Source organism: Chlamydotis macqueenii, chromosome Z (genome assembly GCF_036417535.1).
Source record: "Chlamydotis macqueenii isolate bChlMac1 chromosome Z, bChlMac1.mat, whole genome shotgun sequence".
NCBI lineage: Eukaryota > Metazoa > Chordata > Aves > Otidiformes > Otididae > Chlamydotis > Chlamydotis macqueenii.
In genome coordinates, this window is record NC_141593.1 from 74,647,231 (window position 1) to 74,717,755 (window position 70,525).

Consider the following 70,525-nt stretch of genomic DNA (forward strand, 5'->3'; position numbering starts at 1 on the left):
AGCCTCCCAGCCTCCTCACTGCACTGCTCCACAACGATGTTGATGAGGCCGTGGACCAGTTCTTCTGTATGTTCCCGGAGGGTGTCCCGCAGCGTGTGGACCATGACTTGCGCATTCAGGCCATACATGCAGAGTGTGTGCACGATCAGGCACTGTACACTGTTTACCTGCCACCAGCGAGCCCCAAATATCTGCTGCAGCATGAGGTGCAGCCAGGGCAGCACGGGATCAAGGAGAATTTGGTGTCTTCAGAAGAGTCGTGCCCAGACCCCGGGCAGGAGCCCACCCACTGCTTCTGATCCCACAGCCCCCTGCTCAGCCGAGGACGGCATCCCCTGCTGAGAAGATGGAGGTGATGCCGCAGCGTGATGGGGGCTTTTTTCGGCCAGGCTGTCAGGAGCTGTTCCTGCCTGGCTGCTGGCATCTCGGGACTCTTCAGACGTTGTGAAGACATACTGTATGCAGTCATTTTCTCCCCGCACAGAAAACTTGACAGACTCTACTGGTCTTCTGCAAAGGGGGCACACTGCTTTCTCTGTTATCCACCGCAGGATGCAGCCCAAGCAAAACTGGAGCTGACAGGGCATCACATGAGCAACGCCATTTGAGTATCGTGGCAGATGGGGCAGCTCCACTCTGTCTCCGTGGCCATGTTTGTGCTCTGCACTGCGTTGGGGAGAGCTGAGGATGAGGAGCTGCTCCTTCTCCCTGGCAGCGACGCTGCTCTCACACTCTGCATAATAGGGAGAGGCCATGGTCACTGTCTGGGACCTCCCATGTCCCAGGGAGGCTGGGGCACGACAATGTGCCCAGGTCCCTCATGAGGGGCACTTCCCTGGCTCCCGGAACCCCAGCAACTGACCCAGGTCACCCTACGGGGATGTTTCCCCGCACAGCTCACCTCCGCTGCTGCAAGCATTCGACGCAGTGCCCAGCTGCCTGAACCAGGCAGGGCCGGATAGGAACACAGGGAATGGCTCTGGGATGGGCACCGAGAGCTGCCCAAGACAACCCCCGAAGTACCACCCAAAACCAGGAAAAGACTCGCTCTACCCTCCAGACCTCGCACACACGCTCGGCAGGAGTACAGGCTTGAGCCAGACTGGGCCAGGCTCTGCCCGCGCCCGAATTTAAGCAGTGAGGGGCGTGAGGTCACGTTCCATCGCTCAGTGACGTCACCATCCACCGCTCAAAGATTTCACGTTCCACCAGACAGTGACATCACTGTGGGCCATCTGCCCGCACAGGCACACAGCATCAGCCACAACTAGGGAGGTAGGAGCTTTCCTGGAGGTGGCTGGACACCTGCCTGCCGATGGGAAGTGGTGAATGAATTCCCTGGTTTGCTTTGCTTGGTGATGGACTTCTGCTTCACCTATGAAACCATCTCAGACTGTGTACTCTGGTCCCGATCAGGGCTAAACTACAACAGTTATTGTGGCGCCCAACGTGGGGCTCGAAGGGTTGAGATAACAACAGATCTGACTTCAGTTGCTTGAAACAATTTTGTTTATTCGCACTTATTGTATTGGTTGGCAGTTATTGGTCATGATGTTGCAGTGGTTAGTTATGTTCTTGTGTTGTCTACGCTCCTGTCTGTACTGTGTGTTTCCGGTGGTGGTGTTCATCGCCTCAGGGAAAATGATGAGAATTATCCTTTTGTTATACTATGCAATGTCAATCTATGACATGGTGACATCAGTGGCCTTAAATTGGTATTCGTATGCGGACAGCTTCCCAGGTTCTTTCACTGCCAGGGTAGTTACATCACTTTTTGAGAACTTTGAATCTCTGGGGGATATTCCAGCCACTGTGATGTTGTTGTTATGCGTCTTGATTGTGTGCCAAGTCTTGGGTAGGGTTGCAAAACCCACTTCCGAAACAGCCTCAAGGAGATCTGATTTTAGGTGAAAATAGCCAATAATTTGAATTGCTTGATGTCAGTTCCTCTATAGTACTGTATGTCATTATCTAGCTGTTGTGTGTCCCTCTTTGCTTCCTCCTGCTCCACGCCCTGAGAGACTTATGTTGTATCAAATGTATTATGGTAAAACTCACCTAGATCAACCAAGAAGGAACTTTGACCAAAGTGAAAAAAAACGCAGCAGTGATGGAACCAGAACTGCCTCTGGCAACTAACACCTAGCAACGGATCTTCAGTCTGCAGACCATGAACACGCTAAATCACTCGCACCAGATACACCACCTGAGCGACCATTGCGTTGTCTGTCCTGTGCTGAGAGACTGTTATGACAGAGGGAGCCCAAAGTTATGGACTGGATAACCTCGGCAGACATTTTGGAGGGACGGGCCATGGACTAAGGGAGTTACATCTGTGTGTATGTGCACAGGTAGATCAGAGAAAGAAAAAGTTGATGATTAATTGGAAAGTGTAGGATCTGGGCATGATGTAGACGGTATGGAATAAGGGGTGGATAATGTCCTGGTGCTGGCTAGGACAGAGTTAATATTCACCTGAGCTGGGAGGAGAACCGGAGCTGGTGGCCCCTATGGCTGGGGCACCCAGCTGGGATAGGTTCCTAATTAGCTAGCAGCTGGGGTAAGTTTTCCCAAATTAGCCAAAGGGCTGTTCCGTCCCATGGGACATCATGCTCAGGATAGAAGTGAGGAGGGTGGTAAAGGGAGCCTCCTGCTCCGTGGCAAGGAAGTGGGTGTTGATGTTTGTTGGAAGCCACTGTACTCTATTTGTTTTCCATCACTGTTTTGGTTTTTTCTGTTATTGCTCTTAAATTGTTTGTTTGTTTGTTTCATCTCAACCCAAGTGGTTTTGCTGCCTTTTGTTTACAAATTCTCCCTTCTGTCCCACTGGAGGGTGAGGGGAGCGGGAGAGAGACTGTGTAGTCTGGTCCCGATCAGGGCTGACCTGCGACAGTCACACAGGAGCCCACGGCAGGACACTGATTCACAACAGTTTCTGAGATTCATGATCACATCCGCAAGTGAGAACTCCTCTTTCTGCCCCAAGTCCCCTTACTCACTGAATGCAAAGCCTGCAGCCCAGCCTGGGAGAGTGCTTGGGCTCTTTTCACAAAGGCTGCTGAGGAGAAATTTAGCAATAAGCCAGTTCTTTCTTCCATGGCTGTCACTTTCACTGAACGCTTATGGAAAGGCTGTCTAATACACACTGTCTAGCACACCGTCCTGTGGTCAAAAGCCATTTCCCCTCCAGAAATGTGCCGATGGTGGCACTCCTGAGCCCAGGAAGTCAGTGCCGTTGCCAAATGCAGCCTCTGGTGAATACAGCAGCCTGTATTCATCAGCGCGTGTAGGATCTTCATTATATCAGCAGTTATCCTAACACCCTCTATCAGCTGGGAGTTGCTCTGGGCCTGCAAGCAGAAAATCTGCATCCCTCCTCAGCTGTTCCTGATTTTGTGGTGTAGCTTTCTGTGTGCTCATTACCTACTTTGCATTAGATGAAGAAGAATTACCTCAGAAGGGATATTAACTATGGAGTGTGAGAAAAAAAGGTAGACGTTGTTTATTTATGTCAGCAGCAGGAGAGACCTGCACTTCTTCTCGTGCTGCAGGTTTTGAGTCAGTTGTGAAGCAGGGAGCTTCTTTCAACCTCATCTCATTCTATTATATTATTATCTGCCTTTGTAAGGAGATTGAACAGAAAGTCGCTCTTTGTGCTTTGAATCCTGCAGCCCCCGTAAGATCCTGGATGTTTCTTTGTGAGAGACGGTGTCGAATGTTTGTCTCAACATTGTCGAAGCATCACACCACCACCTAAACAATGGTACATCAGTCAAACCATAGGACTGGAGTCTTCCTGTCTTCCTGCAAGATGTTTCCCTTATCTTGCAAGCCAGTCAAGCCACAGGACTGGAAGCTTCCTGTTTTTTCCTCCTATTTTCCCACGAACCTGAATGCAGAGCTGATTCTGCAGAATTTAGCCTTACCCCTACATTTGCACCCAGACCCAGGCCAGAAAAACAGAGGGGCCCAGAGATGGTATTGGGCATGCGTATCACCACCAGGTGAGGGGTGCAGCCAAGCAAACCCGCTCTTGGAATATGTGACGTGGATAAGACGAACGATAAAAGGACAGAAACGACCAACATTGGACGGAACATTTCCCCACCGAGTCAACTGGACTGTCGGGACGCCGCAGCTGCGTGGTGGTAGCTATCGCAACTGAAACTCTTTTGCCTCTTTCCTTTCCTTCTCTCCTTTCGCTTGCCCTTGCAAACTTCTTGTCAGGTTAATAAAGTTACCTGGCACTTGACTGCGTTTTCAGTCTTAATTCTGTTCCCGAGAATACGAGCAAAACCACGCTCTGGTGTGTGAGAGGTTGGTCTAGCCGCCCTTAGCCTCCCAGACTCGTCTGAGGTGGCTAGAACGCAAGGGGGCCTTCCTCTCATCCAAAATCGGAGCGTGACATTCTTACAGGTTGAAATCTTCCTGAAAGGTCAAGGAACTTGCTTGTGGTGTGCTGCAACTTGCATTTCCACATGCGGAAAACACTAGGGAAAGAAAAGAACAAAAAGTGATCTTTAACTTTCTTTCTCAGGGAAAAGCCATTGGACTTAGGAGTGAATAATCCCTCCTTTTGCCAGATCTTTCATAATTTTTTTTCTGACACACAAAGGTGGTACGAATAGACCAGAGATTTCCCTCAGCACTTCACACGTGGTTTCACTCAACAAATCATCCACCCACCAGCCAGGCCACAGCATGAGCTTTCCCCGAGCTCCCAGCGGCCCCTGTCATCTGCCCAAGCAGAGATGCTGCTCTCCTGCTCACACAGACTGTCCGCACTGCCTGGCAGGACCAGTTTCCCAGGCCCGTTTCCCACAAAACCCTCCCAAAAGGGCAGCAGGGGCCTTGGCCAGCACTGGGGCATGGGGTTAGGGACAGTCACCGGGAGAAGGTGAAGAAAGCAGCACCCAGAAAGCCTGATTCAAGGAAAGATGGATTTTTTTTTTTTTTTTTTTTTTTTTAAAGAGTTGATGGAGGCCTGCTAGCGCCGCCTCCAGGGTGGCCTCTTGCGGGGCTGTGGAGAGTCCTGGGGGCTGGCAGCCCTCCTCTTTGGGGGGCGCCGGGCCCGCATGGTTGATCTGTCCCTGCCCCGTCTGGGAGCAGAAGTTCTCCGGTTCCAGCCCTGGGCAGAGGGGCCTGCTGCTGCTGCCTCCCCTGGTTCCACCTGGGGTTGCTCCTGCTCTGCAGAGACGGGCACAGGTGAGGGGCAGCCAGGACCCCCGTGGACTGCAGCCTCCGAAGGACCATCTTCCTCCTCCAGGTTGGACACTGCGGGGCTGGAGATGGGAGTCTCCCCACCGGAGCTGGTGGAGCTGGTGGAGCTGGAGTTGGAGCTGGAGATGCTTGCGCTAGTGGAGCAGATGCTGGCTGCAGGGCTGTTGTCCTCCTCCCCAGCAGTGCTGCAGCGAATCAGCCTCCCAGCCTCTTCACTGCACCGCTCCACAATGACATTGAAGAGGTCACGAACCAGTGGTTCCGTAAATTCCCCGAGGCAGTCCTGCAGTATGTCGAGCATGACTTGCTCATTCGGACCATACATGCACAGGAAATGCAGGATCAGGCCCTCTATACTGTTTACGTGCCACCACCGAGCCCCTAAGATCAGCCTCAGTACAGCACGCAGCCAGAGCAGCACGGGATCAAGAAGACTTTGTTGTCTCTGGAAGAGTCCTGCCCAGACCTCGGGCTGGAGCCCACCCACTGCCTCTGACCCTGCAGCCCCCTGCCCAGCCGAAGAGTGTACCCACTCCGGATAAGGAGGGGATGCTGCAGGGTCCTGGGGGCTGTTTTGGGCCAGGCTGTCAGGGGCTCTTCCTGCCTGGCCGTTGGCGTCTTGTGACTCTTCACGGCTTCTGATGACGCACCGTAGGTAGTCATCTTCTCCCCGCACAGAAAACCTGACGATCTCTATTGGTCTTCCACAAATAGGGCATTCCGAGCTCCCCCTTATCCACCGCAGGATGCAGCCCACACAAATCTGGTGCTGACAGGGCATCACATGAGCAACGCCATCTTGAGCGTCGTGGCAGATGGGGCAGCTCCACCCCCTCCCCATGGCCGTGTTTGTGCTCTGCGTTGGGCTGCGGAGAGCTGACGATGAGGAGCTGCTCCTTCTCCCTGGCACTGATGCTGCCAAAGAGTGTCACACGCTGCAAAATAGGGAGAGGCCATGGTCACTGTCTGGGACCTCCCATGTCCCAGGTAGGATAGGGGAGGACAAAATGCACCTGTCCCTCAACAAGGACACTTCCCTGGCTCCCCAAACCCCAGCACCCATTCCAGACCACCCCAGGCAGATGTTTCCCTGCACAGCTCACCTCTACTGCTGCAAGCGTGTGCCGCAGTGCCCGGCTGCCTGACCCAGGCAGGGCCGGATAAGAACACGGGAATGGCTCTGGGATGGGCACCGAGAGCTGCCCAAGACAACCCCCGAAGTACCACCCAAAACCAGGAAAAGACTCGCTCTACCCTCCAGACCCCGCACACACGCTCGGCAGGAGTACAGGCTTGAGCCAGACTGAGCCAGGCTCTGCCCGCGCCCGAGTCTAAGCAGCAAGGGGCGTGAGGTCACGTTCCATCGCTCAGTGATGTCACCATCCACCGCTCAAAGATTTCACGTTCCACCAGACGGTGACATCACTGTGGGCCATCTGCCCCCACAGGCACACAGCATCAGGCACAACTAGGGAACTGGCGCTTGACATCAAGGGCTGCAGATCACTTTTCCCCCATCAGGACAGCCTGGCAGGGGGGCGGGTGGCCAGAGAGGTTTTGGCCATCTCTGTGCTTGGGGGTTTCAAGCTGCAGCTGGACAAAGCCAGTCGGCACCTGGGCTGATCCCTGGGCTGACCTTGCTTTGGCAGCAGCTTTCTCCAGACTCCTCCCAAGCTCCCCTTCATCCACATCCCTTCTGTCATCTCACCCTGATCCCGTGCAAAGTACCAAGTCTGGCAGAGTCCATGTCTGCAACTTTCCAGGGAAAAAAGAGGAAATCCTCTTCATTGTTTTCATCTTCTGCATTTCCATGGCACTCACCAGTTTAGTGTCTGCATGCTTTGCAAAGGGTAAAGTTCTCCACTCATCCAGCCTCCCCGGGACGCAGCAGTTCAGTGCCACATCCCAGCGGTGCAGAGGAACAGACAGGTTGGGACCCCAACTGACAAAATACTTCTGCCTGGATCCATGGATAAAGCACACTTGTGAGGGATGTGTGCAGAAGACTCATGATCTTGAGCCAAGCCTTTCTACTGGTCTGGACATTGAATTCTGGCTATTTAACCATTTTGGGAAGAACCGTTCAGCTTTGTGTGTCTCTCACCACCCTGCCAGCAAGTACGGTAGCGGTGGACAAGAATTTGTGAGGGGACACAAGTCACTTTTGAACAGCAGGGTCACCCCGCATTACGCAGTCCCATAGTCTAATACCTATGGTGTCCCAGGTGCCCCCCATATATATATTAGAGATGTTAGCGTCTCGTACGTGAGCGGACACCCAAATCAACAAGCTCTTCAGGTCAGTGTTAGTAATAGCACAGTTCTGTTCCTCTAACACTTTTGTTGGAATCATTAAAACTGATTTATGTTCCTTTGAAGCAGTGCTTCTCGTTGTTCCCAGCAGCAGACACAGCTGCATCTCATCATACTTTAACCCACAACTCCCGAGGATTTTGACAAAAATTCTAACAATAAATTTCTCCTCGGCTGACATTGACGACCTCATCTGCCCTGGCTGCTCCCCTGCGTCCGTTGCGCAGATTTAGGTCTCAGGGACCACGGCTCCTGTCGCCGCTGCTTTATTCTTGGTCTCACGGACCACAGCTCTTGTCTCTGCTGCTTTATTCTTGGTCTCGGGGACCGCAGCTCTGATCTCCGCCACTTGCAGCTCTTGTCTCTGCTGCTTTTTCTTCCAGCCAGGGGCTGCCACTGATCGCTCTCTTTCCACGAGTTAAGGTCCCTGTTCGGGCGCCATACGTGGCAGCAAAAAATACGGACTCCTTGGATGGTGTTCCAGACACCCCTATTGTTAGTCAGCAATAGTCTTTTATAGTTTATCTAAGTTACATGCGAAGTGCACACACTTAATCATCTAATTTGATTGGCAGCAATATACTGTTCACACGCCTTATGCTTCATTTGGGTTGGTTCTAGTTTTTTGGTTGTCTTTCTTATTTTTGCCTTTGGTATTTCCTTATCTTGTTCTAGTTGTTGTTTTTTGTTATTCAGCAAGTGCTGTTCAAGGACATACCCCAAATTCGTCAATGTCAAACAGCTGTGCTGCACTCTCTGCCTCCACACCTTGGACCTGCGGTGTTAACTATTATACCTTTTTTCCTATCTTTACTTTTCCTTTTCACTCCCTTTCGCCTATCGAATGCCGCTTTACAGGCACAAGAATAAAGTTTGTGCTGTTTGATTGAAACTAAACCTGCTGGCGTGTTCTCCGTAATTTTGCACTTTGAGGTCGCACTAAAAGAGCCATCACGTGTCCCGAGTGGACAGTGTCATTTTTAAATTGGTGTAGTCGCAGGATCCTGAAAGACAGAGAGGTGCAGGCTGTGTGTGGTCTGTAACAGGGGAAGGACGGTTCGGTCCAGCTGCACCTAGCCCTACATCCCTTTGGATGAGAGGTGCCTAGAAAGCAAGGGGGCCGATCCAAATTTCCCGCACACCTCACACACCCAATGGACGTGAACTCGAGCTGAGGTTTGGACTCTGGCTGACGGGAGTTAATAATAAGATCTCTTAGTGCAAAAGCGGGAGCTGTGCTCATATGAATGAGGTCGACTACTCGGGGAAGTGAAGGGCGACTGCAGAGAGACTGCATTTGTGGAAACCAAGTTGAGACTCCCGTAGTAGATTTTGGTCTCTCCAACCACTCGGGGAAGAGAACGGCGATGCAGGGGAACTGCGTGTGTGGAAACTGAGTTTAACCCCTGCAAAGTGGGTTTGGTCCCTTCGTAATAAGAATGGCAGGAAAAGTTGATGATCAGTACCCTTTGTTAGTGAAAAATCAAGACTCGTTTTAGGAGCTCTTGTCACAGCATGCTGCCCAGACGTCCATACCTGGGCGAGATTGGGCTTGAGATAATCGGGCAAATTAGCAAAGCGTAGTAGATCGAGTGACTTCCTTGCCGAAGGAGGCAAGGGTAAAATCTGGCAGAGGCAAAGCCATAGTTTGGCTTATTCTGGGTGCAAGTCTGGCAGCAGCAGTAGGGGAACACGTTAAGCAGTGTGACCAGGAGCAACAGATTACTGAGTCGCTGCAGATGACTCAGTCTTCCAGCGGAAGTCCTTCAAGAGACAGTATCCACCCTCCAAAAGAAGCTGCAGGAAGAAAAGGAGCAAAATCTTTGCTAGAATCTATCTTGACAGAAGAATATCCAAAGAACTCAGAACTGTGGAGTGAGACAGATCTGGAGCCTGAGGAGAGAGGTATTTGACTGATGATCCCGACATACTCTCAGGAGGAATTACAAGAAGCGAGGGATCACTTTGGCAATCACCATCGGGTGAGAACTTTCATTAAAAAAAGAATATTTTGATTTGAATTACAAGGATAGAGAACCAAAGATTACAACTAAGGACTTGCTGTACATCGCTACTGAGCTTGCCAAACTGGTGCAGGACTATGGGTGCCTTGCCAAAAAATCCGAGATGGAGTACGTGTGGTGTGTGTCTCTAACCAGGGGAGATCACTTTCAGCTAAGGGAAAAGGAGGCTGAGGGACACTGGGGTCTTTCTGACCACAGGAGATAATCGGGGGGGAATAGGGAATGGGGGTTATGGGCAGTTCATCACATGTCGCTTTCCACTGCTCCTTCCTCCGCAGGGGAAGAACTCCTCACATTCCTCCCCTGCTCCAGTCCCTCCCACGGGTACAGTCCTTCACCAACTGCCCCAGCGTGGACCCTTTTTCCACAGGGTGCAGTCCCTCCGCAACAGGCTGCCCCAGCGCGGGCCCTCTGCTCCTGCGGGGGCCTCCGTGGGCTGCAGGGGCACAGCCGGCCTCACCAGGGGCTGCACCACGGGCTGCAGGGGAATCTCTGCCCGCAGCACCATTGCTGCTCCCCCTCCTGCTTCGCTCCCCTCGGCGCCTGCAGCCGCTCCTCTCACAGAAATCCTTCACAATGGGCTCAGGCAGACGCCTCTCCGGTTCCCTTCACAGCTCCTCTCCTCCCGTCTCTCGGCCGGGCCCAGTCGGGCCCAGCGGGAGGCCAGAGGCTGAGGGCCACAAGGCCCAAAAGGCTCTCGCCTCCCCCTCTCTACCTCCCGCTTCTGCTTCTTCGGATCTTCTGACTTTTGCTGTTTGTTTTTTTTTTTTGCCAAGCCTCACAAAAGCCTCACACTTTCCGTCCCAAAACTTCATTCTACATGGAGGGATGTTGTTCTCGTCAGAACAGAATCCCTCGCTGGAGCTGGGAAGCCACCTGTTCTGCCCCTTTCTGGATGTGGCCATAGCAGAGCCACTCCTCCAAATCTTCTTGTGTTGCAGCTTCTCTGTAACATTTCTAACTCCTCGGAGAAGATACAGACACATTTTCTGTCCCACAGGGTGAATCAAGGGCACTGGCTGTGACTACCACAACTGCTCACTGGGGACCTGGCCTTCGCAGGGGCTTTTTACCTCCATCCCATTATTTGCAGAGGACATTTGCTTCTCACTCCCTTGCATTTCACTGACATGATCAGTACCTCACTGCTTTAACTTTGCACTCTTTGTTTGCTCAGTCACGAGCTGCAAATAGGGGTGTCTCTCATGCATGTGCCCCACAGTGGGTCAGTCCTACACAAGAATGTTTTCACTGAAAGCCTTGCCGTGAACTCTGTCCAGCCGTGAGATACTGTTAGAACAGCACAAGAGATTCCGTCTGTCACTCCTAAACAGCACCTCTCTCTACTGCTTCTAGGTATTCTAGGCCAACACTCTAGTATTACAGTGTCCTGGAGACAGGAGAACTGAAACACTGGTACCTGAACCCCAGCAGGCCCAGTACCTGTCTGCAGGTAACCTGGAGCTCCTCACGACACGAGCCTGAACTTTGCCCTTCGTGCGGATGTTTTCCGTGTGGTGTCTGGGTGATGGGAGGGCTGGCTCAGAGCAGCGGTGCCGTTTAAGCAGCATGTTTTGGCAAAGCAGGCAGGTTTCCTTAGCTTCCCAGTGGAGAGGAACCCTGTACTCCCACAGCCAGTGTGGAGGTACCCACCCACATGCATAGGACGGGGCGCCTGCGTCCAGCCCGGGCACTGGAGCTGCCTCCCAGCCCGCAAGGGCCATCAGGGAAAGAGTTTCTGTTTCCGGGAACTGGGAGGTGTCCACTGGGAAGGGGCAAATACTCCAGCGCAGAAGAGTGTTTTCCCTCACATTCCAGTACATGGTTATCCCTACAAAGCGCTGTTTGGATGCAGAGAAGCTGTGCTCAGGAGCCTGCGTGCCCTAGAAGGGACACTGCTCTTCAAGTCGTGTGCCCGGACTGGATGGCAGGAGCAGGGTCCCAGGGCCGTTGGTCCACAAACCCCTCCGAGCTGGGCTCTGGGGGCCTAGGCCAGTGATGGGGCACAGGGATCACAGAAAGATATTGGGAGAAGGGGGTAAAGCAGCACCCAGAAAGTCTGTTTCAAGGAAAGAGGGATTTATTTCTTGTTTTGAAAGAGAGTTGATGGAGGCCTGCTAGCGCCGCCTCCGGGGTGGCCTCTTGCGGGGCTGTGGAGAGTCCTGGGGGCTGGCAGCCCTCCTCTTTGCGGGGCGCTAGGCCCGCATGGTTGATCTGTCCCTGCCCCGTCTGGGAGCAGAAGTTCTCCGGTTGCAGCCCTGGGCAGAGGGGCCTGGTGCTGCTGTCTCCCCTGGTTCCTCCTGGGGTTGCTCCTGCTCTGCAGAGACGGGTGCAGATGAGGGTCAGCCAGAACCCCCGTGGACTGCAGCCTCCAAAGGAACATCTTCCTCCTCCACGTTGGACACTGCGGGGCTGCAGGAAGAGCAGCTGGAGATGGGAGTCTCCCCACCGGAGCTGGTGGAGCTGGTGGAGCTGGAGTTGGAACTGGAGATGCTTGCGCTAGTGGAGCAGATGCTGGCTGCAGGGCTGTTGTCCTCCTCCCCAGCAGTGCTGCAGTGAATCAGCCTCCCAGCCTCTTCACTGCACCGCTCCACAATGACATTGAAGAGGTCACGGACCAGTGGTTCCGTAAATTCCCCGAGGCAGTCCTGCAGTATGTCGAGCATGACTTGCTCATTCGGACCATACATGCGCAGGAAATGCAGGATCAGGCTCTCTATACTGTTTACGTGCCAACACCGAGCCCCTAAGATCAGCCTCAGTACAGCACGCAGCGAGGGCAGCACGGGATCAAGAAGACTTTGTTGTCTCTGGAAGAGTCCTGCCCAGACCTCGGGCTGGAGCCCACCCACTGCCTCTGACCCTGCAGCCCCCTGCCCAGCCAAAGAGTATCCACTCTGGATAAGGAGGGGATGCTGCAGGGTCCTGGGGGCTGTTTTGGGCCAGGCTGTCAGGGGCTCTTCCTGCCTGGCCGCTGGCGTCTTGTGATTCTTCACGGCTTCTGATGACGCACCGTAGATAGTCATCTTCTCCCCGCACAGAAAACCTGACGATCTCTATTGGTCTTCCACAATTAGGGCATTCCGAGCTCCCCCTTATCCACCGCAGGATGCAGCCCACACAAATCTGGTGCTGACAGGGCACCACATGAGCAGTGCCATCTCGAGCGTCGTGGCAGATGGGGCAGCTCCACTCCCTCCCCATGGCCGTGTTTGTGCTCTGCCCTGGGTTGGGGAGAGTTCAGCTGAGCAGCTGCTCCTTCTCACAGGCACTGACTCCCCAAAGGCTTTAACACGCTGCAAAATAGGGAGAAGCCATGGTCACTGTCTGGGACATCCCATGTCCCAGGTAGGATAGGGGAGGACAAAATGCACCTCTCCCTCAAGAAGGACACTTTCCTGGCTCCCCAAACCCCAGCACCCTTTCCAGACCACCCTAGGCAGATGTTTCCCTGCACAGCTCACCTCTACTGCTGCAAGCGTGCGCCGCAGTGCCCGGCTGCCTGAACCAGGCAGGGCCAGATAAGAACACGGGAATGGCTCTGGGATGGGCACCGAGAGCTGCTGAAGACAACCCCCGAAGTACCACCCAAAACCAGGAAAAGACTCACTCTACCCTCCAGACCTCACACACACGCTCGGCAGGAGTACAGGCTTGAGCCAGACTGGGACAGGCTCTGCCCGCGCCCGAATTTAAGCAGCGAGGGGCGTGAGGTCACGTTCCATCGCTCAGTGACGTCACCATCCACCGCTCAAAGATTTCACGTTCCACCAGACGGTGACATCACTGTGGGCCATCTGCCCCCACAGGCACACAGCACCAGCCGCAGCTAGGGAACTGGCGCTGGACATCAAGGGCTGCAGATCACTTTTCCCCCATCAGGACAGACTGGCAGGGGGGCGGGTGGCCAGAGAGGTCTTTGCCATCTCTGTGCTTGGGGGTTTCAAGCTGCAGCTGGACAAAGCCAGTCGGCACCTGGGCTGATCCCTGGGCTGACCTTGCTTTGGCAGCAGCTTTCTCCAGACTCCTCCCAAGCTCCCCTTCATCCACATCCCTTCTGTCATCTTACCCTGATCCCGTGCAAAGTACCAAGTCTGGCAGAGTCCATGTCTGCAACTTTCCCGGAAAAAAAAGGAAATCCTCTGCATTGTCTTCATCTTCTGCATTTCCATGGCACTCACCAGTTTAGTGTCTGCCTGCTTTGCAAAGGGTAAAGTTCTCCACTCATCCCGCCTCCCGGGACGCAGCAGTTCAGTGCCACATCCCAGCGGTGCAGAGGAACAGACAGGTTGGAACCCCAACTGACAAAATACTTCTGCCTGGATCCATGGATAAAGCACACTTGTGAGGGATGTGTGCAGAAGACTCATGATCTTGAGCCAAGCCTTTCTACTGGTCTGGACATTGAATTCTGGCTATTTAACCATTTTGGGAAGAACCGTTCAGCTTTGTGTGTCTCTCACCACCCTGCCAGCAAGTACGGTAGCGGTGGACAAGAATTTGTGAGGGGACACAAGTCACTTTTGAACAGCAGGGTCACCCCGCATTACGCAGTCCCATAGTCTAATACCTATGGTGTCCCAGGTGCCCCCCATATATATATTAGAGATGTTAGCGTCTCGTACGTGAGCGGACACCCAAATCAACAAGCTCTGCAGGTCAGTGTTAGTAATAGCACAGTTCTGTTCCTCTAACACTTTTGTTGGAATCATTAAAACTGATTTATGTTCCTTTGAAGCAGTGCTTCTCGTTGTTCCCAGCAGCAGACACAGCTGCATCTCATCATACTTTAACCCACAACTCCCGAGGATTTTGACAAAAATTCTAACAATAAATTTCTCCTCGGCTGACATTGACGACCCCGTCTGCCCTGGCTGCTCCCCTGCATCTGTTGCGCAGATTTAGGTCTCAGGGAACGCGGCTCTTGTCGCCGCTGCTTTATTCTTGGTCTCGGGGACCACAGCTCTGATCTCCGCCACTTGCAGCTCTTGTCTCTGCTGCTTTTTCTTCCAGCCAGGGGCTGCCACTGATCGCTCTCTTTCCACGAGTTAAGGTCCCTGTTTGGGCGCCATAAGTGGCAGTAAAAAACACGGACTCCGTGGATGGTGTTCCAGACACCCCTATTGTTAGTCAGCAATAGTCTTTTATAGTTTATCTAAGTTACATGCGAAGTGCACACACTTAATCATCTAATTTGATTGGCAGCAATATACTGTTCACACGCCTTATGCTTCATTTGGGTTGGTTCTAGTTTTTTGGTTGTCTTTCTTATTTTTGCCTTTGGTATTTCCTTATCTTGTTCTAGTTGTTGTTTTTTGTTATTCAGCAAGTGCTGTTCAAGGACATACCCCAAATTCGTCAATGTCAAACAGCTGTGCTGCACTCTCTGCCTCCACACCTTGGACCTGCGGTGTTAACTATTATACCTTTTTTCCTATCTTTACTTTTCCTTTTCACTCCCTTTCGCCTATCGAATGCCGCTTTACAGGCACAAGAATAAAGTTTGTGCTGTTTGATTGAAACTAAACCTGTTGGCGTGTTCGCCGTAATTTTGCACTTTGAGGTCGCACTAAAAGAGCCATCACGAGTCCCGAGTGGACAGTGTCATTTTTAAATTGGTGTAGTCGCAGGATCCTGAAAGACAGAGAGGTGCAGGCTGTGTGTGGTCTGTAACAGGGGAAGGACGGTTCGGTCCAGCTGCACCTAGCCCTACATCCCTCCGGATGAGAGGTGCCTAGAAAGCAAGGGGGCCGATCCAAATTTCCCGCACTCCTCACACACCCAGTGGACGTGAACTCGAGCTGAGGTTTGGACTCTGGCTGACGGGAGTTAATAATAAGATCTCTTAGTGCAAAAGCGGGAGCTGTGCTCATATGAATGAGGTCGACTACTCGGGGAAGTGAAGGGCGACTGCAGAGAGACTGCATTTGTGGAAACCAAGTTGAGACTCCCGTAGTAGATTTTGGTCTCTTCAACCACTCGGGGAAGAGAAGGGCGATGCAGGGGAACTGCGTGTGTGGAAACTGAGTTTAACCCCTGCAAAGTGGGTTTGGTCCCTTCGTAATAAGAATGGCAGGAAAAGTTGATGATCAGTACCCTTTGTTAGTGAAAAATCAAGACTCGTTTTAGGAGCTCTTGTCACAGCATGCTGCCCGGCCGTCCATACCTGGGCGAGATTGGGCTTGAGATAATCGGGCAAATTAGCAAAGCGTAGTAGATCGAGTGACTTCCTTGCCGAAGGAGGCAAGGGTAAAATCTGGCAGAGGCAAAGCCATAGTTTGGCTTATTCTGGGTGCAAGTCTGGCAGCAGCAGTAGGGGAACACGTTAAGCAGTGTGACCAGGAGCAACAGATTACTGAGTCGCTGCAGATGACTCAGTCTTCCAGCGGAAGTCCTTCAAGAGACAGTATCCACCCTCCAAAAGAAGCTGCAGGAAGAAAAGGAGCAAAATCTTTGCTAGAATCTATCTTGACAGAAGAATATCCAAAGAACTCAGAACTGTGGAGTGAGACAGATCTGGAGCCTGAGGAGAGAGGTATTTGACTGATGATCCCGACATACTCTCAAGAGGAATTACAAGAAGCGAGGGATCACTTTGGCAATCACCGTCGGGTGAGAACTTTCATTAAAAAAAGAATATTTTGATTTGAATTACAAGGATAGAGAACCAAAGATTACAACTAAGGACTTGCTGTACATCGCTACTGAGCTTGCCAAACTGGTGCAGGACTATGGGTGCCTTGCCAAAAAATCCGAGATGGAGTACGTGTGGTGTGTGTCTCTAACCAGGGGAGATCACTTTCAGCTAAGGGAAAAGGAGGCTGAGGGACACTGGGGTCTTTCTGACCACAGGAGATAATCGGGGGGGAATAGGGAATGGGGGTTATGGGCAGTTCATCACATGTCGCTTTCCACTGCTCCTTCCTCCGCAGGGGAAGAACTCCTCACATTCCTCCCCTGCTCCAGTCCCTCCCACGGGTACAGTCCTTCACCAACTGCCCCAGCGTGGACCCTTTTTCCACAGGGTGCAGTCCCTCCGCAACAGGCTGCCCCAGCGCGGGCCCTCTGCTCCTGCGGGGGCCTCCGTGGGCTGCAGGGGCACAGCCGGCCTCACCAGGGGCTGCACCACGGGCTGCAGGGGAATCTCTGCCCGCAGCACCATTGCTGCTCCCCCTCCTGCTTCGCTCCCCTCGGCGCCTGCAGCCGCTCCTCTCACAGAAATCCTTCACAATGGGCTCAGGCAGACGCCTCTCCGGTTCCCTTCACAGCTCCTCTCCTCCCGTCTCTCGGCGGGCCCAGTCGGGCCCAGCGGGAGGCCAGAGGCTGAGGGCCACAAGGCGCAAAAGGCTCTCGCCTCCCCCTCTCTACCTCCCGCTTCTGCTTCTTCGGATCTTCTGACTTTTGCTGTTTGTTTTTTTTTTTTGCCAAGCCTCACAAAAGCCTCACACTTTCCGTCCCAAAACTTCATTCTACATGGAGGGATGTTGTTCTCGTCAGAACAGAATCCCTCGCTGGAGCTGGGAAGCCACCTGTTCTGCCCCTTTCTGGATGTGGCCATAGCAGAGCCACTCCTCCAAATCTTCTTGTGTTGCAGCTTCTCTGTAACATTTCTAACTCCTCGGTGAAGATACAGACACATTTTCTGTCCCACAGGGTGAATCAAGGGCACTGGCTGTGACTACCACAACTGCTCACTGGGGACCTGGCCTTCGCAGGGGCTTTTTACCTCCATCCCATTATTTGCAGAGGACATTTGCTTCTCACTCCCTTGCATTTCACTGACATGATCAGTACCTCACTGCTTTAACTTTGCACTCTTTGTTTGCTCAGTCACGAGCTGCAAATAGGGGTGTCTCTCATGCATGTGCCCCACAGTGGGTCAGTCCTACACAAGAATGTTTTCACTGAAAGCCTTGCCGTGAACTCTGTCCAGCCGTGAGATACTGTTAGAACAGCACAAGAGATTCCGTCTGTCACTCCTAAACAGCACCTCTCTCTACTGCTTCTAGGTATTCTAGGCCAACACTCTAGTATTACAGTGTCCTGGAGACAGGAGAACTGAAACACTGGTACCTGAACCCCAGCAGGCCCAGTACCTGTCTGCAGGTAACCTGGAGCTCCTCACGACACGAGCCTGAACTTTGCCCTTCGTGCGGATGTTTTCCGTGTGGTGTCTGGGTGATGGGAGGGCTGGCTCAGAGCAGCGGTGCCGTTTAAGCAGCATGTTTTGGCAAAGCAGGCAGGTTTCCTTAGCTTCCCAGTGGAGAGGAACCCTGTACTCCCACAGCCAGTGTGGAGGTACCCACCCACATGCATAGGACGGGGCGCCTGCGTCCAGCCCGGGCACTGGAGCTGCCTCCCAGCCCGCAAGGGTCATCAGGGAAAGAGTTTCTGTTTCCGGGAACTGGGAGGTGTCCACTGGGAAGGGGCAAATACTCCAGCGCAGAAGAGTGTTTTCCCTCACATTCCAGTACATGGTTATCCCTACAAAGCGCTGTTTGGATGCAGAGAAGCTGTGCTCAGGAGCCTGCGTGCCCTAGAAGGGACACTGCTCTTCAAGTCGTGTGCCCGGACTGGATGGCAGGAGCAGGGTCCCAGGGCCGTTGGTCCACAAACCCCTCCGAGCTGGGCTCTGGGGGCCTAGGCCAGAGGTGGGGCATGGGGGTCACAGAAAGGCACTGGGAGAAGGGGGTAAAGCAGCACCCAGAAAGTCTGTTTCAAGGAAAGAGGGATTTATTTCTTTTTTTTTGAAAAAGATTTGATGGAGCTAGCGCCGCCTCCGGGGTGGCCTCTTGCGGGGCTCTGGAGAGTCCTGGGGACTGGCAGCACTCCTCTTTGGGGGGCGCCGGGCCCGCATGGTTGATCTGTCCCTGCCCCGTCTGGGAGCAGAAGGGCTGTGGCTGCAGCCCTGGGCAGAGGGGCCTGCTGCTGCTGTCTCCCCTGGTTCCTCCTGGGATTGCTCCTGCTCTGCAGAGACGGGCGCAGATGAGGGGCAGCCAGGACCCCTGTGGTCTACAGCCTCCGAAGGACCATCTTCCTCCTCCACATTGGACACTATGGGGCTGCCAGAAGAGCTGCTGGAGCTGGACGTGGGAGTCTCCTCATCGGAGCTGGTGAAACTGCATCTGTTAGAGCTGTAGCTGGTAGAGCTGGACCTCCTGGAGATGGAGCTGGAGGAGCTGGAGCTCGCCGCAGAGCTGTTGTCCTCCTCCCCAGCAGTGTTGCAGCGAATCAGCCTCCCAGCCTCTTCACTGCACCGCTCCACAATGACATTGAAGAGGTCACGAACCAGTGGTTCCGTAAATCCCCCGAGGTAGTCCTGCAGTATGTCGAGCATGACTTGCTCATTCGGACCATACATGCGCAGGAAATGCAGGATCAGGCCCTCTATACTGTTTACGTGCCACCACCGAGCCCCTAAGATCAGCCTCAGTACAGCACGCAGCGAGGGCAGCACGGGATCAAGAAGACTTTGTTGTCTCTGGAAGAGTCCTGCCCAGACCTCGGGCTGGAGCCCACCCACTGCCTCTGACCCTGCAGCCCCCTGCCCAGCCGAAGACTGTATCCACTCTGGATAAGGAGGGGATGCTGCAGGGTCCTGGGGGCTGTTTTGGGCCAGGATGTCAGGGGCTCTTCCTGCCTGGCCGCTGGCGTCTTGTGACTCTTCACGGCTTCTGATGATACACCGTAGGTAGTCATCTTCTCCCCGCACAGAAAACCTGACGATCTGTATTGGTCTTCCACAAATAGGGCATTCCGAGCTCCCCCTTATCCACCGCAGGATGCAGCCCACACAAATCTGGTGCTGACAGGGCATCAAATGAGCAGCGCCATCTCGAGCGTCGTGGCAGATGGGGCAGCTCCACTCCCTCCCCATGGCCATGTTTGTGCTCTGCCCTGGGTTGGGGAGAGTTCAGCTGAGCAGCTGCTCCTTCTCCCAGGCACTGACTCTCCCAAAGGCTTTAACACGCTGCAAAATAGGGAGAGGCCATGGTCACTGTCTGAGACATCCCATGTCCCAGGTAGGATAGGGGAGGACAAAATGCACCTGTCCCTCAACAAGGACACTTCCCTGGCTCCCCAAACCCCAGCACCCTTTCCAGACCACCCTAGGCAGATGTTTCCCTGCACAGCTCACCTCTACTGCTGCAAGCGTGTGCCGCAGTGCCCGGCTGCCTGAACCAGGCAGGGCCGGATAAGAACACGGGAATGGCTCTGGGATGGGCACCGAGAGCTGCCAAAGACAACCCCCGAAGTACCACCCAAAACCAGGAAAAGACTCGCTCTACCCTCCAGACCTCGCACAACACGCTCGGCGGGAGTACAGCCTTGAGCCAGACTGAGCCAGGCTCTGCCCGCGCCCGAATTTAAGCAGTGAGGGGCGTGAGGTCACGTTCCATCGCTCAGTGATGTCACCATCCTCCGCTCAAAGATTTCACGTTCCACCAGACGGTGACATCACTGTGGGCCATCTGCCCCCACAGGCACACAGCATCAGGCACAACTAGGGAACTGGCACTGGACATCAAGGGCTGCAGATCACTTTTCCCCCATCAGGACAGTCTGGCAGGGGGGCGGGTGGCCAGAGAGGTTTTGGCCATCTCTGTGCTTGGGGGTTTCAAGCTGCAGCTGGACAAAGCCAGTCGGCACCTGGGCTGATCCCTGGGCTGACCTTGCTTTGGCAGCAGCTTTCTCCAGACTCCTCCCAAGCTCCCCTTCATCCACATCCCTTCTGTCATCTTACCCTGATCCCGTGCAAAGTACCAAGTCTGGCAGAGTCCATGTCTGCAACTTTCCAGGGAAAAAAGAAAATCCTCTGCATTGTCTTCATCTTCTGCATTTCCATGGCACTCACCAGTTTAGTCTCTGCCTGCTTTGCAAAGGGTAAAGTTCTCCACTCATCCCGCCTCCCTGGGACGCAGTAGTTCAGTGCCACATCCCCGCGGTGCAGAGGAACAGCTGGGCTGGAACTCCACAACTCTCTGCAACTGGTTATGCACATCAGTTGACCTGCACCTTTGCCCTGTGTTGGGTTCTTCCCCCAGCACCAGCTCTGCTGACAAAAGGGGGCTTGAGAGGGCTCCTGTGGCACAGTTTCTACAAGACACTGCTGCAGTATTTCTTATTTCATCAGCAATGGAAACTTCTCTTCCTTTCATGGAGTTACAGTTGCCGTGGGAGGGGATCGCACGGGTCTGGCTGTTAAAACCTCATGAGATGACACTCCATGTTTTTTATTCCCAATGCTTCTTGCATAGATCAATGCCAGAGATAATGCATTCAGCCATTTCACGCCAGTCTCTGACTAAATCTTTGCTAAGCTGGTTTTCAAATTGGAGTTCTTATTTTCTGCAGTCCCACTGATACTTTCGTTCTATTTGTAGGGCTGCACAAATTTTGTTCATCACTCATCTTGTAAAAGGGGTTCTCCTATTGTTATTTAGCGTTAGGGGAACCCCAAATTAAGGAATTAGTTCTGCTCAGCAACATTTTTTGCAACAGATGTTTTGTCTGCATATTTACAAGGATAGCCCTCTACCCATCCTGATAATGTATCTAAAAGGATAAGGACATACTTACAATTACAGCACTGAGACATTTGAATGAAGTAAATTTCCAGATTTACAAACGATCTGCACCGTTTAGGGTGTGGAGCTATACCTGTCTCCTCCTGCTGTCCTGTGTTATGTGCTAAACAAACTGGGCAGCTGCTGACGCCGAAGTCACGGACACTGCTGACGACCAATATGATCAAGCAAATGCCAATTTATTGTTGATACATCCCGGTTAATATAGCCCTTCTAGTTCCCTATCATGCGCAAGCTCTCTACTAATTGGCTAACTATATCATGCACGCGCTCCTAGCTAAAATACGATTCGTTAAGTCTCTTTGTTCACGCGCACGGCTCTCTCCACCTGCACCCTGCTTCACGTTCAGCCCCCAGTCACGTATGCCAGCTGTTTTCCTTCTTCTCAAGGCTGCTTCGTTTACTTTCTCACAGGAAGCTTCATTACTTTCTCACAGGCGGCCTCATTATTTTCTCACAGGTGGCTTCAGTACTTTCTTACAGGCAGCTTCAGTACTTTCTCACAAGCGGCTTCAGTGATGTCCTTGAGGCCTGCTGCTCACAAACATAACAATTCCATTCGGTCTGGATTGTTCACTAAGTGCCCCTGGTACTCCAGGTATCCAACAGGCAGCTGCTACGTACTGTTGAGCTGTACTTGAACTATGTGGAGAAAAGTCAGAGAAGTCATTGTTTTGGGGTTAACTGAAAGGGCCTTCATTAGTGATTAAATAATGAGCCGATGAGAATTAATTGATTAATGATAATCAAATGGTAATTGAATGGTGACAAAGCAATAATTGAATGCTTATTAAACAGTGGTTTGACAGTCATTGGAGTTTTAAATGCTGAGTTAAACAGGAATTTAAACAATTATTAGACGGCAGTCAAATATTACTAGCTAGTACACTTCTAAGACTTAAGCTATAGCTGGATCTAAATAAATGTATGTCACTAGCATAAAATATACTTCAAGGCCTAATGCAGAATGTCTCTGTACCTCATTATAGATAGAAGGTACTGGGTAAAGGGTCTCTCTGCCTCAAGGGGTGACCTTGAGGGCCATCCCTGCTCAAGGGGAGATCACCGCTGTGCGGGCCGCTGCCGTACAGGAGATCTCCGTGTGCTTGGAGTGGGCTACAGATACCTGTAACATAAAGGGATTGACTTGATGGGTCAAACCCTGCTTTGATGAATGTGCAGGAGTGCAGCCGTAGCAGTCACAGTTGTGCCTAGTCCCAGCTCAGGCTGGTACTCCTAGCCCCTCATAAGATGTGGCCTAGACTCCTTGGTTCCTGAAAAGGTGTGGCCTGGCACAGTTCTTGAGGATTGCACAGCAGGGCTGGTTTCACTCAGGCCTGCTTGTCGGGATGTTTGGACCAAAGTGCTGTTCCCCCAGTGGGTGCGTGAGTCCCAGCTCCCCAGGAGGTTGGCAGAGGCACTGCACGTGGAGCTGATGCAACAAGGATGTGCCCTTCTCAGTTAGGAAGAGCTTAAAGGGAGGAAATCTGCTTTTCACCTAGGCTCATCCGCAAAGCATCTCATTGCTCTTCTTTTGCCCATGGAAAAGGGATGTCCCTCTGTCAGTGACTCTTTCTGTTGGCCTCAGCACTGCTGGTGGAGCCACGGACTTTGCTGGAAGAAGCTGTGATGTCAATACAGGAACATTAGAAAGGCAGAAAGGTGTCCAATTTCTTCTCTGGCTGTATCAAGCTTCATAAACCCCGGGCGGAAGCAGTCAGAGGTGCCTGTTGTTTGCTCAGAGCCTGTCAAAAGCAGGCCATAGATATTTCATCGAGTGCTGAGCTGCACAAATGCTCTGTGCTCTGAAGGGCTGCTAGTATTCAACCTATGCGTCATTCAGAGCTCAAACCCTCCTCACAAGTGGCTACCCAAAAAGAAGTGCAATATAAGGGTAAATGCTTGGAAGCTGGGACAAGTGCTGTGAAGCAGCAGCAGCCTGGAATACAAAGAGCATATGGTAGAAAGGGAAAAGGGAAAAGCTGGGTCGAATCTTCATACCGAAAGATAGAACAAAAAGCAAGTGGGAGAAAGCGGCAGAAAATCAATGCCTTGCATGTAGTGCAAAAGTACTGCTACGAAGGGGAAGGTACAAGTTGAGAGCTGCGGTGTTTCACATGCTATATTTATCTACTCTGTCTGCTGTGGATAAGCATGTAACACTGTAAATTCTTCTCACCAGGGAATGATGTATCATCCTTTTGTAAACTCAGCTAATGTTGCAAAAAGTGATGACTACACAATAAGAAAGTGACTTGTTTGGGCCTGATATGGGTGCCACAATTCTGCTTCCACCTCCCAGCGCTTGGATGCCATCTGCAGCCACAGCCGTTTCTCTTCCCTCTCCGTGCGCAGGCAACTCCTTCCCCGGAGGCCAGGCACACCCCACGCACCCCGCGTGGTTCTGCTGGGGCTTGGGCAGGGCAGGAGGGCTGGGACGCCAGGCACCTCCTGCTGCCTCTTCTGCCCCGGCCCAGAGCCCACAACGGGACACCGGCCTGCCAAATCCCTAGGGCGTAGCGTTCCTGAGGGCTGTCGAACACATGCAGGGAGCTCCAGCCGCGGCCCAGCTGGAGGTCTGGGCTGCTTTGGCTCCTCCTGGCACTTCCCCTGGATGACTGGCAGGAATCGGAAGAGGCACGGTAGGCTGAGCTTGTGGGAGCTCACTCTGCGCTGCTTGCTCTGTGCCGGGCTTGCAGGCTACACCCCGCTTCCGGCAGCACTACCACGTCTCCAGCAGGACAACATCTCCACAGACTTTTGCCATCAACGTGGGCACCCTGGCCACAGGAAACTTCTCCCTTGCACTACAGCGAGCACACGGTGAGCCCCCGTGCCCCCAGCCACACCGCTCCTCCAGGAGGCTCACCTGGCTCTGCCAGCTTCCTTGCCTTTAGCCCGCTTGCACTCCTTTGCCAGCTGCCTGGCTAGAGAAACCCTCCGCTGAGCCAAGAACACTGGATCCAGCACACCCGCTGCAAGCAGGAGGCCAGAGAACAGCTCAACAGCTGCTTTGGGGCCGTGTGGGCCACCATGAGCGGCAGAGCTGCTCGGTCGGGCCATGCAAGGCTTGCCGACAGTCCTTGCCACCCCTGGGAGCCACGGTCCCAGGCGCTCCTCGTCCCTGCCCCACACGGGATCTGCTCCAGCGCTGAACTCCTGCTGAGCCACCCGCCTCCCCAGGCCCTGTTTTTTCTCCTGGTCTCCCTTGCCCCTCTGCCGGCAGCAGGAACCCGCCACTGCCCGCAACTGGGAGGTGCCTGCTGGGCAGGGGCAGCTACCGCAGCGCAGAAGAGTCTTCTTCCTCCCATTCCAGTACATGGTTGTCCCCACAAAGCAGGGGATAATGCAGCAAACAGAAAGTCTGTTTCAAAGAAAAAGGAATTTATCTATTTTTATATAAAGAGTTGATGGAGCCCTGCTAGCGCCGCCTCCGGGGTGGCCTCTTGCGGGGCTGTGGAGAGTCCTGGGGGCTGGCAGCCCTCCTCTTTGCGGGGCACCGCGTCCGGACGGTTGAGCGGTCCCTGCTCTGTCTGGGAGCAGAAGTTCTCCGGTTGCAGCCCTGGGCAGAGGGGCCTGCTGCCGCTGTCTCCTCTGGTTCCTGCTGGGGCTGCTCCTGCTCTGCAGAGACGGGCTCAGGTGAGGGGCAGCCGGGACCCCTGTGGATTGCAGCCTCCAAAGGACTGTCTTCCTCCTGCACATCGGACACTGCGGAGCTGCGGGAAGGGTTGGTGCGGCTATAGATGGGAGTACGCCTGTGGCTGCTGGAGGAGCTGGAGCTTGAGGAGCTGGAGCTGCTACTGCTCAGCCTGGACCTGGAGGAGCTGGAACTGGAGCTGAAGGAGATGGAGCTCATGGAGCTGGAGCTGGCCACAGGGCTGTTATCCTCCTCCTCAGCAGCACTGGAGCGCAGCAGCCTCCCAGCCTCCTCACTGCACTGCTCCACAACGATGTTGATGAGGCCGTGGGCCAGTTCTTCTGTATGTTCCCGGAGGCTGCCTCGCAGCGTATGGACCATGACTTGCGCATTCAGGCCATACATGCAGAGTGTGTGCACGATCAGGCACTGTACACTGTTTACCTGCCACCAGCGAGCCCCAAATATCTGCTGCAGCATGAGGTGCAGCCAGGGCAGCACGGGATCAAGGAGAATTTGGTGTCTTCGGAAGAGTCGTGCCCAGACCCCGGGCAGGAGCCCACCCACTGCTTCTGATCCCACAGCCCCCTGCTCAGCCGAGGACGGCATCCCCTGCTGAGAAGATGGAGGTGACGCCGCAGTGTAATGGGGGTTGTTATCGGCCAGGCTGTCGGGAGCTGTTCCTGCCTGGCTGCTGGCATCTCGGGACTCTTCAGACATTCTGAAGACATACTGTATGCAGTCATTTTCTCCCCGCACAGAGAACTTGACAGTCTCTACTGGTCTTCTGCAAAGGGGGCACTCTACTTTCTCCGTTATCCACCGCAGGATGCAGCCCACACAGAATTGGTGCTGACAGGGCATCACATGAGCAACGCCATCTTGAGAATTGTAGCAGATGGGGCAGCTCCATGCCCTCCCCATGGCCGTGTTTGTACTCTGGACTGGGTTGGGGAGAGCTGACGATGAGGAACTGGTCCTTTGCACAGGTACTGATGCTGCCAAAGGCTTTCACACTCTGCAAAATAGGGAGAGGCCATGGTAACTGTCTGGGACCCATGTCCCAGGGAAAATAGAGGAGGACAAAATGTACCTCTCCGTCTACAAGGACACTTTCCTGGCTCCCCAAGCCCCAGCACCCATTCCAGAACACCCCAGGCAGATATTTCCTCGCACAGCTCACCTCTGCTCCTGCAAGCGTGCGCGACAGTGCCTGGCTGCCTGACCAAGGCAGGGCCGGATACGAACCCAGGGAATGGCTCTGGGATGGGCACCAAGAGCTGCCCAAGACAACCCCCGAAGTACCACCCAAAACCAGGAAAAGACTCGCTCTACCCTCCAGACCTCGCACACACGCTCGGCAGGAGTACAGGCCTGAGCCAGACTGGGCCAAGCCCTGCTGGCGCCCGAATTTAAGCAGTGAGGGGCATGAGGTCACGTTCCATCGCTCAGTGACGTCACCATGCACCGCTCAAAGAGTTCACGTTCCACCAGACGGTGACATCACTGTGGGCCATCTGCCCCCACAGGCACACAGCTAAGGCTCATCAGAAAATCAGTGTTGTCTCAACCAGGACTTCCAGCTGCACGATGGATTTGGTGTGGCCTAAAAGTTAGGCTCACAACTTGACGTGAGTTGCTGCGAGCGCTCTGCCTGAGACGCAGTTGTTTTTCTGGGGACGGAATGTGATTGCTATGGACAAGGCCCACTCTGGCCTGACAAGAAAATGTACAACATGCTGGAGATGGCGGCCAGAGTGGCGCCGACGTGCCACAGCTCATCCCTGTTGTCAAGTCGGCAAAGATAACCGTGCACCTGCTATCGAGGAGGATGAATCACAACTGCTGGCTCAAAAACCACGGTGAGAAAGTGCCCGTTAACTGAACTTTGTTCATTACAATGTACAAAAAACACACTTCTATCCTAAGGGCCCAGAACAGGTGGAGATACCCAAAGTAAAGGAGGAGCAGGGTTTGCTACTTGGAAAAAAAGGTGGACCCCCAACAACGAGGCCCCTGAGAGCTTTCCCCACCAAGGATCAACATCAACATCGATCGTGACGACCGGCAGTACTCTGCCTGGATCTGGGGCCATGGGGATGCCTTGGACCTGCGGTGGTAGCTATTATAACTTTTTTCCTATCTTTACTTTTCCTTTTCACTCCCTTTCGCCTATCGCATATGGCTTTACAGGCACAAGAATAAAGTTTGTGCTGTTTGATTGAAACTAACCCTGTTGGCGTGTTGGCCGTAATTTTGCACTTTGAGGTCGCACTAAAAGAGCCATCATGAGTCCCGAGTGGACCGTCTCATTTTTAAATTGGCGTAGTCGGCAGGGTCCTGAAAGACAGAGAGGTGCAGGCTGTGTGTGGTCTGTAACAGGGGAAGGACGGTTCGGTCCAGCCGCACCTAGCCCTACATCCCTTTGGATGAGAGGTGCCTAGAAAGCAAGGGGGCCGATCCAAATTTCCCGCACTCCTCACACACCCAATGGACGTGAACTCGAGCTGAGGTTTGGACTCTGGCTGACGGGAGTTAATAATAAGATCTCTTAGTGCAAAAGCGGGAGCTGTGCTCATATGAATGAGGTCGACTACTCGGGGAAGTGAAGGGCGACTGCAGAGAGACTGCATTTGTGGAAACCAAGTTGAGACTCCCGTACTAGATTTTGGTCTCTCCAACCACTCGGGGAAGAGAACGGCGATGCAGGGGCACTGCGTGTGTGGAAACTGAGTTTAACCCCTGCAAAGTGGGTTTGGTCCCTTCGTAATAAGAATGGCAGGAAAAGTTGGTGATCAGTACCCTTTGTTAGTGAAAAATCAAGACTCGTTTTAGGAGCTCTTGTCACAGCATGCTGCCCGGCCGTCCATACCTGGGCGAGATTGGGCTTGAGATAATCGGGCAAATTACCAAAGCGTAGTAGATTGAGTGACTTCCTTGCCGAAGGAGGCGAGGGTAAAATCTGGCAGAGTCAAAGCCACAGTTTGGCTTATTCTGGGTGCAAGTCTGGTACCGGCAGCAGGGGACCATGTTAAGTGGTGTGACCAGGAGCAACAGATTATTGAGTTTCTCCAGCATTTGGTGGAGGTCCTTCGAGAGCGAGTATCCACCCTCCAAAAGCAGCTGCAGGAAGAAAAGGAGCAAAATCTCTTACTAAAATCTATCTAGAGGAAAAAATATCCAAAGAATTCAGCACTTTGAAGTGAGACAGATCTGAAGCCTGAGGAAAGAGGTTTTTGACAGATAAGCCAGACATATTCTCAGAAGGAGTTACAAGAAGCGAGGGATCACACTAGCAATCACCGTCGGGTGAGACCTTTCGTTAAAAAAGAATATTTTTATTTGAATGACAAGGATAGAGAACCAAAAATTACAACTAAGGACTTGCTGTACATCGCTAACTGAGCTTGCCAAACTGGTGCAGGAATATGGGTGCCTTGCCAAAAAATCCGAGAGGGTGTACACGAGAGGGTGTGGCATGTGTCACTAACCAGGGGAGATCATATTCAGCTAAGGGAAAAGGAGGCTGAGGGACACTGGGGTCTTTGCTTCTCACTCCCTTGCATTTCACTGACATGATCAGTACCTCACTGCTTTAACTTTGCACTCTTTGTTTGCTCAGTCACGAGCTGCAAATAGGGGTGTCTCTCATGCATGTGCCCCACACTGGGTCAGTCCTACACAAGAATGTTTTCACTGAAAGCCTTGCCGTGAACTCTGTCCAGCCGTGAGATACTGTTAGAACAGCACAAGAGATTCCGTCTGTCACTCCTAAACAGCACCTCTCTCTACTGCTTCTAGGTATTCTAGGCCAACACTCTAGTATTACAGTGTCCTGGAGACAGGAGAACTGAAACACTGGTACCTGAACCCCAGCAGGCCCAGTACCTGTCTGCAGGTAACCTGGAGCTCCTCACGACACGAGCCTGAACTTTGCCCTTCGTGCGGATGTTTTCCGTGTGGTGTCTGGGTGATGGGAGGGCTGGCTCAGAGCAGCGGTGCTGTTTGAGCAGCACGTTTTGGCAAAGCAGGCAGGTTTCCTTAGCTTCCCAGTGGAGAGGGACCCTGTACTCCCACAGCCAGTGTGGAGGTACCCACCCACGTGCATGGGACAGGGCGCCTGCGTCCAGCCCGGTAACTGGAGGCGCCTCCCAGCCCACAAGGGCCATCAGGGAAAGAGTTTCTGCTTCCGGGACCTGGGAGGTGTCCGCTGGGAAGGGGCAAATACTCCAGTGCGGAAGAGTGTTTTCCCTCACATTCCAGTACATGGTTATCCCTACAAAGCGCTGTTTGGATGCAGAGAAGCTGTGCTCTGAAGCCTGCGTGCCCTAGAAGGGACACTGCTCTTCCAGTCATGTGGGCTGCCCGGACTGGATGGCAGGAGCAGGGCCCCAGGCCCGTTTGTCCACAAACCCCTCCGAGCCGGGCTCTGGTCACCTAGGCCAGCGTTGGGGCATGGGGGTCACAGAAAGGCACTGGGAGAAGGGGGTACAGCAGCAAACAGAAAGTGTTTCAAGGAAAGAGGGATTGATTTGTTTTTAGAAAGAGTTGATGGAGGCCTGCTAGCGCCGCCTCCGGGGTGGCCTCTTGCGGGGCTGTGGAGAGTCCTGGGGGCTGGCAGCCCTCCTCTTTGGGGGGCGCCGAGCCCGCGTGGTTGAGCTGTCCCTGCTCCGTCTGGGAGCAGAAGTGCTCCGGTTGCAGCCCTGGGTAGAGGGTCCTGCGGCTGCTGCCTCCCCTGGTTCCTCCCGGGGCTGCTCCTGCTCTGCAGAGACGGGCCCAGATGAGGGGCAGCTGGGACCCCCGTGGACTGCAGCCTCCAAAGGACCATTTTCCTCCTCCACAGTGGACACTATGGGGCTGCCAGAAGAGCTGCTGGAGCTGCAGGTGGGAGCCTCCTCATCGGAGGAGCTGAAACTGCATCTGCTAGAGCTGGAGCTGGTAGAGCTGGTCCTGCTGGAGTTGGAGCTGGAGGAGCTTGTGCTCCTGGAGCTTGAGGTGCTGCTCCTGGAGCTGGAGGAGCTGGAGCTGGCCGCAGAGCTGCTGTCCTCCTCTCCAGTAGTGTTCAAGCGTATCAGCCTCCCAGCCTCCTCACTGCACTGCTCCACAATGATGTTGATGAGGCCGTTGACCAGTTCTTCTGTATGTTCCCGGAGGCTGTCCCGCAGCGTGTGGACCATGACTTGCGCATTCAGGCCATAGGTGCAGAGTGTGTGCACGATCAGGCACTGTACACTGTTTACCTGCCACCAGCGAGCCCCAAATATCTGCTGCAGCATGAGGTTCAGCCAGGGCAGCACAGGATCAAGGAGAATTTCGTGTCTTCGGAAGAGTCGTGCCCAGACCTCGGGCAGGAGCCCACCCACTGCTTCTGATCCCGCAGCCCCCTGCTCAGCCGAGGACGGCATCCCCTGCTGAGAAGATGGAGGTGATGCCGCAGCATGATGGGGGCTGTTTTCAGCCAGGCTGTCAGGAGCTGTTCCTGCCTGGCTGCTGGCATCTCGGGACTCTTCAGACGATCTGAAGACATACCGTATGTAGTCATTTTCTCCCCGCACAGAAAACTTGACAGACTCTACTGGTCTTCTGCAAAGGGGGCACACTGCTTTCTCTGTTATCCACCGCAGGATACAGCCCAAGCAAAACTGGTGCTGACAGGGCATCACATGAGCAACGCCATCTTGAGCGTCGTGGCAGATGGGGCAGCTCCACTCTGTCTCCGTGGCCATGTTTGTGCTCTGCACTGCGTTGGGGAGAGCTGAGGATGAGGAGCTGCTCCTTCTCCCTGGCAGCGACGCTGCTCTCACACTCTGCATAATAGGGAGAGGCCATGGTCACTGTCTGGGACCTCCCGTGTCCCAGGGAGGGTGGGGGACTACAATGTGCCCAGGACCCTCATGAGGGGCACTTCCCGGGCTCCCCAAACCCCAGCAACTGACCCAGGTCACCCATAGGGGATGTTTCCCCGCACAGCTCACCTCCGCTGCTGCAAGCGTGCGCCGCAGTGCCCGGCTGCCTGAACCAGGCAGGGCCGGATAGGAACAACGGGAATGGCTCTGGGATGGGCACCGAGAGTTGCCGAAGACAACCCCCGAAGTACCACCCAAAACCAGGAAAAGACTCGCTCTACCCTCCAGACCTCGCACACACGCTCGGCAGGAGTACAGGCTTGAGCCAGACTGGGCCAGGCTCTGCCCGCGCCTGAATTTAAGCAGTGAGGGGGCGTGAAGTCACGTTCCATCGCTCAGTGACATCACCATCCACCGCTCAAAGAGTTCACGTTCCACCGGACGGTGACATCACTGTGGGCCATCTGCCCCCACAGGCACACAGCATCAGCCACAACTAGGGAGGTAGGAGCTTTCCTGGAGGTGGCTGGACACCTGCCTGCCGATGGGAAGTGGTGAATGAATTCCCTGGTTTGCTTTGCTTGGTGATGGACTTCTGCTTCACCTATGAAACCATCTCAGACTGTGTACTCTGGTCCCGATCAGGGCTAAGCTACAACAGTTATTGTGGCACCCAACGTGGGGCTCAAAGGGTTGAGATAACAGATCTGACTTCCGTTGCTTGAAACAATTTTGTTTATTCGCACTTATTGTATTGGTTGGCAGTTATTGGTCATGATGTTGCAGTGGTTAGTTATGTTCTTGTGTTGTCTACGCTCTTGTCTGTACTGTGTGTTTCCGGTGGTGGTGTTCATCGCCTCAGGGAAAATGATGAGAATTATCCTTTTGTTATACTATGCAATGTCAATCTATGACATGGTGACATCAGTGGCCTTAAATTGGTATTCGTATGCGGACAGCTTCCCAGGTTCTTTCACTGCCAGGGTAGTTACATCACTTTTTGAGAACTTTGAATCTCTGGGGGATATTCCAGCCACTGTGATGTTGTTGTTATGCGTCTTGATTGTGTGCCAAGTCTTGGGTAGGGTTGCAAAACCCACTTCCGAAACAGCCTCAAGGAGATCTGATTTTAGGTGAAAATAGCCAATAATTTGAATTGCTTGATGTCAGTTCCTCTATAGTACTGTATGTCATTATCTAGCTGTTGTGTGTCCCTCTTTGCTTCCTCCTGCTCCACGCCCTGAGAGACTTATGTTGTATCAAATGTATTATAGTAAAACTCACCTAGATCAACCAAGAAGGAACTTTGACCAAAGTGAAAAAAAAAGCAGCAGTGATGGAACCAGAACTGCCTCTGGCAACTAACACCTAGCAACGGATCTTCAGTCTGCAGACCATGAACACGCTAAATCACTCGCACCAGATACACCACCTGAGCGACCATTGCGTTGTTTGTCCTGTGCTGAGAGACTGTTATGACAGAGGGAGCCCAAAGTTATGGACTGGATAACCTCGGCAGACATTTTGGAGGGACGGGCCATGGACTAAGGGAGTTACATCTGTGTGTATGTGCACAGGTAGATCAGAGAAAGAAAAAGTTGATGATTAATTGGAAAGTGTAGGATCTGGGCATGATGTAGACGGTATGGAATAAGGGGTGGATAATGTCCTGGTGCTGGCTAGGACAGAGTTAATATTCACCTGAGCTGGGAGGAGAACCGGAGCTGGTGGCCCCTATGGCTGGGGCACCCAGCTGGGATAGGTTCCTAATTAGCTAGCAGCTGGGGTAAGTTTTCCCAAATTAGCCAAAGGGCTGTTCCATCCCATGGGACATCATGCTCAGGATAGAAGTGAGGAGGGTGGTAAAGGGAGCCTCCTGCTCCGTGGCAAGGAAGTGGGTGTTGATGTTTGTTGGAAGCCACTGTACTCTATTTGTTTTCCATCACTGTTTTGGTTTTTTCTGTTATTGCTCTTAAATTGTTTGTTTGTTTGTTTCATCTCAACCCAAGTGGTTTTGCTGCCTTTTGTTTACAAATTCTCCCTTCTGTCCCACTGGAGGGTGAGGGGAGCGGGAGAGAGACTGTGTAGTCTGGTCCCGATCAGGGCTGACCTGCGACAGTCACACAGGAGCCCACGGCAGGACACTGATTCACAACAGTTTCTGAGATTCATGATCACATCCGCAAGCGAGAACTCCTCTTTCTGCCCCAAGTCCCCTTACTCACTGAATGCAAAGCCTGCAGCCCAGCCTGGGAGAGTGCTTGGGCTCTTGTCACAAAGGCTGCTGAGGAGAAATTTAGCGATAAGCCAGTTCTTTCTTCCATGGCTGTCGCTTTCACTGAACGCTTATGGAAAGGCTGTCTAATACACACTGTCTAGCACACCGTCCCGCGGTCAAAAGCCATTTCCCCTCCAGAAATGTGCCGATGGTGGCACTCCTGAGCCCAGGAAGTCAGTGCCGTTGCCAAATGCAGCCTCTGGTGAATACAGCAGCCTGTATTCATCAGCGCGTGTAGGATCTTCATTATATCAGCAGTTATCCTAACACCCTCTATCAGCTGGGAGTTGCTCTGGGCCTGCAAGCAGAAAATCTGCATCCCTCCTCAGCTGTTCCTGATTTTGTGGTGTAGCTTTCTGTGTGCTCATTACCTACTTTGCATTAGATGAAGAAGAAATACCTCAGAAGGGATATTAACTATGGAGTGTGAGAAAAAAAAGGTAGACATTGTTTATTTATGTCAGCAGCAGGAGAGACCTGCACTTCTTCTCGTGCTGCAGGTTTTGAGTCAGTTGTGAAGCAGGGAGCTTCTTTCAACCTCATCTCATTCTATTATATTATTATCTGCCTTTGTAAGGAGATCGAACAGAAAGTCGCTCTTTGTGCTTTGAATCCTGCAGCCCCCGTAAGATCCTGGATGTTTCTTTGTGAGAGACGGTGTCGAATGTTTGTCTCAACATTGTCGAAGCATCACACCACCACCTAAACAATGGTACATCAGTCAAACCATAGGACTGGAGTCTTCCTGTCTTCCTGCAAGATGATTCCCTTATCTTGCAAGCCAGTCAAGCCACAGGACTGGAAGCTTCCTGTTTTTTCCTCCTATTTTCCCACGAACCTGAATGCAGAGCTGATTCTGCAGAATTTAGCCTTACCCCTACATTTGCACCCAGACCCAGGCCAGAAAAACAGAGGGGCCCAGAGACGGTATTGGGCATGCGTATCACCACCAGGTGAGGGGTGCGGCCAAGCAAACCCGCTCTTGGAATATGTGACGTGGATAAGACGAACGATAAAAGGACAGAAACGACCAACATTGGACGGAACATTTCCCCACCGAGTCAACTGGACTGTCGGGACGCCGCAGCTCCGTGGTGGTAGCTATCGCAACTGAAACTCTTTTGCCTCTTTCCTTTCCTTCTCTCCTTTCGCTTGCCCTTGCAAACTTCTTGTCAGGTTAATAAAGTTACCTGGCACTTGACTGCGTTTTCAGTCTTAATTCTGTTCCCGAGAATACGAGCAAAACCACGCTCTGGTGTGTGAGAGGTTGGTCTAGCCGCCCTTAGCCTCCCAGACTCGTCTGAGGTGGCTAGAACGCAAGGGGGCCTTCCTCTCATCCAAAATCGGAGCGTGACATTCTTACAGGTTGAAATCTTCCTGAAAGGTCAAGGAACTTGCTTGTGGTGTGCTGCAACTTGCATTTCCACATGCGGAAAACACTAGGGAAAGAAAAGAACAAAAAGTGATCTTTAACTTTCTTTCTCAGGGAAAAGCCATTGGACTTAGGAGTGAATAATCCCTCCTTTTGCCAGATCTTTCATAATTTTTTTTCTGACACACAAAGGTGGTAGGAATAGACCAGAGATTTCCCTCAGCACTTCACACGTGGTTTCACTCAACAAATCATCCACCCACCAGCCAGGCCACAGCATGAGCTTTCCCCGAGCTCCCAGCGGCCCCTGTCATCTGCCCAAGCAGAGATGCTGCTCTCCTGCTCACACAGACTGTCCGCACTGCCTGGCAGGACCAGTTTCCCAGGCCCGTTTCCCACAAAACCCTCCCAACAGGGCAGCAGGGGCCTTGGCCAGCACTGGGGCATGGGGTTGGGGACAGTCACCGGGAGAAGGTGAAGAAAGCAGCACCCAGAAAGCCTGATTCAAGGACAGAGGGAATTTTTTTTTTTTTTTTTTTTTTTTTAAAGAGTTGATGGAGGCCTGCTACCGCCGCCTCCGGGGTGGCCTCTTGCGGGGCTGTGGTGAGTCCTGGGGGCTGGCAGCCCTCCTCTTTGGGGGGCGCTGGGCCCGCGCGGTTGAGCTGTCCCTGCCCCGTCTGGGAACAGAAGTTCTCCGGTTGCAGCCCTGGGCAGAGGGGCCTGCTGCCGCTACCTCCCCTTGTTCCTCCTGGCGTTGCTCCTGCTCTGCAGAGACGGGCACAGGTGAGGGGCAGCCAGGACACCCCTGGACTGCAGCCTCTGAAGGACCATCTTCCTGCTCCACGTTGGACACTGCGGGGCTGCAGGAAGAGCAGCTGGAGATGGGAGTCTCCCCACTGGAGTTGGTGGAGCTGGAGATGCTGGAGTTGGAGCTGGAGATGCTTGCACTAGTGGAGCAGATGCTGGCTGCAGGGCTGTTGTCCTCCTCCCCAGCAGTGTTGCAGCAAATCAGCCTCCCAGCCTCTTCACTGCAGCGCTCCACAATGACATTGAAGAGGTCACGGACCAGTGGTTCCGTAAATTCCCCGAGGCAGTCCTGCAGTATGTCGAGCATGACTTGCTCATTCGGACCATACATGCGCAGGAAATGCAGGACCAGGCCCTCTATACTGTTTACGTGCCACCACCGAGCCCCTAAGATCAGCCTCAGTACAGCACGCAGCGAGGGCAGCACGGGATCAAGAAGACTTTGTTGTCTCTGGAAGAGTCCTGCCCAGACCTCGGGCTGGAGCCCACCCACTGCCTCTGACCCTGCAGCCCCCTGCCCAGCCGAAGAGTGTACCCACTCCGGATAAGGAGGGGATGCTGCAGGGTCCTGGGGGCTGTTTTGGGCCAGGCTGTCAGGGGCTCTTCCTGCCTGGCCGCTGGCGTCTTGTGACTCTTCACGGCTTCTGATGACGCACCGTAGGTAGTCATCTTCTCCCCGCACAGAAAACCTGACGATCTCTATTGGTCTTCCACAAATAGGACATTCCGAGCTCCCCCTTATCCACCGCAGGATGCAGCCCACACAAATCTGGTGCTGACAGGGCATCAAATGAGCAACGCCATCTCGAGCGTCGTGGCAGATGGGGCAGCTCCACTCCCTCCCCATGGCCATGTTTGTGCTCTGCCCTGGGTTGGGGAGAGTTCAGCTGAGCAGCTGCTCCTTCTCCCAGGCACTGACTCTCCCAAAGGCTTTAACACGCTGCAAAATAGGGAGAGGCCATGGTCACTGTCTGAGACATCCCATGTCCCCGGTAGGATAGGGGAGGACAAAATGCACCTCTCCCTCAACAAGGACACTTCCCTGGCTCCCCAAACCCCAGCACCCTTTCCAGACCATCCTAGGCAGATGTTTCCCTGCACAGCTCACCTCTGCTCCTGCAAGCGTGCGCCACAGAGCCCGGCTGCCTGACCCAGGCAGGGCCGGATAGGAACACAGGGAATGGCTCTGGGATGGGCACCGAGAGCTGCCCAAGACAACCCCCGAAGTACCACCCAAAACCAGGAAAAGACTCGCTCTACCCTCCAGACCTCGCACACACGCTCAGCAGGAGAACAGGCTTGAGTCAGACTGGGCCAGGCTCTGCCCGCGCCCGAATTTAAGCAGCAAGGGGCATGAGGTCACGTTCCATCGCTCAGTGGTGTCACCATCCACCACTCAAAGATTTCACATTCCACCAGACGGTGACATCACTGTGGGACATCTGCCCCCACAGGCACACAGCATCAGCCGCAGCTAGGGAACTGGCGCTTGACATCAAGGGCTGCAGATCACTTTTCCCCCATCAGGACAGCCTGGCAGGGGGGCGGGTGGCCAGAGAGGTCTTTGCCATCTCTGTGCTTGGGGGTTTCAAGCTGCAGCTGGACAAAGCCAGTCGGCACCTGGGCTGATCCCTGGGCTGACCTTGCTTTGGCAGCAGCTTTCTCCAGACTCCTCCCAAGCTCCCCTTCATCCACATCCCTTCTGTCATCTTACCCTGATCCCGTGCAAAGTACCAAGTCTGGCAGAGTCCATGTCTGCAACTTTCCAGGGAAAAAAGAAAATCCCCTTCATTGTCTTCATCTTCTGCATTTCCATGGCACTCACCAGTTTAGTGTCTGCCTGCTTTGCAAAGGGTAAAGTTCTCCACTCATCCCGCCTCCCTGGGACGCAGCAGTTCAGTGCCACATCCCCGCGGTGCAGAGGAACAGCTGGGCTGGAACTCCACAACTCTCTGCAACTGGTTATGCACATCAGTTGACCTGCACCTTTGCCCTGTGTTGGGTTCTTCCCCCAGCACCAGCTCTGCTGACAAAAGGGGGCTTGAGAGGGCTCCTGTGGCACAGTTTCTACAAGACACTGCTGCAGTATTTCTTATTTCATCAGCAATGGAAACTTCTCTCCCTTTCACGGAGTTACAGTTGCCGTGGGAGGGGATCGCATGGGTCTGGCGGTTAAAACCTCATGAGATGACACTCCATGTTTTTTATTCCCAATCCTTCTTGCATAGATCAATGCCAGAGATAATGCATTCAGCCATTTCACGCCAGTCTCTGACTAAATCTTTGCTAAGCTGGTTTTCAAATTGGAGTTCTTATTTTCGCAGGCCCACTGATACTTTCGTTCTATTTGTAGGGCTGCACAAATTTTGTTCATCACTCATCTTGTAAAAGGGGTTCTCCTATTGTTATTTAGCGTTAGGGGAACACCAAATTAAGGTTTAGTTCTCTCAGCAACATTTTTTGCAACAGATGTTTTGTCTGCATATTTACAAGGATAGCCCTCTACCCATCCTGATAATGCATCTAAAAGGATAAGGACATACTTACAATTACAGCACTGAGACATTTGAATGAAGTAAATTTCCAGATTTACAAACGATCTGCACCGTTTAGGGTGTGGAGCTATACCTGTCTCCTCCTGCTGTCCTGTGTTATGTGCTAAACAAACTGGGCAGCTGCTGACGCCGAAGTCACGGACACTGCTGACGACCAATATGATCAAGCAAATGCCAATTTATTGTTGATACATCCCGGTTAATATAGCCCTTCTAGTTCCCTATCATGCGCAAGCTCTCTACTAATTGGCTAACTATATCATGCACGCGCTCCTAGCTAAAATACGATTCGTTAAGTCTCTTTGTTCACGCGCACGGCTCTCTCCACCTGCACCCTGCTTCACGTTCAGCCCCCAGTCACCTATGCCAGCTGTTTTCCTTCTTCTCAAGGCTGCTTCGTTTACTTTCTCACAGGAAGCTTCATTACTTTCTCACAGGCGGCCTCATTATTTTCTCACAGGTGGCTTCAGTACTTTCTTACAGGCAGCTTCAGTACTTTCTCACAAGCGGCTTCAGTGATGTCCTTGAGGCCTGCTGCTCACAAACATAACAATTCCATTCGGTCTGGATTGTTCACTAAGTGCCCCTGGTACTCCAGGTATCCAACAGGCAGCTGCTACGTACTGTTGAGCTGTACTTGAACTATGTGGAGAAAAGTCAGTCTTGTCATTACCTGCAGCATCGTCTGTGCCAGTGCCTGTGCAGAGACATCGACTGTGCCAGACTCTGTTTGTCCTTGAAGAGGAAGGTTCTGGAGTGACCTGCATTTAAAAGCTGGGATCCAGCAGCCTCCAACACCACGGGAGCCTGCAGAGGATTTTCGTCAGGCCAGAGCAGCAGCCGTGGGTACCTGCTGGTGCCAGAGAGGACAAGGAGCAGCAGCTGGACCGACTGTGCCTGAGCAGGCAGTTACAGAGCTTTTGTACCTTTAAGTGACAGCATGTGTCTTTCATGGAACAGCGGTGCATGTCAGATGAGCAGGACACAGTGAGGAGTGTTTCCTATGGGTTTCATAGGAGGGAGCTCTAGACGGCTAGGTAAGGAAGCTCTGGACACATTGTCCTTTTACAAAGAGCACACTCCTTCGGTTACTGGATGGTGCTGTCTCGGAGAAGCCATTGGGTCATGCTGCAGATATTTTCTAGCTTGTGGGGCTTTGCAGGAGCACAAGGCATTAGCTATTTTACTACTGCTCTACTGAAAGGCCAGCTGGGACTTGGGGCATCTTCACTCAGTGCCTGATTCAGGCACTTAAGGCAAAAGTTCTTGCGGTATCTATAGTGCTTTTCAGACGTTTCATGGAAGTCTGGAACATTCTACAAATGTTGGTATTGTCTCATAGGAGTACCAAATTTCAAAATTGCAAGTCACCAGAAGTCAGAGTGAGAAAGGTGAAAACAATTGATCCCAGCTGAGAACTGCGGTTATCTTGGCAGGACCTTGTTCTTGCACAGACTCGCAGGGGTGGATTGACTGCACAGGTATGTGATGCAGCCCTGGTGCTACAGCTGCCTCTCTTCAGGGAGTACTTCTGTACCTATAGCCCACGGTGTTGGAAGTGAGGGGGTGTGTAAGAGAATCCACTTGCATGTGGGAAATAAAAAAGCACCAGAACTTCAGTAGGACATGTAGCTAATGTATGAGTAAATAAATGTACATGTATTCGGAGGGGAGTGCTCAGAAATGTTTTACTGAATAGAGTGCATGACCAAAATAGTTTGGAGGTCACTGCTACAGCCATCCCTCTAGGAGCATCTTTGCTTTTGGTTCTCCATGGAAGCATGCCTTGAGTAGTAAAACTCTGGAAAAACAGGTTAATTCCTGATTCCTAATGGGTCGTTCTAATTCAGCAAGTATGTGGGTGTTTCACAGACGGTTCCTATTTACTCCTTTTATTTTTCATGCCATTTATGCTGTGATCAAAGTAAGCATAAGATGCATATGAAGTATGCCCAGGCTATTTCTGCTTTCAGGAGCATTTCTCCCCCAGCTTGCCTGCATTTCAGGATGTGCTTATTAGGGTTTTCTCTTTCCTTGGTCCATATGGTTTCTTGCACAATTCCAAACTGGCATCTGAACTATGCCCTGCATCTAATTCTAAGCAGTACTAGCAAAAAGGTAATTATCAAAAAGAAGTGATCTTATCTTAGACCTATCTGGGATTTTTGTCTGAGTTAAAGGCATACTCTCCAGCTTTGCCCAGAATACCACTGCAGCCAGTTATCCCTTGGTCAACGTCAAGCTGATTGTAATGGCAAATGTGACTAAGTATGAAAGTGTCACAGCAGCAGAGAGGAAAGGAAAAAGCAGGAGAAATGGATCTGCCAGAGATAATTGCAGTTACTGACCTGGGAAATGAGTTTGAATTTCAGAGTTATAGGGATGGGAAATGTCATCTTTTATGCACAAAGAACAAATGTCCTACTGTTGTGAATTTTGCCTTTGTTGAATCAGAAAAAGATATAACACATCTGAAAACCCGAGGAGTTTTGTCCTTCCACATGTCCTGGTCTGGTTTAGAAGACGATATTATTGCATTTGACAACTATTTCTCTTCTAGCTCTCAGTTTTCACTGAGTTTTCAGGTCTATAATTTTGTGACCAAAACTAGCCCTTCCCTGCCCCAGGAGGAGCCAGCTGTCTGAGCGGGAGCTGGGTTACACAGCTGGGCGCCCAACTCCCAGCCCAGCGCCAGTGCTGGCAGAAGCCACTCTCTGAGGATTAACCTGAAACGCAGGCAAACAGCCGTCTCAAAAACGCAGGCGATTTAAAAGTGCTTAAGACTTCTGCAGGCACCCTGTCCCCAGCCAGAGGACAGGCACAGACTGTGGTCCAGTGACGCAGCCGTGTCCCCAGCGCCCCAGGGCAGCCGCGTGCTCCAGAATCCTGGGTGCTGGAGGAGACCTCAGGGGGTGGAGACAGACGTCCAGAAACCCTGGACTCCCCACCACATCCAGGACCTTGGCAGCTGTGGGGTAAGCGGCAGTAATGCACACGTACTGCGTTCGTTGTCATGTCCCACCTCTCGCTCTGGCATCCACGGCCTCTGTACCCGTACATTTATTTGGAAACCGCTATTCATTTTCTTTACTTTCTTTTTACACAGACAGTGACCTGTTTAGTATACCCTGTTGAATGAATCACAGTTGAGACTTCTCTGGTGGGATACAAATGTACACACACATTTATACTCCATAAAAAGAAAATAATACTATATTTTACTTCTTCGGCCTAACGCATTAACAAATAGTTTTGGAAAGAAAGAAAATTTTTACCTGGAAATGGGAAAGATAGCACATATACTTGGCTGCTTTCCCTTTCATTGTTGGTTTAAAGGGGACAGTGATCTTCTGCTGCCCTTAAATATGATTCATTTTGTTCAGGCCATAAGACTATGTGATTTGTGTGTACTCCATCCTTCTAGTGCAGGATCCATACCAACGAGAGGGGCAAATAACATTGAAGTGATCTGTTGAGTATTTTTTTCAGAAGCACTCCTCATTGGTACAATTTTTTTTTGTTTGCTATCGATGTCAAACTGAGTCAAATTAGACCCACAGTGAGAGCTGGAACCTCCCCCCTAAAACATCACGACTCAGCATTTAGCTGCAACTGTTTATGCGCATTGGTTTATGCACATTTACCACGGTTTTGTTGCCACTTTCCTTCAGGAAACAAAGTCACATCAGGAGCAGAAGAAATACCTGATCCTTCCTGTAAGTTCAAATCTACCTGGAGCTGCACCTCCCTAGGAGTATGTATACGAAAAATACTTATGCTTTATGAACACAGATCAGTGAGTCAGGAAGACGAGAACAAAGTTACGCCTAACCTTGCTGTAAAAAATAGGCGAAACTGCATATTTTATGCAAAATTATTTAAGCTGGCAGTCTTCAGTCTCAGCACAGTGCTGTCATGTTTATCAATGCTTGCTCCAAAGAAGGCTCAGCCATTTATAACAAGCCCAGTTCTCGTCACATTTTCTGTAGCGGAAGAGTTGTTCTTTTCAGGGCCAATGAGAATGGGTCCACTTTAAAGAAATCAATGTCCGGGGGATGAATGAAAGCAACACAGAGCTGCACTGAGTGCTTGCCTTGATTCCAAAATGTTTTGACAGACGTGACACTGATAGGCAGAGAAAAGCTGATGTGACTGTAGATAAATAAATAATCATACATTAAAATATGCATAAAGAAAAAAACATGTATAAGCACATAAAATGCAGGTTCACTGCCTCTGGTATGTTTGCTTACCTAAAGTCCGCCACAGCAAGTGCTGTGCATAATAATTATCCATCACCGCTGGCTGGCACAGAAATTGTCCTGTAATAGTGGAGGAGGATTTCTCCTGAGTTGCACAGGTGTTTGTCACAGTTTCTCCAGTTGTAGCACTGTACAGTGCACTGTATCCAAGTGTGTCTTTAAGCGCAGCGACCGTCTCTTGCTGATGGTAAAAGGGGACAGAAGGTACCCGATCTTCCCAACGGCATTTGGATGCAGCCAACACACAGAGAGCAGCAAAAAGTCCGTAGCAAAAGGGTGAGGGCTAACGGCCTGTAACTCTGTGCCACGGCTGCCAAGTGTGGGGCATGCTCCTGGGTGGGCGCTGGGGCAGCTGAGCCCTAGATCTCGTGGTGTCAGATGCTCTCCACCCATATTCACAGTTAGCGCTTGCTCCAAACGCAAAAGAGAGAGAGGGGCTAAAATGTCAACCAAAAGCCCAAATGGAATTATTTGCCTGATTTGCCTGACTTTAATTTTAATATCCCCAAAGGAGGTCATAGAAGACAGGACGGAAATCAGTTCCCCTTATCTGGTAACCTCTCACCGCCACTCCTGAACACTTTGCCAAAGTACTAAGAATTTTTTTGTTGTAATCTTTAGCCATTTTTCTAGTATCTTGATACTGCCAGTGGTTTCACAAGCATCTTTTTCGAATACACAGGCTGAGGGTTCTCTGTACATTTGCCTATGAAGGGAGAAATGTTGGCCTGTGTTTGTGTCTAATACCTCTTCGGTGTAAAAACATACAGGGTCCAACTCCAATTCCTGCATTCCAGTAAGGGAGCTACTGCCGTGTAAGGTGTAAGAGCTGAGGGTGAGGAGCTGCTCCTTCTCCCTGGCACTGACACTGCCAAAGAGTGTCACACACTGCAAAATAGGGAGAGGCCATGGTCACTGTCTGGGACATCCCATGTCCCAGGTAGGATAGGGGAGGACAAAATGCACCTGTCCCTCAACAAGGACACTTCCCTGGCTCCCCAAGCCCCAGCACCCTTTCCAGACCACCCTAGGCAGATGTTTCCCTGCACAGCTCACCTCTGCTCCTGCAAGCGTGCGCCGCAGTGCCCGCCTGCCTGACCCAGGCAGGGCCGGATAAGAACACGGGAATGGCTCTGGGACGGGCACCGAGAGCTGCCCAAGACAACCCCCGAAGTACCACCCAAAACCAGGAAAAGACTCGCTCTACGCTCCAGACCTCGCACACACGCTCGGCAGGAGTACAGGCTTGAGCCAGACTGGGACAGGCTCTGCCCGCACCCAAATTTAAGCAGTGAGGGGCGTGAGGTCACGTTCCAGCGCTCAGTGATGTCACCATCCACCGCTCAAAGATTTCACGTTCCACCAGACGGTGACATCACTGTGGGCCATCTGCCCCCACAGGCACACAGCACCAGCCGCAGCTAGGGAGTTGGCGCTGGACATCAAGGGCTGCAGATCACTTTTCCCCCATCAGGACAGTCTGGCAGGGGGGCGGGTGGCCAGAGAGGTTTTGGCCATCTCTGTGCTTGGGGGTTTCAAGCTGCAGCTGGACAAAGCCAGTCGGCACCTGGGCTGATCCCTGGGCTGACCTTGCTTTGGCAGCAGCTTTCTCCAGACTCCTCCCAAGCTCCCCTTCATCCACATCCCTTATGTCATCTCACCCTGATCCCGTGCAAAGTACCAAGTCTGGCAGAGTCCATGTCTGCAACTTTCCAGGGAAAAAAGAAAATCCTCTGCATTGTCTTCATCTTCTGCATTTCCATGGCACTCACCAGTTTAGTGTCTGCCTGCTTTGCAAAGGGTAAAGTTCTCCACTCATCCAGCCTCCCCGGGACGCAGCAGTTCAGTGCCACATCCCAGCGGTGCAGAGGAACAGACAGGTTGGAACCCCAACTGACAAAATACTTCTGCCTGGATCCATGGATAAAGCACACTTGTGAGGGATGTGTGCAGAAGACTCATGATCTTGAGCCAAGCCTTTCTACTGGTCTGGACATTGAATTCTGGCTATTTAACCATTTTGGGAAGAACCGTTCAGCTTTGTGTGTCTCTCACCACCCTGCCAGCAAGTACAGTAGCGGTGGACAAGAATTTGTGAGGGGACACAAGTCACTTTTGAACAGCAGGGTCACCCCGCATTACGCAGTCCCATAGTCTAATACCTATGGTGTCCCAGGTGCCCCCCATATATATATTAGAGATGTTAGCGTCTCGTACGTGAGCGGACACCCAAATCAACAAGCTCTTCAGGTCAGTGTTAGTAATAGCACAGTTCTGTTCCTCTAACACTTTTGTTGGAATCATTAAAACTGATTTATGTTCCTTTGAAGCAGTGCTTCTCGTTGTTCCCAGCAGCAGACACAGCTGCATCTCATCATACTTTAACCCACAACTCCCGAGGCTTTTGACAAAAATTCTAACAATAAATTTCTCCTCGGCTGACATTGAAGACCCCGTCTGCCCTGGCTGCTCCCCTGCATCTGTTGCGCAGATTTAGGTCTCAGGGACTGCGGCTCCTGTCGCCGCTGCTTTATTCTTGGTCTCGGGGACCACAGCTCTGATCTCCGCCACTTGCAGCTCTTGTCTCTGCTGCTTTTTCTTCCAGCCAGGGGCTGCCACTGATCGCTCTCTTTCCACGAGTTAAGGTCCCTGTTTGGGCGCCATATGTGGCAGTAAAAAACACGGACTCCGTGGATGGTGTTCCAGACACCCCTATTGTTAGTCAGCAATAGTCTTTTATAGTTTATCTAAGTTACATGCGAAGTGCACACACTTAATCATCTAATTTGATTGGCAGCAATATACTGTTCACACGCCTTATGCTTCATTTGGGTTGGTTCTAGTTTTTTGGTTGTCTTTCTTATTTTTGCCTTTGGTATTTCCTTATCTTGTTCTAGTTGTTGTTTTTTGTTATTCAGCAAGTGCTGTTCAAGGACATACCCCAAATTCGTCAATGTCAAACAGCTGTGCTGCACTCTCTGCCTCCACACCTTGGACCTGCGGTGTTAACTATTATACCTTTTTTCCTATCTTTACTTTTCCTTTTCACTCCCTTTCGCCTATCGAATGCCGCTTTACAGGCACAAGAATAAAGTTTGTGCTGTTTGATTGAAACTAAACCTGTTGGCGTGTTCGCCGTAATTTTGCACTTTGAGGTCGCACTAAAACAGCCATCACGAGTCCCGAGTGGACAGTGTCATTTTTAAATTGGTGTAGTCAGCAGGGTCCTGAAAGACAGAGAGGTGCAGGCTGTGTGTGGTCTGTAACAGGGGAAGGACGGTTCGGTCCAGCCGCACCTAACCCTACATCCCTTTGGATGAGAGGTGCCTAGAAAGCAAGGGGGCCGGTCCAAATTTCCCGCACACCTCACACACCCAATGGACGTGAACTCGAGCTGAGGTTTGGACTCTGGCTGACGGGAGTTAATAATAAGATCTCTTAGTGCAAAAGCGGGAGCTGTGCTCATATGAATGAGGTCGACTACTCGGGGAAGTGAAGGGCGACTGCAGAGAGACTGCATTTGTGGAAACCAAGTTGAGCCTCCCGTACTAGATTTTGGTCTCTTCAACCACTCGGGGAAGAGAACAGCGATGCAGGGGCACTGCGTGTGTGGAAACTGAGTTTAACCCCTGCAAAGTGGGTTTAGTCCCTTCGTAATAAGAATGGCAGGAAAAGTTGATGATCAGTACCCTTTGTTAGTGAAAAATCAAGACTCGTTTTAGGAGCTCTTGTCACAGCATGCTGCCCAGACGTCCATACCTGGGCGAGATTGGGCTCGAGATAATCGGGCAAATTAGCAAAGCGTAGTAGATCGAATGACTTCCTTGCCGAAGGAGGCAAGGGTAAAATCTGGCAGAGGCAAAGCCATAGTTTGGCTTATTCTGGGTGCAAGTCTGGCAGCAGCAGTAGGGGAACACGTTAAGCAGTGTGACCAGGAGCAACAGATTACTGAGTCGCTCCAGATGAATCAGTCTTCCAGCGGAAGTCCTTCAAGAGACAGTATCCACCCTCCAAAAGAAGCTGCAGGAAGAAAAGGAGCAAAATCTTTGCTAGAATCTATCTTGACAGAAGAATATACAAAGAATTCAGAACTGTGGAGTGAGACAGATCTGGAGCCTGAGGAGAGAGGTATTTGACTGATAATCCCGACATACTCTCAGGAGGAATTACAAGAAGCGAGGGATCACTTTGACAATCACCGTTGGGTGAGAACTTTCGTTAAAAAAAGAATATTTTGATTTGAATTACAAGGATAGAGAACCAAAGATTACAACTAAGGACTTGCTGTACATCGCTACTGAGCTTGCCAAACTGGTGCAGGAATATGGGTGCCTTGCCAAAAAATCCGAGAGGGAGTACGTGTGGTGTGTGTCTCTAACCAGGGGAGATCACTTTCAGCTAAGGGACAAGGAGGCCGAGGGACACTGGGGTCTTTCTGACCACAGGAGATAATCGGGGGGGAATAGGGAATGGGGGTTATGGGCAGTTCATCACATGTCGCTTTCCACTGCTCCTTCCTCCGCAGGGGAAGAACTCCTCACATTCCTCCTCTGCTTCAGTCCCTCCCACGGGTACAGTCCTTCACCAACTGCCCCAGCGTGGACCCTTTTTCCACAGGGTGCAGTCCCTCCGCAACAGGCTGCCCCAGCGCGGGCCCTCTGCTCCTGCGGGGGCCTCCGTGGGCTGCAGGGGCACAGCCGGCCTCACCAGGGGCTGCACCACGGGCTGCAGGGGAATCTCTGCCCGCAGCACCATTGCTGCTCCCCCTCCTCCCTCACTCACCTCGGCGCCTGCAGCCGCTCCTCTCACAAGAAATCCTTCACAATGGGCTCAGGCAGACGCCTCTCCGGTTCCCTTCACAGCTCCTCTCCTCCCATCTCTCGGCCGGGCCCAGTTGGGCCCAGCGGGAGGCCAGAGGCTGAGGGCCACAAGGCCCAAAAGGCTCTCGCCTCCCCCTCTCTACCTCCCGCTTCTGCTTCTTTGTATCTTCTGACTTTTGCTGTTTGGTTTTTTTTTTTTGCCAAGCCTCACAAAAGCCTCACACTTTCCGTCCCAAAACTTCATTCTACATGGAGGGATGTTGTTCTCGTCAGAACAGAATCCCTCGCTGGAGCTGGGAAGCCACCTGTTCTGCCCCTTTCTGGATGTGGCCACAGCAGAGCCACTCCTCCAAATCTTCTTGTGTTGCAGCTTCTCTGTAACATTTCTAACTCCTCGGAGAAGATACAGACACATTTTCTGTCCCACAGGGTGAATCAAGGGCACTGGCTGTGACTACCACAACTGCTCACTGGGGACCTGGCCTTCGCTGGGGCTTTTTACCTCCATCCCATTATTTGCAGAGGACATTTGCTTCTCACTCCCTTGCATTTCACTGACATGATCAGTACCTCACTGCTTTAACTTTAACACTCTTTGTTTGCTCAGTCACGAGCTGCAAATAGGGGTGTCTCTCATGCATGTGCCCCACAGTGGGTCAGTCCTACACAAGAATGTTTTCACTGAAAGCCTTGCCGTGAACTCTGTCCAGCCGTGAGATACTGTTAGAACAGCACAAGAGATTCCGTCTGTCACTCCTAAACAGCACCTCTCTCTACTGCTTCTAGGTATTCTAGGCCAACACTCTAGTATTACAGTGTCCTGGAGACAGGAGAACTGAAACACTGGTACCTGAACCCCAGCAGGCCCAGTACCTGTCTGCAGGTAACCTGGAGCTCCTCACGACACGAGCCTGAACTTTGCCCTTCATGCGGATGTTTTCCGCGTGGTGTCTGGGTGATGGGAGGGCTGGCTAAGCGCAGCAGTGCTGTTTGAGCAGCACGTTTTGGCAAAGCAGGCAGGTTTCCTTAGCTTCCCAGTGGAGAGGGACCCTGTACTCCCACAGCCAGTGTGGAGGTACCCACCCACGTGCATGGGACGGGGCGCCTGCGTCCAGCCCGGTAACTGGAGCCGCCTCCCAGCCCGCAAGGGCCATCAGGGAAAGAGTTTCTGCTTCCGGGAACTGGGAGGTGTCCGCTGGCAAGGGGCAAATACTCCAGTGCGGAAGAGTGTTTTCCCTCACATTCCAGTACATGGTTATCCCTACAAAGCGCTGTTTGGATGCAGAGAAGCTGTGCTCTGGAGCCTGCGTGCCCTAGAAGGGACACTGCTCTTCCAGTCATGTGGGCTGCCCGGAGTGGATGGCAGGAGCAGGGCCCCAGGCCCGTTTGTCCACAAACCCCTCCGAGCTGGGCTCTGGTCACCTAGGCCAGCGGTGGGGCATGGGGGTCACAGAAAGGCACTGGGAGAAGGGGGTACAGCAGCAAACAGAAAGTATTTCAAGGAAAGAGGGATTGATTTGTTTTTAGAAAGAGTTGATGGAGGCCTGCTAGCGCCGCCTCCGGGGTGGCCTCTTGCGGGGCTGTGGAGAGTCCTGGGGGCTGGCAGCCCTCCTCTTTGGGGGGCGCCGAGCCCTCGTGGTTGAGCTGTCCCTGCTCCGTCTGGGAGCAGAAGTGCTCTGGTTGCAGCCCTGGGTAGAGGGTCCTGCGGCTGCTGCCTCCCCTGGTTCCTCCCGGGGCTGCTCCTGCTCTGCAGAGACGGGCCCAGATGAGGGGCAGCTGGGACCCCCGTGGACTGCAGCCTCCAAAGGACCATTTTCCTCCTCCACAGTGGACACTATGGGGCTGCCAGAAGAGCTGCTGGAGCTGCAGGTGGGAGCCTCCTCATCGGAGGAGCTGAAACTGCATCTGCTAGAGCTGGAGCTGGTAGAGGTGGACCTGCTGGAGTTGGAGCTGGAGGAGCTTGTGCTCCTGGAGCTTGAGGTGCTGCTCCTGGAGCTGGAGGAGCTGGAGCTGGCCGCAGAGCTGCTGTCCTCCTCTCCAGCAGTGTTCAAGCGTATCAGCCTCCCAGCCTCCTCACTGCACTGCTCCACAATGATGTTGATGAGGCCGTTGACCAGTTCTTCTGTATGTTCCCGGAGGGTGTCCCGCAGCGTGTGGACCATGACTTGCGCATTCAGGCCGTAGGTGCAGAGTGTGTGCACGATCAGGCACTGCACACTGTTTACCTGCCACCAGCGAGCCCCAAATATCTGCTGCAGCATGAGGTTCAGCCAGGGCAGCACAGGATCAAGGAGAATTTCGTGTCTTCGGAAGAGTCGTGCCCAGACCTCGGGCAGGAGCCCACCCACTGCTTCTGATCCCACAGCCCCCTGCTCAGCCGAGGACGGCATCCCCTGCTGAGAAGATGGAGGTGACGCCGCAGCGTGATGGGGGCTGTTTTCGGCCAGGCTGTCAGGAGCTGTTCCTGCCTGGCTGCTGGCATCTCGGGACTCTTCAGACGTTCTGAAGACATACCGTATGTAGTCATTTTCTCCCCGCACAGAAAACTTGACAGACTCTACTGGTCTTCTGCAAAGGGGGCACACTGCTTTCTCTGTTATCCACCGCAGGATACAGCCCAAGCAAAACTGGTGCTGACAGGGCATCACATGAGCAACGCCATCTTGAGCGTCGTGGCAGATGGGGCAGCTCCACTCTGTCTCCGTGGCCATGTTTGTGCTCTGCACTGCGTTGGGGAGAGCTGAGGATGAGGAGCTGCTCCTTCTCCCTGGCAGCGACGCTGCTCTCACACTCTGCATAACAGGGAGAGGCCATGGTCACTGTCTGGGACATCCCATGTCCCAGGGAGGGTGGGGGACTACAATGTGCCCAGGTCCCTCATGAGGGGCACTTCCCTGGCTCCCCAAACCCCAGCAACTGACCCAGGTCACCCTACGGGGATGTTTCCCCGCACAGCTCACCTCCGCTGCTGCAAGCGTGCGCCGCAGTGCCCGGCTGCCTGAACCAGGCAGGGCCGGATAGGAACAACGGGAATGGCTCTGGGATGGGCACCGAGAGTTGCCGAAGACAACCCCCGAAGTACCACCCAAAACCAGGAAAAGACTCGCTCTACCCTCCAGACCTCGCACACACGCTCGGCAGGAGTACAGGCTTGAGCCAGACTGGGCCAGGCTCTGCCCGCGCCTGAATTTAAGCAGTGAGGGGGCGTGAAGTCACGTTCCATCGCTCAGTGACATCACCATCCACCGCTCAAAGAGTTCACGTTCCACCAGACGGTGACATCACTGTGGGCCATCTGCCCGCACAGGCACACAGCATCAGCCACAACTAGGGAGGTAGGAGCTTTCCTGGAGGTGGCTGGACACCTGCCTGCCGATGGGAAGTGGTGAATGAATTCCCTGGTTTGCTTTGCTTGGTGATGGACTTCTGCTTCACCTATGAAACCATCTCAGACTGTGTACTCTGGTCCCGATCAGGGCTAAACTACAACAGTTATTGTGGCACCCAACGTGGGGCTCAAAGGGTTGAGATAACAGATCTGACTTCAGTTGCTTGAAACAATTTTGTTTATTCGCACTTATTGTATTGGTTGGCAGTTATTGGTCATGATGTTGCAGTGGTTAGTTATGTTCTTGTGTTGTCTACGCTCTTGTCTGTACTGTGTGTTTCCGGTGGTGGTGTTCATCGCCTCAGGGAAAATGATGAGAATTATCCTTTTGTTATACTATGCAATGTCAATCTATGACATGGTGACATCAGTGGCCTTAAATTGGTATTCGTATGCGGACAGCTTCCCAGGTTCTTTCACTGCCAGGGTAGTTACATCACTTTTTGAGAACTTTGAATCTCTGGGGGATATTCCAGCCACTGTGATGTTGTTGTTATGCGTCTTGATTGTGTGCCAAGTCTTGGGTAGGGTTGCAAAACCCACTTCCGAAACAGCCTCAAGGAGATCTGATTTTAGGTGAAAATAGCCAATAATTTGAATTGCTTGATGTCAGTTCCTCTATAGTACTGTATGTCATTATCTAGCTGTTGTGTGTCCCTCTTTGCTTCCTCCTGCTCCACGCCCTGAGAGACTTATGTTGTATCAAATGTATTATAGTAAAACTCACCTAGATCAACCAAGAAGGAACTTTGACCAAAGTGAAAAAAAACGCAGCAGTGATGGAACCAGAACTGCCTCTGGCAACTAACACCTAGCAACGGATCTTCAGTCTGCAGACCATGAACACGCTAAATCACTCGCACCAGATACACCACCTGAGCGACCATTGCGTTGTCTGTCCTGTGCTGAGAGACTGTTATGACAGAGGGAGCCCAAAGTTATGGACTGGATAACCTCGGCAGACATTTTGGAGGGACGGGCCACGGACTAAGGGAGTTACATCTGTGTGTATGTGCACAGGTAGATCAGAGAAAGAAAAAGTTGATGATTAATTGGAAAGTGTAGGATCTGGGCATGATGTAGACGGTATGGAATAAGGGGTGGATAATGTCCTGGTGCTGGCTAGGACAGAGTTAATATTCACCTGAGCTGGGAGGAGAACCGGAGCTGGTGGCCCCTATGGCTGGGGCACCCAGCTGGGATAGGTTCCTAATTAGCTAGCAGCTGGGGTAAGTTTTCCCAAATTAGCCAAAGGGCTGTTCCATCCCATGGGACATCATGCTCAGGATAGAAGTGAGGAGGGTGGTAAAGGGAGCCTCCTGCTCCGTGGCAAGGAAGTGGGTGTTGATGTTTGTTGGAAGCCACTGTACTCTATTTGTTTTCCATCACTGTTTTGGTTTTTTCTGTTATTGCTCTTAAATTGTTTGTTTGTTTGTTTCATCTCAACCCAAGTGGTTTTGCTGCCTTTTGTTTACAAATTCTCCCTTCTGTCCCACTGGAGGGTGAGGGGAGCGGGAGAGAGACTGTGTAGTCTGGTCCCGATCAGGGCTGACCTGCGACAGTCACACAGGAGCCCACGGCAGGACACTGATTCACAACAGTTTCTGAGATTCATGATCACATCCGCAAGTGAGAACTCCTCTTTCTGCCCCAAGTCCCCTTACTCACTGAATGCAAAGCCTGCAGCCCAGCCTGGGAGAGTGCTTGGGCTCTTTTCACAAAGGCTGCTGAGGAGAAATTTAGCGATAAGCCAGTTCTTTCTTCCATGGCTGTCGCTTTCACTGAACGCTTATGGAAAGGCTGTCTAATACACACTGTCTAGCACACCGTCCCGCGGTCAAAAGCCATTTCCCCTCCAGAAATGTGCCGATGGTGGCACTCCTGAGCCCAGGAAGTCAGTGCCGTTGCCAAATGCAGCCTCTGGTGAATACAGCAGCCTGTATTCATCAGCGCGTGTAGGATCTTCATTATATCAGCAGTTATCCTAACACCCTCTATCAGCTGGGAGTTGCTCTGGGCCTGCAAGCAGAAAATCTGCATCCCTCCTCAGCTGTTCCTGATTTTGTGGTGTAGCTTTCTGTGTGCTCATTACCTACTTTGCATTAGATGAAGAAGAATTACCTCAGAAGGGATATTAACTATGGAGTGTGAGAAAAAAAAGGTAGACGTTGTTTATTTATGTCAGCAGCAGGAGAGACCTGCACTTCTTCTCGTGCTGCAGGTTTTGAGTCAGTTGTGAAGCAGGGAGCTTCTTTCAACCTCATCTCATTCTATTATATTATTATCTGCCTTTGTAAGGAGATCGAACAGAAAGTCGCTCTCTGTGCTTTGAATCCTGCAGCCCCCGTAAGATCCTGGATGTTTCTTTGTGAGAGACGGTGTCGAATGTTTGTCTCAACATTGTCGAAGCATCACGCCACCACCTAAACAATGGTACATCAGTCGAACCATAGGACTGGAGTCTTCCTGTCTTCCTGCAAGATGATTCCCTTATCTTGCAAGCCAGTCAAGCCACAGGACTGGAAGCTTCCTGTTTTTTCCTCCTATTTTCCCACAAACCTGAATGCAGAGCTGATTCTGCAGAATTTAGCCTTACCCCTACATTTGCACCCAGACCCAGGCCAGAAAAACAGAGGGGCCCAGAGACGGTATTGGGCATGCGTATCACCACCAGGTGAGGGGTGCGGCCAAGCAAACCCGCTCTTGGAATATGTGACGTGGATAAGACGAACGATAAAAGGACAGAAACGACCAACATTGGACGGAACATTTCCCCGCCGAGTCAACTGGACTGTCGGGACGCCGCAGCTCCGTGGTGGTAGCTATCGCAACTGAAACTCTTTTGCCTCTTTCCTTTCCTTCTCTCCTTTCGCTTGCCCTTGCAAACTTCTTGTCGGGTTAATAAAGTTACCTGGCACTTGACTGCGTTTTCAGTCTTAATTCTGTTCCCGAGAATACGAGCAAAACCACGCTCTGGTGTGTGAGAGGTTGGTCTAGCCGCCCTTAGCCTCCCAGACTCGTCTGAGGTGGCTAGAACGCAAGGGGGCCTTCCTCTCATCCAAAATCGGAGCGTGACATTCTTACAGGTTGAAATCTTCCTGAAAGGTCAAGGAACTTGCTTGTGGTGTGCTGCAACTTGCATTTCCACATGCGGAAAACACTAGGGAAAGAAAAGAACAAAAAGTGATCTTTAACTTTCTTTCTCAGGGAAAAGCCATTGGACTTAGGAGTGAATAATCCCTCCTTTTGCCAGATCTTTCATAATTTTTTTTTCTGACACACAAAGGTGGTACGAATAGACCAGAGACTTCCCTCAGCACTTCACACATGGTTTCACTCAACAAATCATCCACCCACCAGCCAGGCCACAGCATGAGCTTTCCCCGAGCTCCCAGCGGCCCCTGTCATCTGCCCAAGCAGAGATGCTGCTCTCCTGCTCACACAGACTGTCCGCACTGCCTGGCAGGACCAGTTTCCCAGGCCCGTTTCCCACAAAACCCTCCCAACAGGGCAGCAGGGGCCTTGGCCAGCACTGGGGCATGGGGTTGGGGACAGTCACCAGGAGAAGGTGAAGAAAGCAGCACCCAGAAAGCCTGATTCAAGGAAAGAGGGAATTTTTTTTTTTTTTTTTTTTTTTAAAGAGTTGATGGAGCCCTGCTAGCGCCGCCTCCGGGGTGGCCTCTTGCAGGGCTGTGGAGAGTCCTGGGGGCTGGCAGCCCTCCTCTTTGGGGGGCGCTGGGCCCGCGCGGTTGAGCTGTCCCTGCCCCGTCTGGGAGCAGAAGTTCTCCGGTTGCAGCCCTGGGCAGAGGGGCCTGCTGCCGCTACCTCCCCTTGTTCCTCCTGGCGTTGCTCCTGCTCTGCAGAGACGGGCACAGGTGAGGGGCAGCCAGGACCCCCGTGGACTGCAGCCTCCGAAGGACCATCTTCCTCCTCCACGTTGGACACTGCGGGGCTGCAGGAAGAGCAGCTGGAGATGGGAGTCTCCCCACTGGAGCTGGTGGAGCTGGAGCTGCTGGAGTTGGAGCTGGAGATGCTTGCGCTAGTGGAGCAGGTGCTGGCTGCAGGGCTGTTGTCCTCCTCCCCAGCAGTGCTGCAGCGAATCAGCCTCCCAGCCTCTTCACTGCACCGCTCCACAATGACATTGAAGAGGTCACGAACCAGTGGGTCCGTAAATCCCCCGAGGCAGTCCTGCAGTATGTCGAGCATGACTTGCTCATTCGGACCATACATGCACAGGACATTCAGGATCAGGCTCTCTATACTGTTTACGTGCCACCACCGAGCCCCTAAGATCAGCCTCAGTACAGCACGCAGCGAGGGCAGCACGGGATCAAGAAGACTTTGTTGTCTCTGGAAGAGTCCTGCCCAGACCTCGGGCTGGAGCCCACCCACTGCCTCTGACCCTGCAGCCCCCTGCCCAGCCGAAGAGTGTACCCACTGATACTTTCGTTCTATTTGTAGGGCTGCACAAATTTTGTTCATCACTCATCTTGTAAAAGGGGTTCTCCTATTGTTATTTAGCGTTAGGGGAACACCAAATTAAGGAATTAGTTCTCTCAGCAACATTTTTTGCAACAGATGTTTTGTCTGCATATTTACAAGGATAGCCCTCTACCCATCCTGATAATGCATCTAAAAGGATAAGGACATACTTACAATTACAGCACTGAGACATTTGAATGAAGTAAATTTCCAGATTTACAAACGATCTGCACCGTTTAGGGTGTGGAGCTATACCTGTCTCCTCCTGCTGTCCTGTGTTATGTGCTAAACAAACTGGGCAGCTGCTGACGCCGAAGTCACGGACACTGCTGACGACCAATATGATCAAGCAAATGCCAATTTATTGTTGATACATCCCGGTTAATATAGCCCTTCTAGTTCCCTATCATGCGCAAGCTCTCTACTAATTGGCTAACTATATCATGCACGCGCTCCTAGCTAAAATACGATTCGTTAAGTCTCTTTGTTCACGCGCACGGCTCTCTCCACCTACACCCTGCTTCACGTTCAGCCCCCAGTCACGTATGCCAGCTGTTTTCCTTCTTCTCAAGGCTGCTTCGTTTACTTTCTCACAGGAAGCTTCATTACTTTCTCACAGGTGGCCTCATTATTTTCTCACAGGTGGCTTCAGTACTTTCTTACAGGCAGCTTCAGTACTTTCTCACAAGCGGCTTCAGTGATGTCCTTGAGGCCTGCTGCTCACAAACATAACAATTCCATTCGGTCTGGATTGTTCACTAAGTGCCCCTGGTACTCCAGGTATCCAACAGGCAGCTGCTACGTACTGTTGAGCTGTACTTGAACTATGTGGAGAAAAGTCAGTCTTGTCATTACCTGCAGCATCGTCTGTGCCAGTGCCTGTGCAGAGACATCGACTGTGCCAGACTCTCTTTGTCCTTGAAGAGGAAGGTTCTGGAGTGACCTGCATTTAAAAGCTGGGATCCAGCAGCCTCCAACACCACGGGAGCCTGCAGAGGATTTTCGTCAGGCCAGAGCAGCAGCCGTGGGTACCTGCTGGTGCCAGAGAGGACAAGGAGCAGCAGCTGGACCGACTGTGCCTGAGCAGGCAGTTACAGAGCTTTTGTACCTTTAAGTGACAGCATGTGTCTTTCATGGAACAGCGGTGCATGTCAGATGAGCAGGACACAGTGAGGAGTGTTTCCTATGGGTTTCATAGGAGGGAGCTCTAGACGGCTAGGTAAGGAAGCTCTGGACACATTGTCCTTTTACAAAGAGCACACTCCTTCGGTTACTGGATGGTGCTGTCTCGGAGAAGCCATTGGGTCATGCTGCAGATATTTTCTAGCTTGTGGGGCTTTGCAGGAGCACAAGGCATTAGCTATTTTACTACTGCTCTACTGAAAGGCCAGCTGGGACTTGGGGCATCTTCACTCAGTGCCTGATTCAGGCACTTAAGGCAAAAGTTCTTGCGGTATCTATAGTGCTTTTCAGACGTTTCATGGAAGTCTGGAACATTCTACAAATGTTGGTATTGTCTCATAGGAGTACCAAATTTCAAAATTGCAAGTCACCAGAAGTCAGAGTGAGAAAGGTGAAAACAATTGATCCCAGCTGAGAACTGCGGTTATCTTGGCAGGACCTTGTTCTTGCACAGACTCGCAGGGGTGGATTGACTGCACAGGTATGTGATGCAGCCCTGGTGCTACAGCTGCCTCTCTTCAGGGAGTACTTCTGTACCTATAGCCCACGGTGTTGGAAGTGAGGGGGTGTGTAAGAGAATCCACTTGCGTGTGGGAAATAAAAAAGCACCAGAACTTCAGTAGGACATGTAGCTAATGTATGAGTAAATAAATGTACATGTATTCGGAGGGGAGTGCTCAGAAATGTTTTACTGAATAGAGTGCATGACCAAAATAGTTTGGAGGTCACTGCTACAGCCATCCCTCTAGGAGCATCTTTGCTTTTGGTTCTCCATGGAAGCATGCCTTGAGTAGTAAAACTCTGGAAAAACAGGTTAATTCCTGATTCCTAATGGGTCGTTCTAATTCAGCAAGTATGTGGGTGTTTCACAGACGGTTCCTATTTACTCCTTTTATTTTTCATGCCATTTATGCTGTGATCAAAGTAAGCATAAGATGCATATGAAGTATGCCCAGGCTATTTCTGCTTTCAGGAGCATTTCTCCCCCAGCTTGCCTGCATTTCAGGATGTGCTTATTAGGGTTTTCTCTTTCCTTGGTCCATATGGTTTCTTGCACAATTCCAAACTGGCATCTGAACTATGCCCTGCATCTAATTCTAAGCAGTACTAGTAAAAAGGTAATTATCAAAAAGAAGTGATCTTATCTTAGACCTATCTGGGATTTTTGTCTGAGTTAAAGGCATACTCTCCAGCTTTGCCCAGAATACCACTGCAGCCAGTTATCCCTTGGTCAACGTCAAGCTGATTGTAATGGCAAATGTGACTAAGTATGAAAGTGTCACAGCAGCAGAGAGGAAAGGAAAAAGCAGGAGAAACGGATCTGCCAGAGATAATTGCAGTTACTGACCTGGGAAATTAGTTTGAATTTCAGAGTTATAGGGATGGGAAATGTCATCTTTTATGCACAAAGAACAAATGTCCTACTGTTGTGAATTTTGCCTTTGTTGAATCAGAAAAAGATATAACACATCTGAAAACCCGAGGAGTTTTGTCCTTCCACATGTCCTGGTCTGGTTTAGAAGACGATATTATTGCATTTGACAACTATTTCTCTTCTAGCTCTCAGTTTTCACTGAGTTTTCAGGTCTATAATTTTGTGACCAAAACTAGCCCTTCCCTGCCCCAGGAGGAGCCAGCTGTCTGAGCGGGAGCTGGGTTACACAGCTGGGCGCCCAACTCCCAGCCCAGCGCCAGTGCTGGCAGAAGCCACTCTCTGAGGATTAACCTGAAACGCAGGCAAACAGCCGTCTCAAAAACGCAGGCGATTTAAAAGTGCTTAAGACTTCTGCAGGCAGCCTGTCCCCAGCCAGAGGACAGGCACAGACTGTGGTCCAGTGACGCAGCCGTGTCCCCAGCGCCCCAGGGCAGCCGCGTGCTCCAGAATCCTGGGTGCTGGAGGAGACCTCAGGGGGTGGAGACAGACGTCCAGAAACCCTGGACTCCCCACCACATCCAGGACCTTGGCAGCTGTGGGGTAAGCGGCAGTAATGCACACGTACTGCGTTCGTTGTCATGTCCCACCTCTCGCTCTGGCATCCACGGCCTCTGTACCCGTACATTTATTTGGAAACCGCTATTCATTTTCTTTACTTTCTTTTTACACAGACAGTGACCTGTTTAGTATACCCTGTTGAATGAATCACAGTTGAGACTTCTCTGGCGGGATACAAATGTACACACACATTTATACTCCATAAAAAGAAAATAATACTATATTTTACTTCTTCGGCCTAACGCATTAACAAATAGTTTTGGAAAGAAAGAAAATTTTTACCTGGAAATGGGAAAGATAGCACATATACTTGGCTGCTTTCCCTTTCATTGTTGGTTTAAAGGGGACAGTGATCTTCTGCTGCCCTTAAATATGATTCATTTTGTTCAGGCCATAAGACTATGTGATTTGTGTGTACTCCATCCTTCTAGTGCAGGATCCATACCAACGAGAGGGGCAAATAACATTGAAGTGATCTGTTGAGTATTTTTTTCAGAAGCACTCCTCATTGGTACAATTTTTTTTTGTTTGCTATCGATGTCAAACTGAGTCAAATTAGACCCACAGTGAGAGCTGGAACCTCCCCCCTAAAACATCACGACTCAGCATTTAGCTGCAACTGTTTATGTGCATTGGTTTATGCACATTTACCACGGTTTTGTTGCCACTTTCCTTCAGGAAATAAAGTCACATCAGGAGCAGAAGAAATACCTGATCCTTCCTGTAAGTTCAAATCTACCTGGAGCTGCACCTCCCTAGGAGTATGTATACGAAAAATACTTATGCTTTGTGAACACAGATCAGTGAGTCAGGAAGACGAGAACAAAGTTACGCCTAACCTTGCTGTAAAAAATAGGCGAAACTGCATATTTTATGCAAAATTATTTAAGCTGGCAGTCTTCAGTCTCAGCACAGTGCTGTCATGTTTATCAATGCTTGCTCCAAAGAAGGCTCAGCCATTTATAACAAGCCCAGTTCTCGTCACATTTTCTGTAGCGGAAGAGTTGTTCTTTTCAGGGCCAATGAGAATGGGTCCACTTTAAAGAAATCAATGTCCGGGGGATGAATGAAAGCAACACAGAGCTGCACTGAGTGCTTGCCTTGATTCCAAAATGTTTTGACAGACGTGACACTGATAGGCAGAGAAAAGCTGATGTGACTGTAGATAAATAAATAATCATACATTAAAATATGCATAAAGAAAAAAACATGTATAAGCACATAAAATGCAGGTTCACTGCCTCTGGTATGTTTGCTTACCTAAAGTCCGCCACAGCAAGTGCTGTGCATAATAATTATCCATCACCGCTGGCTGGCACAGAAATTGTCCTGTAATAGTGGAGGAGGATTTCTCCTGAGTTGCACAGGTGTTTGTCACAGTTTCTCCAGTTGTAGCACTGTACAGTGCACTGTATCCAAGTGTGTCTTTAAGCGCAGCGACCGTCTCTTGCTGATGGTAAAAGGGGACAGAAGGTACCCGATCTTCCCAACGGCATTTGGATGCAGCCAACACACAGAGAGCAGCAAAAAGTCCGTAGCAAAAGGGTGAGGGCTAACGGCCTGTAACCCTGCTGCCAAGTGTGGGGCATGCTCCTGGGTGGGCGCTGGGGCAGCTGAGCCCTAGATCTCGTGGTGTCAGATGCTCTCCACCCATATTCACAGTTAGCGCTTGCTCCAAACGCAAAAGAGAGAGAGGGGCTAAAATGTCAACCAAAAGCCCAAATGGAATTATTTGCCTGATTTGCCTGACTTTACTTTTAATATCCCCAAAGGAGGTCATAGAAGACAGGACGGAAATCAGTTCCCCTTATCTGGTAACCTCTCACCGCCACTCCTGAACACTTTGCCAAAGTACTAAGAATTTTTTTGTTGTAATCTTTAGCCATTTTTCTAGTATCTTGATACTGCCAGTGGTTTCACAAGCATCTTTTTCGAATACACAGGCTGAGGGTTCTCTGTACATTTGCCTATGAAGGGAGAAATGTTGGCCTGTGTTTGTGTCTAATACCTCTTCGGTGTAAAAACATACAGGGTCCAACTCCAATTCCTGCATTCCAGTAAGGGAGCTACTGCCGTGTAAGGTGTAAGAGCTGAGGGTGAGGAGCTGCTCCTTCTCCCTGGCACTGACACTGCCAAAGAGTGTCACACACTGCAAAATAGGGAGAGGCCATGGTCACTGTCTGGGACATCCCATGTCCCAGGTAGGATAGGGGAGGACAAAATGCACCTGTCCCTCAACAAGGACACTTCCCTGGCTCCCCAAGCCCCAGCACCCTTTCCAGACCACCCTAGGCAGATGTTTCCCTGCACAGCTCACCTCTGCTCCTGCAAGCGTGCGCCGCAGTGCCCGCCTGCCTGACCCAGGCAGGGCCGGATAAGAACACGGGAATGGCTCTGGGATGGGCACCGAGAGCTGCCCAAGACAACCCCCGAAGTACCACCCAAAACCAGGAAAAGACTCGCTCTACCCTCCAGACCTCGCACACACGCTCGGCAGGAGTACAGGCTTGAGCCAGACTGGGACAGGCTCTGCCCGCACCCAAATTTAAGCAGTGAGGGGCGTGAGGTCACGTTCCAGCGCTCAGTGATGTCACCATCCACCGCTCAAAGATTTCACGTTCCACCAGACGGTGACATCACTGTGGGACATCTGCCCCCACAGGCACACAGCACCAGCCGCAGCTAGGGAGTTGGCGCTGGACATCAAGGGCTGCAGATCACTTTTCCCCCATCAGGACAGCCTGGCAGGGGGGCGGGTGGCCAGAGAGGTTTTGGCCATCTCTGTGCTTGGGGGTTTCAAGCTGCAGCTGGACAAAGCCAGTCGGCACCTGGGCTGATCCCTGGGCTGACCTTGCTTTGGCAGCAGCTTTCTCCAGACTCCTCCCAAGCTCCCCTTCATCCACATCCCTTATGTCATCTCACCCTGATCCCGTGCAAAGTACCAAGTCTGGCAGAGTCCATGTCAGCAACTTTCCAGGGAAAAAAGAAAATCCTCTGCATTGTCTTCATCTTCTGCATTTCCATGGCACTCACCAGTTTAGTGTCTGCCTGCTTTGCAAAGGGTAAAGTTCTCCACTCATCCAGCCTCCCCGGGACGCAGCAGTTCAGTGCCACATCCCAGCGGTGCAGAGGAACAGACAGGTTGGAACCCCAACTGACAAAATACTTCTGCCTGGATCCATGGATAAAGCACACTTGTGAGGGATGTGTGCAGAAGACTCATGATCTTGAGCCAAGCCTTTCTACTGGTCTGGACATTGAATTCTGGCTATTTAACCATTTTGGGAAGAACCGTTCAGCTTTGTGTGTCTCTCACCACCCTGCCAGCAAGTACAGTAGCGGTGGACAAGAATTTGTGAGGGGACACAAGTCACTTTTGAACAGCAGGGTCACCCCGCATTACGCAGTCCCATAGTCTAATACCTATGGTGTCCCAGGTGCCCCCCATATATATATTAGAGATGTTAGCGTCTCGTACGTGAGCGGACACCCAAATCAACCAGCTCTTCAGGTCAGTGTTAGTAATAGCACAGTTCTGTTCCTCTAACACTTTTGTTGGAATCATTAAAACTGATTTATGTTCCTTTGAAGCAGTGCTTCTCGTTGTTCCCAGCAGCAGACACAGCTGCATCTCATCATACTTTAACCCACAACTCCCGAGGCTTTTGACAAAAATTCTAACAATAAATTTCTCCTCGGCTGACATTGAAGACCCCGTCTGCCCTGGCTGCTCCCCTGCATCTGTTGCGCAGATTTAGGTCTCAGGGACTGCGGCTCTTGTCGCCGCTGCTTTATTCTTGGTCTCGGGGACCACAGCTCTGATCTCCGCCACTTGCAGCTCTTGTCTCTGCTGCTTTTTCTTCCAGCCAGGGGCTGCCACTGATCGCTCTCTTTCCACGAGTTAAGGTCCCTGTTCGGGCGCCATATGTGGCAGTAAAAAACACGGACTCCGTGGATGGTGTTCCAGACACCCCTATTGTTAGTCAGCAATAGTCTTTTATAGTTTATCTAAGTTACATGCGAAGTGCACACACTTAATCATCTAATTTGATTGGCAGCAATATACTGTTCACACGCCTTATGCTTCATTTGGGTTGGTTCTAGTTTTTTGGTTGTCTTTCTTATTTTTGCCTTTGGTATTTCCTTATCTTGTTCTAGTTGTTGTTTTTTGTTATTCAGCAAGTGCTGTTCAAGGACATACCCCAAATTCGTCAATGTCAAACAGCTGTGCTGCACTCTCTGCCTCCACACCTTGGACCTGCGGTGTTAACTATTATACCTTTTTTCCTATCTTTACTTTTCCTTTTCACTCCCTTTCGCCTATCGAATGCCGCTTTACAGGCACAAGAATAAAGTTTGTGCTGTTTGATTGAAACTAAACCTGTTGGCGTGTTCGCCGTAATTTTGCACTTTGAGGTCGCACTAAAAGAGCCATCACGAGTCCCGAGTGGACAGTGTCATTTTTAAATTGGTGTAGTCAGCAGGGTCCTGAAAGACAGAGAGGTGCAGGCTGTGTGTGGTCTGTAACAGGGGAAGGACGGTTCGGTCCAGCCGCACCTAACCCTACATCCCTTTGGATGAGAGGTGCCTAGAAAGCAAGGGGGCCGGTCCAAATTTCCCGCACACCTCACACACCCAATGGACGTGAACTCGAGCTGAGGTTTGGACTCTGGCTGATGGGAGTTAATAATAAGATCTCTTAGTGCAAAAGCGGGAGCTGTGCTCATATGAATGAGGTCGACTACTCGGGGAAGTGAAGGGCGACTGCAGAGAGACTGCATTTGTGGAAACCAAGTTGAGACTCCCGTACTAGATTTTGGTCTCTTCAACCACTCGGGGAAGAGACCAGCGATGCAGGGGCACTGCGTGTGTGGAAACTGAGTTTAACCCCTGCAAAGTGGGTTTGGTCCCTTCGTAATAAGAATGGCAGGAAAAGTTGATGATCAGTACCCTTTGTTAGTGAAAAATCAAGACTCGTTTTAGGAGCTCTTGTCACAGCATGCTGCCCAGACGTCCATACCTGGGCGAGATTGGGCTCGAGATAATCGGGCAAATTAGCAAAGCGTAGTAGATCGAATGACTTCCTTGCCGAAGGAGGCAAGGGTAAAATCTGGCAGAGGCAAAGCCATAGTTTGGCTTATTCTGGGTGCAAGTCTGGCAGCAGCAGTAGGGGAACACGTTAAGCAGTGTGACCAGGAGCAACAGATTACTGAGTCGCTCCAGATGAATCAGTCTTCCAGCGGAAGTCCTTCAAGAGACAGTATCCACCCTCCAAAAGAAGCTGCAGGAAGAAAAGGAGCAAAATCTTTGCTAGAATCTATCTTGACAGAAGAATATACAAAGAATTCAGAACTGTGGAGTGAGACAGATCTGGAGCCTGAGGAGAGAGGTATTTGACTGATAATCCCGACATACTCTCAGGAGGAATTACAAGAAGCGAGGGATCACTTTGACAATCACCGTTGGGTGAGAACTTTCGTTAAAAAAAGAATATTTTGATTTGAATTACAAGGATAGAGAACCAAAGATTACAACTAAGGACTTGCTGTACATCGCTACTGAGCTTGCCAAACTGGTGCAGGAATATGGGTGCCTTGCCAAAAAATCCGAGAGGGAGTACGTGTGGTGTGTGTCTCTAACCAGGGGAGATCACTTTCAGCTAAGGGACAAGGAGGCCGAGGGACACTGGGGTCTTTCTGACCACAGGAGATAATCGGGGGGGAATAGGGAATGGGGGTTATGGGCAGTTCATCACATGTCGCTTTCCACTGCTCCTTCCTCCGCAGGGGAAGAACTCCTCACATTCCTCCTCTGCTTCAGTCCCTCCCACGGGTACAGTCCTTCACCAACTGCCCCAGCGTGGACCCTTTTTCCACAGGGTGCAGTCCCTCCGCAACAGGCTGCCCCAGCGCGGGCCCTCTGCTCCTGCGGGGGCCTCCGTGGGCTGCAGGGGCACAGCCGGCCTCACCAGGGGCTGCACCACGGGCTGCAGGGGAATCTCTGCCCGCAGCACCATTGCTGCTCCCCCTCCTGCTTCGCTCCCCTCGGCGCCTGCAGCCGCTGCTCTCACAAGAAATCCTTCACAATGGGCTCAGGCAGACGCCTCTCCGGTTCCCTTCACAGCTCCTCTCCTCCCATCTCTCGGCCGGGCCCAGTTGGGCCCAGCGGGAGGCCAGAGGCTGAGGGCCGCAAGGCCCAAAAGGCTCTCGCCTCCCCCTCTCTACCTCTCGCTTCTGCTTCTTTGTATCTTCTGACTTTTGCTGTTTGGTTTTTTTTTTTTGCCAAGCCTCACAAAAGCCTCACACTTTCCGTCCCAAAACTTCATTCTACATGGAGGGATGTTGTTCTCCTCAGAACAGAATCCCTCGCTGGAGCTGGGAAGCCACCTGTTCTGCCCCTTTCTGGATGTGGCCATAGCAGAGCCACTCCTCCAAATCTTCTTGTGTTGCAGCTTCTCTCTAACATTTCTAACTCCTCGGAGAAGATACAGACACATTTTCTGTCCCACAGGGTGAATCAAGGGCACTGGCTGTGACTACCACAACTGCTCACTGGGGACCTGGCCTTCGCAGGGGCTTTTTACCTCCATCCCATTATTTGCAGAGGACATTTGCTTCTCACTCCCTTGCATTTCACTGACATGATCAGTACCTCACTGCTTTAACTTTGCACTCTTTGTTTGCTCAGTCACGAGCTGCAAATAGGGGTGTCTCTCATGCATGTGCCCCACAGTGGGTCAGTCCTACACAAGAATGTTTTCACTGAAAGCCTTGCCGTGAACTCTGTCCAGCCGTGAGATACTGTTAGAACAGCACAAGAGATTCCGTCTGTCACTCCTAAACAGCACCTCTCTCTACTGCTTCTAGGTATTCTAGGCCAACACTCTAGTATTACAGTGTCCTGGAGACAGGAGAACTGAAACACTGGTACCTGAACCCCAGCAGGCCCAGTACCTGTCTGCAGGTAACCTGGAGCTCCTCACGACACGAGCCTGAACTTTGCCCTTCGTGCGGATGTTTTTCGCGTGGTGTCTGGGTGATGGGAGGGCTGGCTCAGAGCAGCGGTGCCGTTTAAGCAGCACGTTTTGGCAAAGCAGGCAGGTTTCCTTAGCTTCCCAGTGGAGAGGGACCCTGTACTCCCACAGCCAGTGTGGAGGTACCCACCCACGTGCATGGGACAGGGCGCCTGCGTCCAGCCCGGGCCACTGGAGCCGCCTCCCAGCCCGCAAGGGCCATCAGGGAAAGAGTTTCTGTCTCCAAAAACTGGGAGCTGTCCACTGGGAAGAGGCAACTACTCCAGTGCGGAAGAGTGTTTTCCCTCACCTTCCAGTACATGGTTATCCCTAAAAAGCACTGTTTGGATGCAGAGAAGCTGTGCTCAGGAGCCCGCATACCCTAGAAGGGACACTGCTCTTCCAGTCGTGTGGCTGCCCGGACTGGATGGCAGGAGCAGGGTCCCAGGCCCGTTTGTCCACAAACCCCTCCAAGCCGGGCTCTGGGGGCCTAGGCCAGAGGTGGGGCATGGGGGTCACAGAAAGGCACTGGGAGAAGGGGGTAAAGCAGCACCCAGAAAGTCTGTTTCAAGGAAAGAGGGATTTATTTCTTTTTTTTTGAAAAAGATTTGATGGAGCTAGCGCCGCCTCCGGGGTGGCCTCTTGCGGGGCTCTGGAGAGTCCTGGGGACTGGCAGCACTCCTCTTTGGGGGGCGCCGGGCCCGCATGGTTGATCTGTCCCTGCCCCGTCTGGGAGCAGAAGGGCTGTGGCTGCAGCCCTGGGCAGAGGGGCCTGCTGCTGCTGTCTCCCCTGGTTCCTCCTGGGGTTGCTCCTGCTCTGCAGAGACGGGCGCAGATGAGGGGCAGCCAGGACCCCTGTGGTCTACAGCCTCCGAAGGACCATCTTCCTCCTCCACATTGGACACTATGGGGCTGCCAGAAGAGCTGCTGGAGCTGGACGTGGGAGTCTCCTCATCGGAGCTGGTGAAACTGCATCTGCTAGAGCTGTAGCTGGTAGAGCTGGACCTCCTGGAGATGGAGCTGGAGGAGCTGGAGCTCGCCGCAGAGCTGTTGTCCTCCTCCCCAGCAGTGTTGCAGCGAATCAGCCTCCCAGCCTCTTCACTGCACCGCTCCACAATGACATTGAAGAGGTCACGAACCAGTGGTTCCGTAAATCCCCCGAGGTAGTCCTGCAGTATGTCGAGCATGACTTGCTCATTCGGACCATACATGCGCAGGAAATGCAGGATCAGGCCCTCTATACTGTTTACGTGCCACCACCGAGCCCCTAAGATCAGCCTCAGTACAGCACGCAGCGAGGGCAGCACGGGATCAAGAAGACTTTGTTGTCTCTGGAAGAGTCCTGCCCAGACCTCGGGCTGGAGCCCACCCACTGCCTCTGACCCTGCAGCCCCCTGCCCAGCCGAAGACTGTATCCACTCTGGATAAGGAGGGGATGCTGCAGGGTCCTGGGGGCTGTTTTCGGCCAGGCTGTCAGGGGCTCTTCCTGCCTGGCCGCTGGCGTCTTGTGACTCTTCACGGCTTCTGATGACGCACCGTAGGTAGTCATCTTCTCCCCGCACAGAAAACCTGACGATCTCTATTGGTCTTCCACAAATAGGGCATTCCGAGCTCCCCCTTATCCACCGCAGGGTGCAGCCCACACAAATCTGGTGCTGACAGGGCATCAAATGAGCAGCGCCATCTCGAGCGTCGTGGCAGATGGGGCAGCTCCACTCCCTCCCCATGGCCATGTTTGTGCTCTGCCCTGGGTTGGGGAGAGTTCAGCTGAGCAGCTGCTCCTTCTCCCAGGCACTGACTCTCCCACAGGCTTTAACACGCTGCAAAATAGGGAGAGGCCATGGTCACTGTCTGAGACATCCCATGTCCCAGGTAGGATAGGGGAGGACAAAATGCACCTGTCCCTCAACAAGGACACTTCCCTGGCTCCACAAACCCCAGCACCCTTTCCAGACCACCCTAGGCAGATGTTTCCCTGCACAGCTCACCTCTACTGCTGCAAGCGTGTGCCGCAGTGCCCGGCTGCCTGAACCAGGCAGGGCCAGATAAGAACACGGGAATGGCTCTGGGATGGGCACCGAGAGCTGCCCAAGACAACCCCCGAAGTACCACCCAAAACCAGGAAAAGACTCGCTCTACCCTCCAGACCTCGCACAACACGCTCGGCGGGAGTACAGCCTTGAGCCAGACTGAGCCAGGCTCTGCCCGCGCCCGAATTTAAGCAGCGAGGGGCGTGAGGTCACGTTCCATCGCTCAGTGATGTCACCATCCACCGCTCAAAGATTTCACGTTCCACCAGACGGTGACATCACTGTGGGCCATCTGCCCCCACAGGCACACAGCATCAGGCACAACTAGGGAACTGGCACTGGACATCAAGGGCTGCAGATCACTTTTCCCCCATCAGGATAGTCTGGCAGGGGGGCGGGTGGCCAGAGAGGTCTTTGCCATCTCTGTGCTTGGGGGTTTCAAGCTGCAGCTGGACAAAGCCAGTCGGCACCTGGGCTGATCCCTGGGCTGACCTTGCTTTGGCAGCAGCTTTCTCCAGACTCCTCCCAAGCTCCCCTTCATCCACATCCCTTCTGTCATCTTACCCTGATCCCGTGCAAAGTACCAAGTCTGGCAGAGTCCATGTCAGCAACTTTCCAGGGAAAAAAAAGAAAATCCTCTTCATTGTCTTCATCTTCTGCATTTCCATGGCACTCACCAGTTTAGTCTCTGCCTGCTTTGCAAAGGGTAAAGTTCTCCACTCATCCCGCCTCCCTGGGACGCAGCAGTTCAGTGCCACATCCCTGCGGTGCAGAGGAACAGCTGGGCTGGAACTCCACAACTCTCTGCAACTGGTTATGCACATCAGTTGACCTGCACCTTTGCCCTGTGTTGGGTTCTTCCCCCAGCACCAGCTCTGCTGACAAAAGGGGGCTTGAGAGGGCTCCTGTGGCACAGTTTCTACAAGACACTGCTGCAGTATTTCTTATTTCATCAGCAATGGAAACTTCTCTCCCTTTCACGGAGTTACAGTTGCCGTGGGAGGGGATCGCATGGGTCTGGCGGTTAAAACCTCATGAGATGACACTCCATGTTTTTTATTCCCAATGCTTCTTGCATAGATCAATGCCAGAGATAATGCATTCAGCCATTTCACGCCAGTCTCTGACTAAATCTTTGCTAAGCTGGTTTTCAAATTGGAGTTCTTATTTTCTGTAGTCCCACTGATACTTTCGTTCTATTTGTAGGGCTGCACAAATTTTGTTCATCACTCATCTTGTAAAAGAGGTTCTCCTATTGTTATTCAGCGTTAGGGGAACACCAAATTAAGGAATTAGTTCTCTCAGCAACATTTTTTGCAACAGGTTTTGTCTGCATATTTACAAGGATAGCCCTCTACCCATCCTGATAATGCATCTAAAAGGATAAGGACATACTTACAATTACAGCACTGAGACATTTGAATGAAGTAAATTTCCAGATTTACAAACGATCTGCACCGTTTAGGGTGTGGAGCTATACCTGTCTCCTCCTGCTGTCCTGTGTTATGTGCTAAACAAACTGGGCAGCTGCTGACGCCGAAGTCACGGACACTGCTGACGACCAATATGATCAAGCAAATGCCAATTTATTGTTGATACATCCCGGTTAATATAGCCCTTCTAGTTCCCTATCATGCGCAAGCTCTCTACTAATTGGCTAACTATATCATGCACGCGCTCCTAGCTAAAATACGATTCGTTAAGTCTCTTTGTTCACGCGCACGGCTCTCTCCACCTGCACCCTGCTTCACGTTCAGCCCCCAGTCACCTATGCCAGCTGTTTTCCTTCTTCTCAAGGCTGCTTCGTTTACTTTCTCACAGGAAGCTTCATTACTTTCTCACAGGCGGCCTCATTATTTTCTCACAGGTGGCTTCAGTACTTTCTTACAGGCAGCTTCAGTACTTTCTCACAAGCGGCTTCAGTGATGTCCTTGAGGCCTGCTGCTCACAAACATAACAATTCCATTCGGTCTGGATTGTTCACTAAGTGCCCCTGGTACTCCAGGTATCCAACAGGCAGCTGCTACGTACTGTTGAGCTGTACTTGAACAATGTGGAGAAAAGTCAGTCTTGTCATTACCTGCAGCCACTGCAGACATTACCTGTCCCATTTTTCTACCAAGGCTTCTGTCTGCAGTGTTGCCAATCTAGCCAATTCATCGACTTTGCTGTTCCAGTGACTTGTTGGGGTATCGTCTTCCTGGTGGGAGGCCACCCAAACTATCAGGAAGGTTCCCTTTTTTGCTACAGAAGAGATTTCCTGCCATTTCTCCTTTTGCCAAACCGGTGTCCTATTTACTTCCCAGTTATTCTGTTCCCAAAAGGGAAGCCATTCGGTACATCCTTTAAACACTGCAAAGGAGTCTGTAGGTATATGTACAGGGACTAATGCCTCTGATTCCCGATCAAACACGCTCCATACAGCTATCAATTCTCCAACCTGTGCGCTACCTTCTCCTTCCGTGATTGTTTTGTCGCCTGTCCCTGTCTGGAGAGCCACCGCTTGATATTTCCAAACTCTTCCTTCCCGTTTGGATGAGGCATCGGTACACCAAACATTCTGTAACTGCTCTGAAAATGGAGGGGCAGCTTGAATAACGGGGGGAAGGGTATTATTTTCAACTTTGGGAGTGGTCTCCTCCTGCAGGGGAAGGAGTTTAGGGGTTCCTTCCGTTATTTGGAAAATAGTACAACAGTGCTCAATTTGAGCACACCATTTCCCAATGGAGGCACGCTGGGCTATTCCACCAGGAGGAGGAGTTCCTGATAAAACCGGCTTTATCACTTTGAACGGTCCCCTTAAGATAATTGCTTGTTTACGAATGATCCTTTCCACCTCCCGAAGGGCAATGCTTATGACAAAGAGACCTTTTTCCCAAGTGGAATACCGTTTTTCTGCACCTTTGAAACTACGAGAATAAAATCCAACCGGTCGAACAGGGCCATCAGGTCCTCGCTGCCACATGTGCAGTGACAGTCCTGAATTCGCAAATCCCCATTCTATCTGCACGGGGTCTGTGGGGTGGATAGGGCCTAAAGCCTGGTGAGTCATAGCCTCAAAAATTAAAAGCCACAAAGCCTCATCATGAAGAGGGGTCCATTCCCAAGTTGCTCCTTTTCGCAACAGATCGTATAAGGGCTGCGCAATTATTGCAAAGACTGGAATGTGTTTCCTCCAAAAGACTAATAAACCTAAGGCGTGCTGCAACTCCTTTTTATTTTCTGGAATTTTTACCTATCTAGTGCTGAGAGGGTGTCTTGAGGAATACAGACTGACCCTCCTTTCCACCATATCCCCCAAATTTAACCTCATTTGCCGCAATTTGTATCTTTTCCTCAGGAGTCCCAGGGACTCTAAGTGATGTATAATCTTTTCCTGTGTCACCCGCACTGGAATTTTTTGATCTCCTCCTATCAAAACATCATCGATACATTGGTAAACTCTAACTCCCGGTTCAGGGGAAATTTGGGCTAATTCTTGTGCCAAAGCGTGATGTGCTAAGGTGGGAGAATGTTTGTAACCCTGAGGGAGGCGAGTGAAAGTATACTGCTGTCCCTCCCATGTGAAGGCAAAGCGATCGCGGTCCCCTTCCTGCGGTGGAACCATAAAAAACATATCTTTCACATCAGTTGTGGCCATCACCTGGTGAGCTTGTTCCTGAATAAGCAAAATTAGCTCAGCTGTTTTAGGCACTGCCACTGTCAAGGGGCCAGTA

At 51.8% G+C, this 70,525-nt stretch overlaps 3 protein-coding genes and 1 pseudogene across 3 annotated transcripts; all 4 read right to left on the bottom strand.

Annotated features, from left to right (window-relative positions):
- The window catches only part of LOC147596414 (E3 ubiquitin-protein ligase Topors-like), a 1,163-nt pseudogene extending 511 nt beyond the window's left edge, over positions 1-652 (bottom strand).
- Positions 653-24,566: 23,914 nt separating this feature from the next.
- On the bottom strand, positions 24,567-25,706 carry LOC147596415 (E3 ubiquitin-protein ligase Topors-like). Its single transcript, XM_086771382.1, has one exon. It carries the CDS (start codon positions 25,704-25,706, stop codon positions 24,567-24,569), a length of 1,140 nt encoding a protein of 379 aa, XP_086627508.1.
- Positions 25,707-29,344: 3,638 nt separating this feature from the next.
- LOC147596416 (E3 ubiquitin-protein ligase Topors-like) lies at positions 29,345-30,508 on the bottom strand. The gene has a single exon (XM_086771383.1). It carries the CDS (start codon positions 30,506-30,508, stop codon positions 29,345-29,347), a length of 1,164 nt encoding a protein of 387 aa, XP_086627509.1.
- Positions 30,509-48,269: 17,761 nt separating this feature from the next.
- On the bottom strand, positions 48,270-49,433 carry LOC147596417 (E3 ubiquitin-protein ligase Topors-like). The gene has a single exon (XM_086771384.1). The coding sequence runs from the start codon at positions 49,431-49,433 to the stop codon at positions 48,270-48,272; it is 1,164 nt and encodes a 387-aa protein (XP_086627510.1).
- Between the last annotated feature and the right edge of the window lie 21,092 nt (positions 49,434-70,525).

What these genes read in the sequence shown, in the direction of transcription:
- LOC147596417 (XM_086771384.1), bottom strand. Translation starts at nt 49,433, where the DNA reads ATGGCCACGGAGACAGAGTGGAGCTGCCCCATCTGCCACGACGCTCAA.
- LOC147596416 (XM_086771383.1), bottom strand. Translation starts at nt 30,508, where the DNA reads ATGGCCACGGAGACAGAGTGGAGCTGCCCCATCTGCCACGACGCTCAA.
- LOC147596415 (XM_086771382.1), bottom strand. Translation starts at nt 25,706, where the DNA reads ATGGGGAGGGCATGGAGCTGCCCCATCTGCTACAATTCTCAAGATGGC.